This window comes from Brienomyrus brachyistius, chromosome 17 (assembly GCF_023856365.1).
Source record: "Brienomyrus brachyistius isolate T26 chromosome 17, BBRACH_0.4, whole genome shotgun sequence".
Classification (NCBI taxonomy): Eukaryota; Metazoa; Chordata; class Actinopteri; order Osteoglossiformes; family Mormyridae; genus Brienomyrus; species Brienomyrus brachyistius.
In genome coordinates, this window is record NC_064549.1 from 20,559,772 (window position 1) to 20,631,860 (window position 72,089).

Consider the following 72,089-nt stretch of genomic DNA (forward strand, 5'->3'; position numbering starts at 1 on the left):
CGTTCTAACTTGAGACTTGTTAACCTGCCCGAGGGCGCGGAAGGAGAGGACGCGTGCGTCTTCTTGGAAAACTGGCTGCCGGAGGCTCTGAACTTGGCACCGCTACATACCGCTCTGACGCTGGAGAGAGCTCATCGGATCGGCCAGAAGAATACGTCAAACACCGCTGCACCGAGGACAATGATCATGAAGTTCCTAAATTACAAGGATAAAATGACCGTGATAAGAGCTGCCAGGGCAAAGGGACAGATTCTTTTCAAGAACCGTCCGGTGAGATTTTATGAGGACCTGGCGACCGGTGTACACAGAAAACAGAAAGAGTTTAACGCCGTGAGACAACAGCTTCGCTCCATGGGGATCCGGTACGGCATGATTCCTCCCGCGCGACTGATAGTGACATACAACGGAAAGTCTCGCATCTTTAACCAGCCAGGTGAAGCGGAGAATTTTGTGAAGGCTCTGAGGTCAGAAAGTGGACTGGGTTGAGAATGTAATCATTGACATGCTGTGTGTTGGCATGAAGGAATAATTACTGAGCTTTAAGTTTTAAAAGAAGAGTGAAAGAGAAAGGCCAATTTGTTATATTTGTTTATCGGTCCAGAGGCTTACAGCTACTATTAGTAGCCTAATTTTCTTAATGTATCCAATAACGAGTTTTTCTGTTTATGTAGCGGGGTGGGGTAGGGGGGAAAGGTGTTTAGGCATAGTCGGTTGATCCTCACTTTTGGGTGGAACAACCTTTAGCTGTTAGACAGGTACCAGTATATATAGGGGGAGGGAAATGGGTACCAAAGTTCAAGTTAAAGGGGTATGTTCAATACTTATTGTTGTGGGTGTAGTTTTTGACATTCAGATGTTATTTGTTTCTCTATCCTTTAATATTTCAAATGTGTTGGGAAGCTCATTTAGTGCTGTGTGTTATGTCTGGTGGAATAAGAATTAAAATTTCTTCTTGGAACTGCAGAGGACTACAAAAACTGGAGAAGGTAAAACAAGTAATGACTAGGGTGAAATCTATGCACTCTGATATCATGCTACTTCAGGAAACACACCTGTTGTCTAGTCAAGAGGCGAAGATTAGGAGGAGGTGGCAGGGCAGTATATATTCTGCACCCTTCACCTCTCAGGCAAGAGGTGTTATGATTTTGATCCACAAATCTATACCATTCCATGTGACAAGGGTTATTAAAGACAAGGCGGGGAGATATATTATTTTACAGGGCACACTTATTACGGAAAAAATAATCCTGATAAATATCTATGCTCCAAACATTGACGACCCAAAGTTTTTTCATAATCTTTTTTTGACAGCATCATCTCTGTCTGGTAGCTTTATTATAGGAGGGGATTTTAATTGTACATTGAATCCAGAATTGGATAGGAGCTCAGGTATTGATTTCTCGCATCCTAAAAGTAGACAAACTATTCAACATTTTATGAAAGAACTTGATCTGAGGGATATTTGGAGGGATATGAACCCCAAGGTCTTAAAATACTCCTGCTACTCAAATACACTTTTTTTTTTTTTTTTTTTTTTAGTTTCTGGCAATATGAGGTACAAAATAAAGGATTGTCACTACGATAGCATTTTAATATCTGACCATTCGCCAAACTCATTAATATATGAAGATTTAAGACTAAAAAGAGATCCCCCTAGATGGAGATTTAAACAAAAATAGACAATCAAATAAATATTTATTTTGAAACTAATACGGATTAAACGTCACCCTGCACAAGGTGGGAAGCATTTAAGGCCTACGTAAGAGGTCAGATTATTAGTTTTACAAGTTATAGAGCAAACCAAACTTATAAGAAAACAAAAAAGTTGGAGGCGGAGATTGAGCTGCTTGAGGGAGAATACTTTCAAACCTTTTGTCCAAGAGTCCATCAAAAGCTTTTATTACTAAGAACACAGTATAACGAACTTTCTGCTTCTAAAGCAGCCTCACATCTTTTGCGTCTTAAACAATCATTCTATGACCAAGGGGAAAAGCCCGGGAAATTATTAGCCTGGCGCCTCCGACAATTACAAAATGAGAAAAACATTACTTCAGTTGTAAACAGTGATGGACAGATCATTGTTGACCCTCTAGGAATTAATGAAACTTTTAAGTTTTTTTTTTATGAAAAACTATACAGCTCAGACATAACACATATGGGACAAGAGCAAAATCTCTTCTTAGATACCCTTCAGATACCTAGCATTTCAGAACTAATAAGTGCAGACCTTAATACACCTATAACAAAGGAGGAAATATCTATAGCAATAGATCATTTGAAAACAGGTAAAACCCCAGGCCCAGATGGGCTGCCGACAGAAATTTATAGGAAATTTAAAACTAAATTGCTGTCCCCTCTTTTTGACATGTTCGCGGATTCATTTGAGAAGGGAATCCTTCCGGCTTCATTAAGAGGAGCTCTGATAACTTTACTACCCAAACCAGGTAAACCGTGCAATAAATGTGGAAACCTAAGACCAATAAGTCTTCTTAATGTGGATTTAAAGATACTTTGTAAAATTTTGGCTCGAAGACTGGAGAGATTCTTACCTGATCTAATTCCCTGTGACCAGAATGGGTTTATTGCAGGTAGACAGGGATTTCATAATGTGAGACGAGTGTTGGATATTCTTCATAATCAGGAAGGAAAAACAGACAATGCTTTACTATCACTGGATGCCAAAAAGGCATTTGATAGAGTTGAGTGGCCCTACTTATTTGAAATATTAAAAAGATTTGGCTGTGGGGATAATTTCTGTCGGTGGATTAGACTTCTATATAATGAACCATATGCTGAAATACTGACAAATGGAATTATATCTAAACCATTTGAAATTAAACGGGGATGTAGGCAAGGGTGCCCTTTGTCCCCCTTATTGTTTATTTTAGCAATTGAACCGTTTGCCATTGCGGTGCGGTCTCATAAAAACATAACTGGTTTATCAGTAAATCAACAGGAACATAGAATTGCTTTATTTGCAGATGATGTCATCCTTTTTTTGGAAAAACTGAAAGATTCTATCCCAGCCTTGTTGGATTTATTACACACATTTGGACGGATATCAGGATATAAAGTGAACAAAGAAAAATCTTCATTAATGATACTTAACTCAGAAGAGAGAAGAAGTGCCGGAAATTCTTTCCAATTCAAAATGGTAGACTGTTTTACCTATCTCGGGATTAGGATAGTGCCATGTTTGAGAGACATTGTTGGAGCTAACTACACCCCTATGATAAATTCCATCATCTCATCTGTAGATAGATGGAAACCCTTGCCCTTGTCACTTATAGCAAGAATTAATGTTCTTAAACTAAACATAATGCCCAAACTTCTGTACTTGTTCCAGAACATTCCATTGTCACCTCCTGCTAATTTATTCTCACACCTGAAAACAATTTTTGTACGTTTTTTGTGGAATAATAGACGACCGAGGCTGCGTTTATCACTCTTGTACTTACCGTATGAAAGAGGAGGCCTCAAATGTCCCAATCCACTTTGGTACTATTGGGCAGCTCAATTGAGGACTATGATGTATTATTTTACAGATAAATCCCTCCCGCCTTGGATGAATATTGAAAACTGCTCGGTACCTCTTCCCCTTCCCCAATACCTATATTCAGCAAAAGTCAAAATGTTGAAAAAAAAGACAAAAAATCCTATAGTCAGAAATATGATTATAATCTGGTATCAGGTTAAGAAATATCTGGGTGAATCCACCTCTCTCGCACGCTTCAGCCCAATATGGGGTAATCATTTTTTCCCTCCAGGCAGAGCAGACCCTGGTTTTAGGAAGTGGGCTGACAAAGGTTTAAAGACAATAGGGGACCTCATGGGATCAGAGGATGAGACTTTGATGTCATTTGAGGAGTTGATTGCCAAGTATGATATTCCATGCAAACATCGATATAAATATCTACAAATGAGAAACTTTATTAGATTATCTCAAAATCAATGCTTGTCAATCCCTCCGTTATCCACATTGGAAACAGAAATGAAAAAAGATTGCTTTGGAAAGGGAATAATCTCCAAACTATATAATATATTAGTAGAGGGTTCCCCTGAATCTTCTTTAGGGAAACTTAATGCCTTGAGGGAAGACTTACAGGAGGACTGTGGTGAAGCACAAACACAAACTACCAGTACCCGTCTTAAAGTACTGCAATATAATTGGCTAATGAGGACATATGTGACTCCAGAAAAGCTTAATAAGTATAATGGTGATAGCCCAGACTTGTGTTTCAGGTGTGGAGAGGAGAAAGGGACATTCTTCCACTGTATCTGGGAATGCAATAAAGTACAATTGTTTTGGAAAGAGATCAAACAAGCTCTGGATACTATATTGGGTATACAATTAGATCTTGACCCTAAACTATTTATTTTAGGTTTATATCCTGATGGACATCTTATGTCTAGAAAGATAATTACCGCCATGGACTTATGTCTACTGTTAGCAAAAAGAGTCATAGCACTCTCATGGAGGAAGACCAGTAAACCAAAACTCATTAACTGGATAAAGGAACTGTCCACAACTTTACCTATGGAGAAAATTACTTACATTGTCAAGGGAAAACTGTCACTTTTTCAAAACATTTGGGGTCCCTTTATGCAATATATGGAAAATGTGGATCTTAGTAGTATTGTGAATGAGGCAGATGAGATGTAATTGATGTCGGCCCTCTGCAGCTTCCTAAACTAAATAAATTTGAGTTTGTAATTTTGAACAATACAGAACAGTACAATTGAGGTGGAGTTGAGCAACCCTTGGAAAATAGAGAAACTTAATTGTTGTTGGGGTTTTTTATTTATTTATTTATTTATTTATTTATTTTTTATGTTTTTTGGGGGTTTTTTTGGGCTTTGTGTTTTTCTTTTATTTGATGAAGTTATTATTTACAGGTCATATTTTGTACTTCCACCTAAATATTTTTCTATCATCTTTTAAATGTCTGATTTGCAAGGAAGGTTGATTGATTGTTATACAATAATTTAGTTGCCTTGGATGCTCCTTTCGATGTGGAAGCACTCAAACTTCTGTAATTTCTGTATTTTTTAAAATTTTAATAAAGATATTGTTGGAAAAAAAAGGCCTAGATGAGGTGAATGAATGGGCTTGTCACTGTGTGGGATGGCCACACCCCTTCAGTACTATGGCCTTATTTGTAAACATATCCAGTCCTGTGATACAGGCCCTCTCATATTCCCTCTATACATGCTTCCTTTGGGCTCTATTTGTGAACGTTATTATGTAAAATATCACTGCTATGCTGGTGATACGCAGCTCTATCTGCCATTAAAACCTGGTGACTGCTGCTCTCTGGTGGCCCTTTCTAACTGTCTGGAGGATATTAAGAACAGGACAGCAATGACTTTCGTCCAGATTAATGAAAACAAGACAGAGGTAATGAGTTTTGGTCACTGTTCATGATCTCAGAGAACAATTAGGGCCTCATTCAGAAAACTTCCAGTCACATACTAAAAATCTTGGTGTCATCTTTGATTCATCACTGAGTTTGATAAACAAATAAATGCTGTTGTGAAGGGGTGTTTCTGTCAGCTGAGTTCAATAGCCTGGCTTAAACCACACCTTTCAGCCAAAGACCTGGAGAGTTACTCCTGCTTTTATCCTGATTGGGTTACTGCCGTTCTCTGTACCCAGGTTTACCAGAAGCATCTTTATTCTGACTACACCTTGTTCAAAACGGTGCTACCAGGCTCTCAACAAAAAATAGACACCAAATTTCCCCTGTGTTGGCTGCATTGCATTGGCTACCTGTTAAGTTTTGAGAATTTCTGAGAATACAGTTTAAAGATTTCTTATTTCTTTCTAAGGCGATACATGGCATAGGTCCCCAGTCCGTCTCGGAGCTAATTCAGCCTTACACCGCTTCTTATTAGATGCATCTCTGTACTGACCCTGCACACACAGGAACACATTTTATTTATCTATTTAATCTGACTATTCTGCTTTGCACATCATGTATTTAACATTTATAGTGATTTTATATTTATTACTAGATTATTGTATAACTTTTGCACTGTTTTTTGAACTTGGTTGTTGCTTAGTCTTGTTTTTCCATGGAGCACCATTATACCAAAAAGAATTCCTTGTAGGGTCAACCTACTTGGCAATAAACCACAGTCTGATTCTGATTATTTTTTGTGTAACATTGTGTAACATTGGCCAATGTCTCTACTTTTACTATATATTTATATTATTTTGACCTACAGCACTTTGGCACAACATAGATTGTTTTTAAATGTGCTATAGAAATAAAAATAATTCAACTTGATATAGAAACATATTTCAAGTCATCCATCTTGCCGAGATGGGGGTTGCGCTGTGACCCCTGGTGGACAAATTATGCAGCAACAGCACTCATATCATAGTTGAAAGTTCTGTCTTCAGTCTCTCTGTTTCTTTTTAGTTATCATTAATTGGCCATTATAAACCAAATGCTGATAGCGATTTATCACAGACTCCTGCATTAATGAATTAAAATATTCATGATGAATAAAGAAGATGAATTGGCGCTAATGTGTATTTTTACTGTGTTATTGATGAGATAAATATTACAGTACACGGATCGCTCTGGTATCTCAGAAATTGTCTCCATTTTTTCATACAAATTTATCATTAGTACAGTAGTGCTTGCAGTTCACAAATGCTTTGGCCTACAAACAATTTGGTTCGCAAAAACTAAATTTGGTCAAGGAACAAACTCGACCAGATTCCTTTTTTTATACTAGTGTAACACCGGCGGGGCGCATATCCCAGCATGCCCCGCGTACAATTGTAAATAGAAGGACCACGACAGGCACCCAACAAGCACCGAACCCAAATACACAGATGGGAAACACAATGTTGTCAGAAGCTGAACTGCGAAATGCAGATGCAGTGATAGATTTACACAAACTAAATACACGTTAGGAGCGGACAGGGTATACACACAAGACATGGGCAAAGTGTAAAGTGAGGTAGACCTTCAACAGCACGTCAGTCCATTGCAGGGCAATGGAAGCTGGAGAAATGCCATGTGAACAGCAGAAATGTGGTCATACAGGATGTGAGGGTGAGACTGTGTGCTGTATACAGAGGGTCTGACCTCACGGCTTTGTTTCAGTCTTTAGTATTGTGATGACATTGTGATAGCCCAGTGATAACTATACTGGATGGGTGGTACCCCTTCAAAGAGCAAGGGGAGATGGGATACCATTGTGGTATGCAAGCAGGTCCTCAGGGTTGTCACACATGTTTTTCTGAGGTGTACACTGCTGGTTGCTTGAGCCCCTGGATGAGACACTGGTCAGTGCCCTGCAGAATCGCTGTGGGCAGTGTGAGGACTTCTGCCCTCTCAGTTAAACAATAGGTGCAGGGACTGAGTCAAATGAGTCTCTCTGCATCCTGCTTAATGATATCAAGGGGTTGTGTAGGCGTGTCTGTGCTCACATGGCTCTATCAGTACAGAGTGAACTGGCCAGGGATCAGTTTATCTAGACACTTAACCCCAGATAGCTCACATTCAGACACAGCCAACCCCTCTGCGTCCCTAGACGAGGCCCTGGAACTGGCTTTGGAGAGAGAAATTGTGGGCAGCAAGGTGGCGGGGAACGAGGCGGGAGAAATCAACCAAGCTGTAAACGCCAAAGGGCTTGGAGGACCCAGGCCCTCAGGTTTACTTCCTGGAGGCAGACTGCCTGTAGGCTGACAGGCAGCAGCACCCCCCCCCCCCACCCCTCAATCCTCAGACAGTGTCCCAAGTTCACCGCCACCCAGGGTTCCGCCAAGGGCACGCATAGCCGGGAAGATGTGGGCCAACAAGGTTAATTTCCGGAACTTCCTTGTTGACACCGGGGAGGTGGCCCTGCTGCCACCTGCTGCAGAGGTTGTGACTACGGATTGGACTCACAGAGGCAACTTCTGTCACATACCCACCATAGTGATGTGAGTCGCATGTACTGCCCTAGTCCATACAGGTTCCACTGCAACCCTGGTGAGACCAGACACTGTCTAGAACTGACATTGGTGCAGGTGAGAACAATGACTGGTGACCTGGCCCCTTTAAGAGGGACGGGGTTGTTCCCTTTTGACATGGGGGGTTTAGTTGTGAATAGTAACTATGTGGATGGCTGACATGCTCGATCCCTCCATCCTGGGCCTGAATTTCCCCCGGAGCACGGCATGTGTGCTGGACTTTGGGCACAACATGCTGAGATTCCCTGCGGTCCATGTGTACAGTGGGGCCGCTGGCCCCGCAGCCTCTGCAGCTGACTGCCCACCCCTTACTGCCACTGGGCCTGTACCTCCACATCAGCTAGAGATCCCTTCCTCTGCTACAGTCACATTGGCCCCTGAGCCCACATGTGTCCCCTCCAGTGTAGCGCTGCAGCCTCACTCACTTCACTGGAGTCTAACGGGGTTTATCAGAGCGACTTACCTGAAGCTGCCATTGGAGGAGCCCATGATGACCACACGGTTGCCCTTGTGCCACTGCAATCCCACTGCCCTGGTCCTCTACCTCACACCATTGATCCCCTGCCCCACCCATACGGTTGTGTGCCTCTTCAGGTTTGCAGCCTCCTCCTGCACTGAGCGGCCATTTCAGAAGTTTAATTATTTAATTATACAGTAATACACACGTTTCCAACCATTAAAAACATTATCCAGACTTAAAGTCACTTGAATAAAAATATTTAAAAACTTGTTAGCATTTCAATATAGTATCTGGTTGGACTGTGTACTTCCTCTTTGTTTACATGGTTAACATAACACTCACAGCACAAAGTATGCTGTCCTCAGCATTCGTATCTCCGCAACATTCCAAAGATCCATCATAGGCCTTTAGTCTAAAAACAAGCTAAAATGGTCACTGAGAACCTTTGCGTCCATTGATTTCCATCAGCTGTGTTTGGAAAGTTCGAAAGAATTTCTGAGGCTACTGAACAGAGCCAGGGTTGCCAGCTCTCACCCATCTGGTGTGACACTCACACCTTCAGACTCTCACGCTCACGCAAGAAATCTTATTAAATCTTAGGGCAAATCTATATTATTTCATTATAAACCTAAAATTCGCTATATCAAATGCACTGGGGTACTTTGAAAACCCTGCAAACTATTTACAAGGTAATAAAACTGTTACGTACATGTAAATCTGTGTGCATACTTGTTTCAAACTGAAAATCTTATGCCAGCCAGCTAAACAAATTAGACAACCCTGCTACAGGGCTCTCTGTTCAGTTTTCGCTGAATGCTAAGGCTTCCCAGGCAAGCTACTGACCCTCCAAATTTCACAGACCTCTCGGCCACCCAGTAATCTGTAACTTTAGTGCTGAAAGCCTGACAGTGAGTGTATCATGTGAGGCAGCTGTGGAAATACAGACTCTCGTCTGTGCCACAAAAAACCTTCTACAGCGGCAATGTGGGATCTGTGCTCTCCGGGAGCATAACTGCTCGGTACGGCAGCTCCAGCTCTGAGGGCTGCCGAGTCCCGCTGAGGGTGATACGATGCGCCCAGAGAATCACCAGGACAGAACTGCCGCCCTGCATAAGTCCCCGGGGCCTTATGGCCGGGACTGAGAGGCCGAGGAGAAGCTTCTACCCCCGGCCAGTAGGATCATTAACATCACAGATTAAAAGCTAAAATATGCTATAACTACAATCTGTACTTTAAACATTTCTACATATTTTTTATACATTTTCATCTTTACTTTTTATATACCTTTTATTGTTATATTTTCTTATTATCTTTCTGTAGTTTCAGTTAATTCACGTTGTTTAATTTTGATGTCCTTTTACTAGTGTGTTTATTACACCGACTGGAGTAACGACAATTTCATTTCGCTGCCAGTGTACCACTACATTTGTACGACAAATAAAAATCTTGAATTTATTGTGTTACCCCCATCACATTATTTAATGTGTTCCTCATGAATTTCATTGTTTTCCTCAAAATAAACACGTATTCCAATTTTGGTTCTTGCAACACATTTCCAAAAAAGTTGGGACAGGAGCGATTTAGGGCCAGTAGTGAGGTAAATTGGTTAAATAATGATGTGATTTGAAACAAGTGATGTCAACAGGTGATTGTAATTATGATTTGGTACAAAAGCAGCACAAATACGTGAGAAAATTATTGAAATGTTTAAAAACAATGTTCCTCAAAGAACGACAGGAAGAGATTTGGATATTTCACCTTCATCAGTGCATACCATAATTAAAAGATTGAAGGAATCTGAAGCAATTTCAGTGCGTAAAGGACAAGGAAGCAAGCCTAAGTTGAACTACCGTGATCTCCGATCCCTCAGCATCCCACTGCATCAAGAATCGTCATTCATCTATAAGCGATATGACCACATATGACTACTTTGGCAAACCTTTGTCAAGTACCACAATACGTAGTTACATCCACAAATGCCAGTTAAAACTGTACTGTGCCAAAAGCAAGCCCCATCTTAACAGTGTCCAGAAGCGCCGTCGGCTTCTCTGGGCTCAGAACGCATCTGAGTTGGACCATCACACAGTGAAAACGTGTACTGTGGTCAGATGAATCAGTATTTCAGGTATTTTTTGTGAGAAATGGATGCCGTGTGCTCCAGACCAAAGAAGAAAAGGATCACCCAGACTGTTACCAGCAATAAGTCCAAAAGCCAGGGTCTGTCATGGTATGGGGTTGTGTCAGTGCCCTTGGCAAAGGTAACTTGCAGTTCTGTGATGGCACCATTAATGCTGAAAAGTACATAGAGATTTTGGAGCACAATATGTTACCTTCAAGAAGACATTTTTTCCAGGGACGCCCATGCATTTTTCAACAAACAATGCGAAACCACATTCTGCACACATTACAAAGTCCTGGCTGTGGAGGAAGAGGGTATGGGTACTTGACTGCCTGCAGTCCCGACCTGTCTCCAATAGAGAATGTGTGGTTCATTTTGAAGCGCAATATGTGACAACGAAGACCCCGTACTGTTGTCCGCTTTAAGACTTGTTTGCAGGAAGAATGGGACAAAATTACACCTGAAACACTACATCACTTGGTGTCTTCAGTCCCTAAATGTCTTTTAAGTGTTGTGAAAAGGAATGGCGACATTACAAAGTACTAAATGCTTTACTGTCCCAACTTTTTTTGAAATGTGTTCTAAGAACCAAAATTGGAATACGTGTTTGAAAAAGAACAATGAAATTCACGAGGAACACATTAAATAATGTGCTGTTGTATTGTTTTCAATGTAATACAGGTCAAAGATAATTTAACAAAGTGCTGTTTTCAGTTTGATTTTCATTTTACATACCATCCCAACTTTTTCTGATTTGGGGTTGTAAAATGTGAACACAAAAGCTTTTTTTGTGTGAACATTATAAAACAGATTAATTCGTATTAAACAATTTCAAAGACATAGACATCTAATATGTGTGTGTCTGTGAGAGAGAGCATTTCAATTAATGCCTATAGTTCAATATTTGTTATATGTGCTGAATTTCATGGTCATCATTTTGGAAAAAAAGCTACCTAAACCATACGGGACTTAGAAATGGGTTAAAACTGACAGGACGATACCAGATATCAAATTGTATAGTTAGGATGAATGTACTGTTAAACATCAGCACCATTGGAGGAGTCATGCATGGTGAGACAGGGGGATATCTGTACATTAATGGGCGATGCATTACTGGGGATCTTTGGCGCCACCTTTTGACCAGTTACAGTCGTCATCAACATTAAAAAAACATTTCCATTTCCACTGCGTGAAAAAACAAATTGCACCCTATTTATAGAGTGGGAGACTACTTTTTGCAAGGATTTATATCTCCTGAAATTGCTTCTTCACAGATAAGCACCAGAATGTTCTTTTCCCAGATGGTAGTAGGGACAAAATCTCCTACCACTGATAATTCTGACCATACACAAATTTTTATTTTTCTGCATCTTGCGATTTTACCGTATCAAAAATAACCAGTAAATCCTATTATTATCCTGCTACCCCCACTCTACCAAAACTCATGAAATGATACATTTGGAGGAGGAAGATTTCTAATTGATCCTTTATACCCACCAACCAGACCAGTATAAGAAGCTGTACGATGTAAAGCCTCTTTAAATGGGTACAGACTACTTCCGTTTATTGTAATAAGTATCTCATAAATTTGACTTTACACTTTTGCATGGTATTGATAGATTTTGAAAGTTAATTACTTAACACAATTCTTATTAAAATTGTTCATTATACAACCTGAATGTCTCAAGGTAGCACATTAGTACAAAAGACGCTGTATGATGTATTATTGTAGCAGTCAGATGTTATTTTAACCAATGTACAGGTTTACCTTTAATTTAATTCTACAAACATAATCAAAATCACTTGTGAAAAAGACATTTAGTCATTTACTAAGGCAGATACAACCTGTGGAAGCACAGCTAAAAGCATACCATCACCCATTATAGAGTGACCCATTGTCTTTGTAACTGAGTAATCACAACTAAGTGCAATTTACTATAATGAAACTGTACACAGAAACTGTAAAGGCAAAGGTAATTTATTATGATGAAATGCTTCCAAAATGCCCAGTGTGCTTCAGCGTTTCTCCTTTTCTCCAGTCGTCGACAGGTCCTGTGTTTATTAGGTGATCTGTGATGTAGGAGATCCTGAGAATGGCTGCTGCTCCAAGGATGATTGGCAGGTGGCTTTTCCCAGGAACAGCGGGCTGGAGATGTAAAGGTGGGATGGAGAAAATAAAGTGTAGGGGAATACAGAGTACAAACAACCATAAGAAACACACGGCCCATGGCCATATGTCCACAAGACAACCACCCGCCCAACCCGAGAGGGAGCCCACGAGGGACTAAGGGGGGCCCAACCCCTGTAAAAGGAGGTCCGCAGAGGGGGGACAGACAGCGAGCCCCCCAGTCCCTCCCGCAAGCCCTCCACCGAGGGAAGCGGGTCCAGGGCCAAAGGGCCCCATCAACCGGGAACACTCCCCTGGCGGACGGTCCCCCCAGCCCGCTCCCCGGCAGGACGGATCACCGCCCACTGTAGCGACCCGGCACGTCCCCCCCCTCCCCGACACTGCAGGATGATCTCAGGGAGACCCATACAAACAAAGTGCACCCCGCCCCCCCACCACCCAGGAGCGGACCTGCGTCAACTGGGGAGCGGCAAACCCCCCGCCCAGCCCAGACCGAACCCTACAATTGGCCTAGAAGGGCTCAGAGCATCCCTAGATACCCCGGACCGCCTGCCAGGGCCCCACCACGGCGCAGCAGAGCCAAGGACCACCCAGCCCGCAGCCCACAAGAGGAGACGGCCCACACCGGCCAGAGCCGTCTTCTACCTGCCGGGCCACCCCACACGCGCAGGGCCAGAGACAGAGAGTTAGGGGGGACCCCTCAGCCCCCACTGATTCCCCGTCCCATGTTAATGTGAAGTGTGCATGTACAAATGTGAGAGAGTTGTGTGTTTATGTCTACAATGCATTAAAATTAGTGGGTGCAGTTCGAGTATGAGGGCCCCACCACTGGCAGATGGCAGAGTCCCCCATCCCCCTCCCTGCACCCCAAGGCCCTAATGTAGCATGGACTGTGTATATAACTAAAGTGCAAAAAGCAGGTGAACAGTCGAGGCACGGGCACCCCACCGCTGGCAGACGGCAGAACCCCACCTGCCTATACCCACCTCCTCAGCCCTAGTGTCATGTGGTGTCTAATGTGCAAGTAAAACCTCCCCACTGCCCCTCAAAGCTCTAGTGTTGTATGAAATGTGGTGTCCGGCCCAGGGGAGCAATAAGGGCGTGCAGGAGTGGGCCCCCCCCGGCACCGGGGCCAGATCCCCGACTGGCCCCGATTAGTCCTCATCCCCGACCCCACACAACCGGCAGGGGCGGCCAACCGAGGGGGTTCAGGGGCGCCACATTAACAATTGTTAATAAACATTCCACTATACATCTCAAAATTTAGCACACTTAATTCATTATCTTTGATACTGTTTCAAACATTTAATGTTCCCCAAACAGCAGCAGAAGAACCACAGCTTCATCTTCCTTGTATTTTGGCTCTTCTCTGTGTCAAGAGCTCTACAAGCTCAACTTTAATATTAATTTTCCACCACTTCTACATCTTCTATCTATACCAGACCCACATCTATCTCTACACCGCCAGTTTCCTCTCTGAAGAGTCTCAGAAACAATGCCAGCATTGCCTATCACTCTCACACCCTCCCCTCCCTTACACCAGTCCGTCACACCTCCCAGTCCCCCCATAACCTCCCCAGCCTGGACAGTGGGGGGTGTCGCTGGTGAGCACTCCTCCAAACCTTTCCTCTCTCCCCAGTCGATCACCTCGTCCCACAGGTCCCAGGCTCCCCAGTGCTGGTCGTTGGTCCAGGAAACAGCTTTCGGAATTTTCATTCTGGTTAACATAATTAACTAGCCGTCTGTGATACTCTCAAAGCCAAACTAGACACTGTATTTTCAACGTACTCCAGACATTTGCTAAATGCTATTCACCAAGGATGCCTATGGAAAGGGATGGAGCCTTCATTAGCTGCTCGTGGCATCGAGGCTACTCCGATAGAAGCGGCCAAATTGCTAAAACTGTTTCACAACCTATACAGTAACGCTGGCGAAATCAGGACGCTGCTTCGGTACGTTATAACATCGCCATGGTAATGAACCCAGCAAACGGTTAATCTTACTTCAACAACATGGGACATTTAAAAAGTAAACGTATAGGGGCTCTTTTCAGAATAACATCTTCAGATGAAACGCATTACGACAGACCGGATGAGTAAAACCAATCATATCAACCATAAGGCTTGTTGTTTTTAAGTTTAACACAATTATTTTCTCTTACAATTTAAATATAAACAATCACATTACGAAAAATGGCCACAGCATCTACAGTTTAAGCTACTAATTTTAAATATATTTCAATTATATTTTGCGGCAATATTTGCATGAACTATATCACGACATACAATGAAATATATAATTAACTATGCTAACAAAACATAATCTGAAGAAATAGCAAGAAACATACGAAGAGATGCTTCTCACCGCTGCGCCATCGCTCTGTCAGAAAGTTTATGTTCAAACTGCACTGATTTTGTTTCTATGGAAACCAGCGAAATTTTTCATTGGTCGAAAGGATGAAGATATGTACTGACGCCATTTTCAACGAATGAAAACGAGAATTAATTGTCAGGGCGGGACGAATTTGAAGGTGAACCAATCAATAGTAGTATGTTTAGCTCGTGCTTGTTTTGGCTGAGCGTGATTGGATTTGTTGATCTAACCGCCTTCAAGCCCGTAAACCATGTATCTACTTGTCAATGGGAAACCACGCAGTTCTGTCTATAAATACTGACTGTAATTTTTTTATGACATTATGTCTTTGCTATGCAGTATTACGGTAATGCGTAATACCGCGATGTTTGGGGTGCCCCGTTGTTTTTTTTCCATAGCTGGTGAACGCAATTAGCATTTTAGCCACGTTGGTAGGTCCGCTTTTGAGAAAGAACACTATAGTTCTTGTTATTCACATTCTGTGTCCTGGTGTTTTTAATTTCTCATAATGTGAACAAAGATATGTCATATACAAGTTTTTTGAGAGACTAAATTTTGGTTTGATTTATAATTTATTTAATGGTAAATAAAGTTCTTATATAGCCATTTTAGAATTAGTGCAGTCTTTCGTTTAGAATTAGCGCAATATTCTTAAAAACTGCATGTTCAAACCAAACGCCATGCCATAATAACTGCTTTACAGATATTTCATTCAGGAATCTATGGAGGGTATACTGTAGGTAGGCCTGTTTGTGTGTGTGTGTGCGCGCGTTTGGGTGGGTGGTTATGTACATAGTGCTATAAAAACATGTTATTTTGACTTTGTAGGGACATGTTTTCGGTCCCGAAAGTAAGATACTGAATTTTATTAAATTCTGTGAATGCAGTCAAATGAATAATTCAAAAAGTCTTGCATTTTGTTTGGTTGCTTACTGTTACTGCTTGGTAACTACTGCAATGTTTAAGGTTGCCATAGTTAGGATTGGGGTTACGCCCATACAAATGAATGGAGAATCCCCACAAAGATTCAAATACCTAATCTGTGTGTGTGTGTGTGTGTGTGTGGAGTAGGTGTATATTACATTGTGGGGACCAAATGTCCCCCACAATGTGACAACAACCCCGTTATTTTGATGTTTTGGGGGGCATTTTCAGGTACTCACAAAGATCTGTAAATACAGTCAAAAAACTAAAAATGCCAAAAGTCTTGTATTTGGTTTGGTTACATATGGTTAAGGTTAGGGGTTGGTAGGGGTTAAAGTTGTCATGTTGGGATTACAGTTTTCCCCATAGAAATGAATGGAGAGTCCCCACGAAGATATGATTACACAGCTGTATGTGTGTGTGTGTTGTGTGTGGTATCAGATCAGTCCCTGAGAGTTCAGTAGTCAGGCGCCATGTTTCTGAGTCTGGTTGTGGAGGCCTGAATGCTTTTCCAGATGCCAGAGTGAAAAGATTATGTGAGGGGTGGGTGCGGTCATCCACAATGTTGGTGGCTTTGCGGATGGAGCGTGTGATGTGAATGTCCATGATGGAGGGGAGAGAGACTCTAATAATCTTCTCAGCTATCCTCACTATCCGCTGGTCTTATGATCTGAGGCGAGGCAGTTCCCAATTCAGACCGTGATGCAGCTGCTCAGTTTGCTCTTGTCTAAGGAATCAAAAATGTGGTTCCATGGGGTTCCAGACAGTGACCTTTTTTGGAGACAGTGAGACTAAATTTTATACCTAGGTGCACCAGTTATGACATTGGTCAGGTAGGCTGTGGTCTGTTAGTTGGTGACAAGTGGCTGGTGATCCATGCAACCCAAGCAGAAGTGAGCAGAACTTGTATCAGCCAAATAGACAGGAGAAAGCGGATTTTTCATTGGACTTCAGGACTCCTGAGTAACAGATAAAGACAGAGAAACAGCAAAGTTATGGAGAATCAGGAAGTAAGTGCCAGTCTGCGCAGATCTGAGGTCAGTGAGACACACATAAGGCTCCTCTGATGCTCCTCTTCATCCGCTGATGGGCCTCCAGGTGAGAATCACAAATCAAACATAATAACAACTGACACAAAGGCCTGAGGTCAGACCCTCTGTATGCAGCACACAGTGTGTCTGCAGTCTCACCCTCACATCGTGTATGATGACATTTCTGCTTTTTAGATTAAGTGCCTGTCTGAGAATAACTTCTGCATCATGCTAATTATTTAGCTGTTTCGTGCTCATGGGCAAAAGAAAAATGAGGATTAAGTTAAATATATCAGAAATAAATTTCTAATGTGGCTCAAGGCCACAGTAAAGTGGACCATCACATCAAGTAAGTACAAAACAGCCTTTACTAATACGCTAAGGGTTAAAACAACATATAAGATGTGCATAATCTGACAGTATATCAGCGTGAGAGCAAGGCTGGCCCTGGAAGTGGTGTGCATGCAATGGCAGAGCAAAGTTAGAGACACCCGCTAAAAACTTTCATTTCATCTCACTTGCTGCTTTCTTCTTTTTCCTTCTTTTTTTCCCTCCTAATCTGTCCATCCTCTTCGGCCAGCTCACCCACTGCATCACCATGCCGCCTAAAAATGAAATAAATAAATTTTTTAAATTTAAAAAATGAAATCGATCAACATGAGAGGCCTATACAGAGTTTATAGAACCCCTCATGGTAAAGCAAACATGTTTGTCACAGCAGTGCATTCAGACCATGATTCTGCTAAAGCTGCCGGACAGGACAAAGGGAAAAAAAAGAAGAAGGTGGGGGTCAGTGCAGCAGTGGGTAGTTCAGGTCCAGAATGTAAAAATCCAGACCAAGATTTAGTTTCAACCAAACAGCTGAGTACTCTGTATCAGTGTCATTCTTAGTCGTGTTTCAACTTCTGGCAAAGTTCTCCCAGGAGCCTATCTCTGTTGTATGTACAGTCGGCATGTAATTCATTCCTGCCCAGATCCCTGACAAACAGTTGGAGGCAGAATTACTTGTTATCAGAGTATGTGAATTTTTACACACACCAGCAGCTGTGACAGAATAAGATATTTCCTTTATACTGCTGCCACATAGTGGACACAAAGAAGACTGCAGTCAATTCTAAAATCAGTCGGTCAACATGCTACCACCACAGACTATAATCGGGAAGTGATCAAACTTCATGGAACAATATGAATATAAACAAACAGATGTAGTAAGTATATTGTGCAAAATGTATCTTCATCTTAACTACGCTGAATGGTGGAGTCCCAGAGTAAGTGATCCTCACCTGGAGGCCCATCAGTGAAGAAGAGGATGAAGAGGAGCATCAGAGGAGCCTTATGTGTGTATCGCTGACCTCAGATCTGTGGAGACTGACACTCACTCCCTGACTCTCCTTAACCTCACTGCCTCCCTTTTTGTGGGTTTTAAATGTTTTAAAAATCATCCATCTATCTTTGATTTTCATAAACTGTTTGTGCACTGATGCATTTCCTGTCTATTTCTTGTCTGTTAAAAGGAAAACAGTTTGATGCTGCTGTTGTCCTGCTCTTACCAGGAATAAATATTTTGATTTCATCTAGAATCTTATCATTTTAGAAACATGATTTCATAGCAAAATTATTGATAGCTGGTCTTCACAGTGAATCATTCATGCTCACAGATTTTAAACTACAAACAAATTAATCAAATAAGTCTAGTTCTTTTCTAAACTGTTACTTCCTCATATTGCAAATGAGCAAAGAGCAGTGAAATCAGACTTATTCTGAAAAGCAGAAAAGTCGTCATACAGGATGTGAGTGTGAGACTCTGCAGAAACACTGTGTGCTACATACAGAGGGTCTGACCTCAGGCCTTTGTTTCAGTCTTTATTATGTTTTATACAGTTTTAAAATGTCACTGCAGTAGGTCCTTTTCATATGTGTGGATCAGCACAAATCAAGAGGTCCGTTAGGAAGGTGTCTGTATGACAGGGGTGGGGGTATCCTGGGGGGGGCGGGGGCAAAGTCAGGTAATTCACTTCATCTGGGTCTTATCAGCAGTCCTGTGTTTCTCTCAGCACCACAATGATGTTTCACACATAATGGGGTCCGTGGGCCTCCTCAGTTATATTCAGGCTTTCAAAGTTCTTCAATCATAAAAAGTCACATGGATCTGACACTCTGACACTGTTATATTAATTTGTTTAAATTCATTGAAAATACTATATATTACAGCTAGTATTTGGATCCGTCTGCTCTTTATCCGTTCCTCACTGGCATACCTGGGTCTCTGTGCAGTGCTTTCCGGAAGCATCAGAACCATTCATAAGGGAATCTATGTGTGGCTGCCCTCTAGTGGATACACAAAATTCGGCTACTTAAGTAGCTTGACTATATTCCCCTCCTAGTTTAGTTTAGTTCCTAATTTAATTTAACAGATGAAACTGAAGGCAGAGCTGGAAATTAGTTTAGTCATGACTTCAGAAGTTACGCTGACAAGGGATTCTGTACAATCAGAGATGAAGCTGCTGGATGGGCTGGTCATCAATCTGTTTTATAATGTTCACACAAAAAAGTGCTTTTAATGTGTCTGCACCTTGTATCTCCCACAATGTGCTTCTGCATTTGATATCTTCTTGACTTGGGGATAAAGAGATTTAACTGGATGGATTTTACTTTTGTGAAGCACTACAGTCCAAAGCTGAACTGATTGTTCAAAGCTTTTTGGTTTTTAAGCAAAACTACTTCATTTAATTTATCTGAAACCCACTTTGCGCCTTTCTAGACTCAACAAAGCATCATTGCCAACCAAATAAGTGAGTTACAGTTAAATCAGGTAAAGAAGTTTCATTTGGAATTTACTGATCCAGGTTTTCAGCACCACGGACACCAACTAGACTTACTGTCATTTAATGGGAGTGAAAGCAGAAACCAATAGATCACACAGGGATATTTTCATTTGATGGTGTCTTTCTTTTTACTTTTGATATGCCGTCTTCCTCCTTAGCTGATATGTGAGGCTGCTGTCAGCTGAGACAAGCTGGTGTGATTTTACGCAGAGTGATAAGTGGGCGGTCCTGTTTTCGTGTGTTACATTTTCATTTGATTTTGGCCAATATGTATGTGGTACTGTTTCCTCCTTAACTGATATGCACAGGCTGTTGTTAGCAGAGACAAGCTGGTGTATTTGTACCGCAGATTGAAAAGTGGGCGTTCCCGATTACATCACTCTTTTAAAGAGTCCCTGATTGGTGGGCTCTGACGTGGAGGGGTGACCTAAAAACTCCAAACCATTTATCCATCCATCCATCCATCCATTTTCCAAACCGCTTATCCTACTGGGTCGTGGGGGGTCCGGAGCCTATCCCGGAAGCAATGGGCACGGGAACAACCCTGGATGGGGGGCCAGCCCATCGCAGCCAAACCATTTAAGTTTGTGAAATTCATTTTTAATAATTACCAATTTCAGAAAAATATGAAATGTTTTGTAAAGTATCAATTTATTAATCATGTATTTAAACAAATTATGACCAGTATAAAAGACACATACAAAACTGTACAAAAGTCTTGGGCTGTTGAAGAAAATGATGTTCAAATGATCTTCATCTTGGTCTAGAATTATAATATTTTGTCTGTCAAAGTGTGGCAGCCCAGTCATTTCAAAATCTCTTCTAAAGTTAGTAAAACATTTGCAACAACCATCCAATAGACCTATATCTTTTTATAACACAACTCCTATGGCTAATCAATGCATCATTAACATTTGTTTAATTAAATTAATTAATTAAGTGAGCTGGTGGCGGAATTTAACAAATACATGGAATGGCTGGGATGCCCCTGAGGAGAGGTTTAGGATCCAAAGCGTGGTTCATCTAGCGATCCAACAAGGCATCAGTAACTTTATGGAGAAAAGAAGAAATTCTTGTTAGTTTTTATTGTGTCACTTTTGATTTGCATATATTTTTATGATAATTGTGTTTTTGTTCTGAGCAAATATACACAACCCAATTAAATAGCATTAAACGTTTTCTTTGATGGCCCAAGACTTTTGCATAGTACCATATTTTTTCAGAATCAAGAGACAATTTAATAAAAACCAGTCTTACCTTCACAAGATAACGATTATTAAACATTAACCAGCAGGTGGCAGCAAAGCACTTGTGAATAAGTGGCCAATACGTGGTTGTACAGGTTGCCAGCAGATAATCATCCCCTCTGTTTAACTGACTCTCATGCTATGACTGTACAGACTGAGCAGGGCCGAGTGAGAGAGGCCTCACTGCAGTTAGCATAACCGTTTATTTTACAGCTCGTCTGACTCATTCTGCTCCACGAAGGTCATCTCCTCTGCCAGCTTCCTCTGATCCAGGGAGACCCTCTGCTTCTCTCTGATTGGTTCCCGCTTTCTACAGGAGGTCCAGTGCAGCTGAATGGTGATGATGGTGCAAATCAGGTAAAACACACCAGTCCCAGCTTTCAGTACAGCATCCAGAACCTGCTCCCACCTGTGAGACATATAATACACCAGTGTGTCTGTCAGTCACACATATCACATTTAAACCTGAAGAACAAAACAGTGAATCTGTTCTGACTGAAGTAAAACCACCTTGATAATCGACAGCAGCACCGATCAGCTCAGTCCTACATACAGAGCCAGCTGGACCAAAGAGCTGAATAAGAGGGTGGATGTGAACAGTAAAGTTTTACATGCTTTATAGAAACACGGTACAGCCACATCTGTACTATTACACAGGACACATGTGAGGAACAGGAGACATTAACAAAGAGCATGAAAATAGCTAGAGATTATCACACAACATGTTACACTATTTTGTGAAAACAGGCCTGCAGTCATTCCCCAGCAGCACAGGGCAGAAGGCAAGGGCTCACCCTGGATGGGATGGGATCTCAAGTTTATTATTAAGAAAATGAAATAAAAAATATTTTTTTCCCTTAAAATTAAAATGACAGTTTCCCATTACTGTGTGATCAGGTAAATGCTGCTAGCTGGACCCCCACACTACTGTAAATGCTGCTGAATGCTTACCTCCGTTTTTCATTATCCCCTCCTTCTTCATCATGTGCAGAGAAAAGGAGAGCAGTGGAAACAGGAGAAAGGATAGTTAATAAAAAGCAGGGTTTGCACTGTCGCCTCACTCCTCTGGCACGTGTACTCAAGTCTTCGCTGGAGTTCCGTGTGTATGGAGTTTGCATGCTCCCCCTGTGTCATTGTGGGGTTTCCTCCAGGGACTCTGATTTCCCCCCACAGTCCAAAAACATGCTGAGGCTAATTGGAGTTGTCAAATTGCCGGTAGATGTGCTTGTGCGAGGGAATGGAGTGTGAGCGTGTCCTGCAATGGGTTGGCACCCTGTCATGGGACGTTCCCTGCCTTGCGCCCATAGGGACCCTGAGTTAGACAAGCAGTTTCAGACAATGGATGGATGCAGCACTGGAACAGATATTACAGAGTACAACTGTAACACTGGTCTACGCTGCAATGAAAAACCACCTACAGACATGTTAGTCAGTCTGCACACCATTAGTAACAATTCATCCTCACAAAGATGAAAAAATGCCTGAATTATGTTGCAAGCTACATGGATTTGTCTGGATTTGTATACATAACAAGTGACTGGCTGTATGTCTGTGGAAAATGCTGTGATTTTTGTCATATTACAGACTGATCATAAACTAGAAGATACACATTCAATATTAAAGACACCAATTAGCCTGACTGTGCGTTTTTGGATTGTTGGAGGAAACCCACACAGCATGTGGAGAACATGCAGACTCCACACAGACAGAGCAGAAGCCAGATTCAAACCCCTAAACATGGAGGCGTGAAGCAACAGCGCCGCCTACTGGACCACCGTGCCACTATCATTGAAACAATAATCACAATAAATAACTCTGTTTCACAACAGCTGATAAATAGGGGATTATCCCCACAAAGAAGCACAAACCCCTTCGTGAGTGAAACTGCTGGGTTGATTAGTATGTATCTATTTATATTCAAGCATAAATAATTCACAGGCAGATTTAAATCACTGCGATGGGCTGGCCCCCCATCCTGGGTTGTTCCCTGCCTCGTGCCCATTGATTCCGGGATAGGCTCCGGACCCCCCGCGACCCAATAGGATAAGCGGTTTGGAAAATGGATGGATGGATGGATGGATTTAAATCAATTACTTATGTTTAACAGTAATATGAACTGGAATCTGCAGGATTCCAGCAGCACACCAATACCAGCCAGTGTCCTTCCTCTCCAGCCCACTCATTGTCACAATGAAGGTTTTATTTTCTGTGTCATCCCTGATCAGGACAGGCCTCCCATGCAAACTCACTGATCTCTCTGATGCACAGGAGCCCCCAATCTTACACCACATCCTTTGTCTTTTGTTGTTTCCATAGTAACACTGACACTGTCTCCATCCACACCCGTCACCTCCTGTTTGTCCACTGACAACCCTGGAGGACTTCAACACACAGGTAAAACACTCAACGATTTGCACAGCAATGAAATGTTTATGAATATCAGCCCATTACAACATACATACTGTATGTAAATGTTTGGCCAATAAACTGACATTTTTTAACATATTGCTTATCATATTTAACCTCATGAAGTCGCCCGATTTAGCTGACACTGTTACTTCTTCCAAGTCTCGTTTATCATATTGAATTAAATTAAAATGCAGATTTTTAAAATATTAAAACATTTTTTCCATCAGTGTTTGTGTTAAGGTCCTTCCTTTTTGACTCAGTGACATGTTACATACTGTGCATCTCATTGGCTACAGTCTGCAGTACAGACATCTTACCATCAGTGACTGACAGATTAACCTGATCAGAGAGGCTCCACTGATCTTCACACCACACCAGTACCGATCGGAGTCCTCAGCTGTCAGATTGTTGATGGTCACAGTGAAGACTCGCTGGTCAGGATCATCTCTGACTCACACTTTACCCTCCAGTGGAGAGTCAGTGTGTACTATGGGAGTACATGACCTCACATTATACCCTCTGCACCAGTATTTCACATGAGTTTTATATCTGTCACCATAGGAACATGGGATTGTTACAGATCATCCTCTCTGTACAGAGGCCCATTTCACTGTAGACACACTGTCAGCACCTGTGGGGAAAATAATTGAATAACTGAATAAGGATTTTTCATCTCATGACATCTCTAAGTAATTATGCTTGGTTTGTGTAATACTTAGATTAGGTCATGTGTAATTAACAGAACAGTGATGATGTATAAAAGTCAAAGACCATCATTTTACTATAAGAACAAGGAAAACAAAACTAGTGTCTGATCTTGGGAAGGGCTTCAGCAGGATGTGGGTATCGGGAATCTGAGCCTGGCAGTGTGTTCTAGGGTCTGAGAGGAAAACCAGGACCTTAAATCCCTAGTAAAAGGCCTAGATGAGGTGAATGAATGGGCTTGTCACTGTGTGGGATGGCCACACCCCTTAAGTACTATGGCCTTACTTGTAAACATATCCAGTCCTGTGATACAGGCCCTCTCATATTCCCTCTATACATGCTTCCTTTGGGCTCTATTTGTGAACGTTATTATGTAAAATATCATTGCTATGCTGGTGATACGCAGCTCTATCTGCCATTAAAACCTGGTGACTGCTGCTCTCTGGTGGCCCTTTCTAACTGTCTGGAGGATATTAAGAACAGGACAGCAATGACTTTCGTCCAGATTAATGAAAACAAGACAGAGGTAATGAGTTTTGGTCACTGTTCATGATCTCAGAGAACAATTAGGGCCTCATTCAGAAAACTTCCAGTCACATACTAAAAATCTTGGTGTCATCTTTGATTCATCACTGAGTTTGATAAACAAATAAATGCTGTTGTGAAGGGGTGTTTCTGTCAGCTGAGTTCAATAGCCTGGCTTAAACCACACCTTTCAGCCAAAGACCTGGAGAGTTACTCCTGCTTTTATCCTGATTGGGTTACTGCCGTTCTCTGTACCCAGGTTTACCAGAAGCATCTTTATTCTGACTACACCTTGTTCAAAACGGTGCTACCAGGCTCTCAACAAAAAATAGACACCAAATTTCCCCTGTGTTGGCTGCATTGCATTGGCTACCTGTTAAGTTTTGAGAATTTCTGAGAATACAGTTTAAAGATTTCTTATTTCTTTCTAAGGCGATACATGGCATAGGTCCCCAGTCCGTCTCGGAGCTAATTCAGCCTTACACCGCTTCTTATTAGATGCATCTCTGTACTGACCCTGCACACACAGGAACACATTTTATTTATCTATTTAATCAGACTATTCTGCTTTGCACATCATGTATTTAACATTTATAGTGATTTTATATTTATTACTAGATTATTGTATAACTTTTGCACTGTTTTTTGAACTTGGTTGTTGCTTAGTCTTGTTTTTCCATGGAGCACCATTATACCAAAAAGAATTCCTTGTAGGGTCAACCTACTTGGCAATAAACCACAGTCTGCTTCTGATTATTTTTTGTGTAACATTGTGTAACATTGGCCAATGTCTCTACTTTTACTATATATTTATATTATTTTGACCTACAGCACTTTGGCACAACATAGATTGTTTTTAAATGTGCTATAGAAATAAAAATAATTCAACTTGATATAGAAACATATTTCAAGTCATCCATCTTGCCGAGATGGGGGTTGCGCTGTGACCCCTGGTGGACAAATTATGCAGCAACAGCACTCATATCATGGTTGAAAGTTGTGTCTTCAGTCTCTCTGTTTCTTTTTAGTTATCATTAATTGGCCATTATAAACCAAATGCTGATAGCGATTTATCACAGACTCCTGCATTAATGAATTAAAATATTCATGATGAATAAAGAAGATGAATTGGCGCTAATGTGTATTTTTACTGTGTTATTGATTAGATAAATATTACAGTTCACGGATCGCTCTGGTGTCTCAGAAATTGTCTCCATTTTTTCATACCAATTTATCATTAGTACAGTAGTGCTTGCAGTTCACAAATGCTTTGGCCTACAAACAATTTGGTTCGCAAAAACAAAATTTGGTCAATGAACAAACTCGACCAGATTCCTTTTTTTATACTAGTGTAACACCGGCGGGGCGCATATCCCAGCATGCCCTGCGTACAATTGTAAATAGAAGGACCACGACAGGCACCCAACAAGCACCGAACCCAAATACACAGATGGGAAACACAATGTTGTCAGAAGCTGAACTGCGAAATGCAGATGCAGTGAGAGATTTACACACACTAAATACACGTTAGGATCGGACAGGGTATACACACAAGACATGGGCAAAGTGTAAAGTGAGGTAGACCTTCAACAGCTCGTCAGTCCATTGTAGGGCAAAGGAAGCTGGAGAATTGCCATGTGAACAGCAGAAATGTGGTCATACAGGATGTGAGGGTGAGACTGTGTGCTGTATACAGAGGGTCTGACCTCACGGCTTTGTTTCAGTCTTTAGTATTGTGATGACATTGTGATAGCCCAGTGATAACTATACTGGATGGGTTGTACCCCTTCAAAGAGCAAGGGGAGATGGGATACCATTGTGGTATGCAAGCAGGTCCTCAGGGTTGTCACACATGCTTTTCTGAGGTGTACACTGCTGGTTGCTTGAGCCCCTGGATGAGACACTGGTCAGTACCCTGCAGAATCGCTGTGGGCAGTGTGAGGACTTCTGCCCTCTCAGTTAAACAATAGGTGCAGGGATTGAGTCAAATGAGTCTCTCTGCATCCTGCTTAATGATATCAAGGGGTTGTGTAGGCGTGTCTGTGCTCACATGGCTCTATCAGTACAGAGTGAACTGGCCAGGGATCAGTTTATCTAGACACTTAACCCCAGATAGCTCACATTCAGACACAGTCAACCCCTCTGCGTCCCTAGACGAGGCCCTGGAACTGGCTTTGGAGAGAGAAATTGTGGGCAGCGAGGTGGCGGGGAACGAGGCGGGAGAAATCAACCAAGCTGTAAACGCCAAAGGGCTTGGAGGACCCAGGCCCTCAGGTTTACTTCCTGGATGCAGACTGCCTGTAGGCTGACAGGCAGCAGCACCCCCCCCCACCCCTCAATCCTCAGACAGTGTCCCAAGTTCACCGCCACCCAGGGTTCCGCCAAGGGCACGCATAGCCGGGAAGATGTGGGCCAACAAGGTTAATTTCCGGAACTTCCTTGGTGACACCGGGGAGGTGGCCCTGCTGCCACCTGCTGCAGAGGTGGTGACTACGGATTGGACTCACAGAGGCAACTTCTGTCACATACCCACCATAGTGATGTGAGTCGCATGTACTGCCCTAGTCCATACAGGTTCCACTGCAACCCTGGTGAGACCAGACACTGTCTAGAACTGACATTGGTGCAGGTGAGAACAATGACTGGTGACCTGGCCCCTTTAAGAGGGACGGGGTTGTTCCCTTTTGACATGGGGGGTTTAGTTGTGAATAGTAACTATGTGGATGGCTGACATGCTCGATCCCTCCATCCTGGGCCTGAATTTCCCCCGGAGCACGGCATGTGTGCTGGACTTTGGTCACAACATGCTGAGATTCCCTGCGGTCCATGTGTACAGTGGGGCCGCTGGCCCCGCAGTCTCTGCAGCTGACTGCCCACCCCTTACTGCCACTGGGCCTGTACCTCCACATCAGCTAGAGATCCCTTCCTCTGCTACAGTCACATGGGCCCCTGAGCCCACATGTGTCCCCTCCAGTGTTGCGCTGCAGCCTCACTCACTTCACTAGAGTCTAACGGGGTTTACCAGAGCGACTTACCTGAAGCTGCCATTGGAGGAGCCCATGATGACCACACGGTTGCCCTTCTGCCACTGCAATCCCACTGCCCTGGTCCTCTACCTCACACCATTGATCCCCTGCCCCACCCATACGGTTGTGTGCCTCTTCAGGTTTGCAGCCTCCTCCTGCACTGAGCGGCCATTTCAGAAGTTTAATTATTTAATTTACAGTAATACACATGTTTCCAACCATTAAAAAAATTATCCAGACTTAAAGTCACTTGAATAAAAATATTTAAAAACTTGTTAGCATTTCAATATAGTACCTGGTTGGACTGTGTACTTCCTCTTTGTTTAAAAATAACCAGTAAATCCTATTATTATCCTGCTACCCCCACTCTACCAAAACTCATGAAATGATATGATACATTTGGAGGAGGAAGATTTCTAATAGATCCTTTATACCCACCAACCAGACCAGTATAAGAAGCTGTATGATGTAAAGCCTCTTTAAATGGGTACAGACTACTTCCGTTTATTGTAATAAGTATCTCATAAATTTGACTTTACACTTTTGCATGGTATTGATAGATTTTGAAAGTTAATTACTTAACACAATTCTTATTAAAATTGTTCATTATACAACCTGAATGTCTCAAGGTAGCACATTAGTACAAAAAACGCTGTATGATGTATTATTGTAGCAGTCAGATGTTATTTTAACCAATGTACAGGTTTACCTTTAATTTAATTCTACAAACATAATCAAAATCATTTGTGAAAAAGACATTTAGTCATTTACTAAGGCAGATACAACCTGTGGAAGCACAGCTAAAAGCATACCATCACCCATTATAGAGTGACCCATTGTCTTTGTAACTGAGTAATCACAACTAAGTGCAATTTACTATAATGAAACTGTACACAGAAACTGTAAAGGCAAAGGTAATTTATTATGATGAAATGCTTCCAAAATGCCCAGTGTGCTTCAGCGTTTCTCCTTTTCTCCAGTCGTCGACAGGTCCTGTGTTTATTAGGTGATCTGTGATGTAGGAGATCCTGAGAATGGCTGCTGCTCCAAGGATGATTGGCAGGTGGCTTTTCCCTGGAACAGCGGGCTGGAGATGTAATGGTGGGATGGAGAAAATAAAGTGTAGGGGAATACAGAGTACAAACAACCATAAGAAACACACGGCCTATGGCCATATGTCCACAAGACAACCACCCGCCCAACCCGAGAGGGAGCCCACGAGGGACTAAGGGGGGCCCAACCCCTGTAAAAGGAGGTCCGCAGAGGGGGGACAGACAGCGAGCCCCCCAGTCCCTCCCGCAAGCCCTCCACCTAGGGAAGCGGGTCCAGGGCCAAAGGGCCCCATCAACTGGGAACACTCCCCTGGCGGACGGTCCCCCCAGCCCGCTCCCCGGCAGGACGGATCACCGCCCACTGTAGCGACCCGGCACGTCCCCCCCCTCCCCGACACTGCAGGATGATCTAAGGGAGACCCATACAAACAAAGTGCAACCCCCCCCCCACCACCCAGGAGCGGACCTGCGTCAACTGGGGAGCGGCAGACCCCCCGCCCAGCCCAGACCGAACCCTACAATTCGCCTAGAAGGGCTCAGAGCATCCCTAGATACCCCGGACCGCCTGCCAGGGCCCCACCACGGCGCAGCAGAGCCAAGGACCACCCAGCCCGCAGCCCACAAGAGGAGACGGCCCACACCGGCCAGGGCCGTCTTCTACCTGCCGGGCCACCCCACACGCGCAGGGCCAGAGACAGAGAGTTAGGGGGGACCTCTCAGCCCCCACTGATTCCCCGTCCCATGTTAATGTGAAGTGTGCATGTACATGTGTGAGAGACTTGTGTGTTTATGTCTACAATACATTAAAATTAGTGGGTGCAGTTCGAGTATGAGGGCCCCACCACTGGCAGATGGCAGAGTCCCCCATCCCCCTCCCTGCACCCCAAGGCCCTAATGTAGCATGGACTGTGTATATAACTAAAGTGCAAAAAGCTGGTGAACAGTCGAGGCACGGGCACCCCACCACTGGCAGACGGCAGTGCCCCACCTGCCTAAACCCACCTCCTCAGCCCTAGTGTCATGTGCTGTCTAATGTGCAAGTAAAACCTCCCCACTGCCCCTCAAAGCTCTAGTGTTGTATGAAATGTGGTGTCCGGCCCAGGAGAGCAATAAGGGCGTGCAGGAGTGGGCCCCCCCGGCACCGGGGCCAGATCCCCGACTGGCCCCGATTAGTCCTCATCCCCGACCCCACACAACCGGCAGGGGCGGCCAACCGAGGGGGTTCAGGGGCGCCACATTAACAATTATTAATAAACATTCCACTATACATCTCAAAATTTATCACACTTAATTCATTATCTTTGATACTGTTTCAAACATTTAATGTTCCCCAAACAGCAGCAGAAGAACAACAGCTTCATCTTCCTTGTATTTTGGCTCTTCTCTGTGTCAAGAGCTCTACAAGCTCAACTTTAATATTAATTTTCCACCACTTCTACATCTTCTATCTATACCAGACCCACATCTATCTCTACACCGCCAGTTTCCTCTCTGAAGAGTCTCAGAAACAATGCCAGCATTGCCTATCACTCTCACACCCTCCCCTCCCTTACACCAGTCCGTCACACCTCCCAGTCCCCCCATAACCTCCCCAGCCTGGACAGTGGGGGGTGTCGCTGGTGAGCACTCCTCCAAACCTTTCCTCTCTCCCCAGTCGATCACCTCGTCCCACAGGTCCCAGGCTCCCCAGTGCTGGTCGTTGGTCCAGGAAACAGCTTTCGGAATTTTCATTCTGGTTAACATAATTAACTAGCCGTCTGTGATACTCTCAAAGCCAAACTAGACACTATATTTTCAACGTACTCCAGACATTTGCTAAATGCTATTCACCAAGGATGCCTATGGAAAGGGATAGAGCCTTCATTAGCTGCTCGTGGCATCGAGGCTACTCCGATAGAAGCGGCCAAATTGCTAAAACTGTTTCACAACCTATACAGTAACGCTGGCGAAATCAGGACGCTGCTTCGGTACGTTATAACATCGCCATGGTAATGAACCCAGCAAACGGTTAATTTTACTTCAACAACATGGGACATTTAAAAAGTAAACGTATAGGGGCTCTTTTCAGAATAACATCTTCAGATGAAACGCATTACGACAGACCGGATGAGTAAAACCAATCATATCAACCATAAGGCTTGTTGTTTTTAAGTTTAACACAATTATTTTCTCTTACAATTTAAATATAAACAATCACATTACGAAAAATGGCCACAGCATCTACAGTTTAAGCTACTAATTTTAAATATATTTCAATTATATTTTGCGGCAATATTTGCATGAACTATATCACGACATACAATGAAATATATAATTAACTATGCTAACAAAACATAATCTGAAGAAATAGCAAGAAACATACGAAGAGATGCTTCTCACCGCTGCGCCATCGCTCTGTCAGAAAGTTTATGTTCAAACTGCACTGATTTTGTTTCTATGGAAACCAGCGAAATTTTTCATTGGTCGAAAGGATGAAGATGTGTACTGACGCCATTTTCAACGAATGAAAACGAGAATTAATTGTCAGGGCGGGACGAATTTGAAGGTGAACCAATAAAAAGTAGTATGTTTAGCTCGTGCTTGTTCTGGCTGGGCGTGATTGGATTTGTTGATCTAACCGCCTTCAAGCCCGTAAACAATGTATCTACTTGTCAATGGGAAACCACGCAGTTCTGTCTATAAATACTGACTGTAATTTTTTTATGACACAATGTCTTTGCTATGCAGTATTACGGTAATGCGTAATACCGCGATGTTTGGGGTGCCCCGCTGTTTTTTTTCCTTAGCTGACGAACGGAATTAGCATATTAGCCACGTTGGTAGGTCCGCTTTTGAGAAAGAACACTATAGTTCTTGTTATTCACATTCTGTGTCCTGTTGTTTTTAATTTCTCATAATGTGAACAATGATATGTCATATACAAGTTTTTTGAGAGACTAAATTTTGGTTTGATTTATAATTTATTTAATGGTAAATAAAGTTCTTATATAGCCATTTTAGAATTAGTGCAGTCTTTCGTTTAGAATTAGCGCAATATTCTTAAAAACTGCATGTTCAAACCAAACGCCATGCCATAATAACTGCTTTACAGATATTTCATTCAGGAATCTATGGAGCGTATACTGTAGGTAGGCCTTTTTGTGTGTGTGTGCGCGCGCGTTTGGGTGGGTGGTTATGTACATAGTGCTATAAAAACATGTTATTTTGACTTTGTAGGGACATGTTTTCGGTCCCGAAAGTAAGAAGATACTGAATTTTATTAAATTCTTTGAATGCAGCCAAAGGAATAATTCAAAAAGTCTTGCATTTTATTAGGTTGCTTACTGTTACTGCTTGGTAACTACTGCAATGTTTAAGGTTGCCATAGTTAGGATTGGGGTTACGCCCATACAAATGAATGGAGAATCCCCACAAAGATTCAAATACCTACTCTGTGTGTGTGTGTGGATTAGGTGTATATTACATTGTGGGGACCAAATGTCCCCCACAATGTGACAAAAACCTGTTATTTTGATGTTTTGGGGGGCATTTTCAGGTACTCATAAAGATCTGTACATACAGTCAAAAAACTAAAAATGCCAAAAGTCTTGTATTTGGTTTGGTTACATATGGTTAAGGTTAGGGGTTAAAGTTGTCATGTTGGGATTACAGTTTTCCCCATAGAAATGAATGGAGAGTCCCCACGAAGATATAATTACACAGCTGTGTGTGTGTGTGTGTTGTGTGTGGTATCAGATCAGTCCCTGAGAGTTCAGTAGTCAGGCGCCATGTTTCTGAGTCTGGTTGTGGAGGCCTGAATGCTTTTCCAGATGCCAGAGTGAAAAGATTATGTGAGGGGTGGGTGCGGTCATCCACAATGTTGGTGGCTTTGCGGATGGAGCGTGTGATGTGAATGTCCATGATGGAGGGGAGAGAGACTCTAATAATCTTCTCAGCTATCCTCACTATCCGCTGGTCTTATGATCTGAGGCGAGGCAGTTCCCAAATCAGACCGTGATGCAGCTGCTCAGGATGCTCTCAGTAGTTCCCCAGTAAAATGTTGTGAGGATGGGAGATGGACTTTTCTCAGCTTCCGCTGAAAGTAGAGGTGCTGCTGTGCTTTCTTGACTATGGAGCCTGTGTTGAGACAAACTTGTGTGTTGTTTTTGTTTGTCACATAGTGTAAAAATTGCCTAAGGAATCAAAAATGTGGTTCCATGGGGTTCCAGACAGTGACCTTTTTTGGAGACAGTGAGACTAAATTTTATACCTAGGTGCACCAGTTATGACATTGGTCAGGTAGGCTGTGGTCTGTTAGTTGGTGACAAGTGGCTGGTGATCCATGCAACCCAAGCAGAAGTGAGCAGAACTTGTATCAGCCAAATAGACAAGAGAAAGCGGATTTTTCATTGGACTTCAGGACTCCTGAGTAACAGATAAAGACAGAGAAACAGCAAAGTTATGGAGAATCAGGAAGTAAGTGCCAGTCTGCGCAGATCTGAGGTCAGTGAGACACACATAAGGCTCCTCTGATGCTCCTCTTCATCCGCTGATGGGCCTCCAGGTGAGAATCACAAATCAAACATAATAACAACTGACACAAAGGCCTGAGGTCAGACCCTCTGTATGCAGCACACAGTGTGTCTGCAGTCTCACCCTCACATCGTGTATGATGACATTTCTGCTTTTTAGATTAAGTGCCTGTCTGAGAATAACTTCTGCATCATGCTAATTATTTAGCTGTTTCGTGCTCATGGGCAAAAGAAAAATGAGGATTAAGTTAAATATATCAGAAATAAATTTCTAATGTGGCTCAAGGCCACAGTAAAGTGGACCATCACATCAAGTAAGTACAAAACAGCCTTTACTAATACGCTAAGGGTTAAAACAACATATAAGATGTGCATAATCTGACAGTATATCAGCGTGAGAGCAAGGCTGGCCCTGGAAGTGGTGTGCATGCAATGGCAGAGCAAAGTTAGAGACACCCGCTAAAAACTTTCATTTCATCTCACTTGCTGCTTTCTTCTTTTTCCTTCTTTTTTTCCCTCCTAATCTGTCCATCCTCTTCGGCCAGCTCACCCACTGCATCACCATGCCGCCTAAAAATGAAATAAATAAATTTTTTAAATTTAAAAAATGAAATCGATCAACATGAGAGGCCTATACAGAGTTTATAGAACCCCTCATGGTAAAGCAAACATGTTTGTCACAGCAGTGCATTCAGACCATGATTCTGCTAAAGCTGCCGGACAGGACAAAGGGAAAAAAAAGAAGAAGGTGGGGGTCAGTGCAGCAGTGGGTAGTTCAGGTCCAGAATGTAAAAATCCAGACCAAGATTTAGTTTCAACCAAACAGCTGAGTACTCTGTATCAGTGTCATTCTTAGTCGTGTTTCAACTTCTGGCAAAGTTCTCCCAGGAGCCTATCTCTGTTGTATGTACAGTCGGCATGTAATTCATTCCTGCCCAGATCCCTGACAAACAGTTGGAGGCAGAATTACTTGTTATCAGAGTATGTGAATTTTTACACACACCAGCAGCTGTGACAGAATAAGATATTTCCTTTATACTGCTGCCACATAGTGGACACAAAGAAGACTGCAGTCAATTCTAAAATCAGTCGGTCAACATGCTACCACCACAGACTATAATCGGGAAGTGATCAAACTTCATGGAACAATATGAATATAAACAAACAGATGTAGTAAGTATATTGTGCAAAATGTATCTTCATCTTAACTACGCTGAATGGTGGAGTCCCAGAGTAAGTGATCCTCACCTGGAGGCCCATCAGTGAAGAAGAGGATGAAGAGGAGCATCAGAGGAGCCTTATGTGTGTATCGCTGACCTCAGATCTGTGGAGACTGACACTCCCTGACTCTCCTTAACCTCACTGCCTCCCTTTTTGTGGGTTTTAAATGTTTTAAAAATCATCCATCTATCTTTGATTTTCATAAACTGTTTGTGCACTGATGCATTTCCTGTCTATTTCTTGTCTGTTAAAAGGAAAACAGTTTGATGCTGCTGTTGTCCTGCTCTTACCAGGAATAAATATTTTGATTTCATCTAGAATCTTATCATTTTAGAAACATGATTTCATAGCAAAATTATTGATAGCTGGTCTTCACAGTGAATCATTCATGCTCACAGAATTTAAACTACAAACAAATTAATCAAATAAGTCTAGTTCTTTTCTAAACTGTTACTTCCTCATATTGCAAATGAGCAAAGAGCAGTGAAATCAGACTTATTCTGAAAAGCAGAAAAGTCGTCATACAGCATGTGAGTGTGAGACTCTGCAGAAACACTGTGTGCTACATACAGAGGGTCTGACCTCAGGCCTTTGTTTCAGTCTTTATTATGTTTTATACAGTTTTAAAATGTCACTGCAATAGGTCCTTTTCATATGTGTGGATCAGCACAAATCATGAGGTCCGTTAGGAAGGTGTCTGTATGACAGGGGTGGGGGTATCCTGGGGGGGGCGGGTGCAAAGTCAGGTAATTCACTTCATCTGGGTCTTATCAGCAGTCCTGTGTTTCTCTCAGCACCACAATGATGTTTCACACATAATGGGGTCCGTGGGCCTCCTCAGTTATATTCAGGCTTTCAAAGTTCTTCAATCATAAAAAGTCACATGGATCTGACACTCTGACACTGTTATATTAATTTGTTTAAATTCATTGAAAATACTATATATTACAGCTAGTATTTGGATCCGTCTGCTCTTTATCCGTTCCTCACTGGCATACCTGGGTCTCTGTGCAGTGCTTTCCGGAAGCATCAGAACCATTCATAAGGGAATCTATGTGTGGCTGCCCTCTAGTGGATACACAAAATTCGGCTACTTAAGTAGCTTGACTATATTCCCCTCCTAGTTTAGTTTAGTTCCTAATTTAATTTAACAGATGAAACTGAAGGCAGAGCTGGAAATTAGTTTAGTCATGACTTCAGAAGTTACGCTGACAAGGGATTCTGTACAATCAGAGATGAAGCTGCTGGATGGGCTGGTCATCAATCTGTTTTATAATGTTCACACAAAAAAGTGCTTTTAATGTGTCTGCACCTTGTATCTCCCACAATGTGCTTCTGCATTTGATATCTTCTTGACTTGGGGATAAAGAGATTTAACTGGATGGATTTTACTTTTGTGAAGCACTACAGTCCAAAGCTGAACTGATTGTTCAAAGCTTTTTGGTTTTTAAGCAAAACTACTTCATTTAATTTATCTGAAACCCACTTTGCGCCTTTCTAGACTCAACAAAGCATCATTGCCAACAAAATAAGTGAGTTACAGTTAAATCAGGTAAAGAAGTTTCATTTGGAATTTACTGATCCAGGTTTTCAGCACCACGGACAGCAACTAGACTTACTGTCATTTAATGGGAGTGAAAGCAGAAACCAATAGATCACACAGGGATATTTTCATTTGATGGTGTCTTTCTTTTTACTTTTGATATGCCGTCTTCCTCCTTAGCTGATATGTGAGGCTGCTGTCAGCTGAGACAAGCTGGTGTGATTTTACGCAGAGTGATAAGTGGGCGGTCCTGTTTTCGTGTGTTACATTTTCATTTGATTTTGGCCAATATGTATGTGGTACTGTTTCCTCCTTAACTGATATGCACAGGCTGTTGTTAGCAGAGACAAGCTGGTGTATTTGTACCGCAGATTGAAAAGTGGGCGTTCCCGATTACATCACTCTTTTAAAGAGTCCCTGATTGGTGGGCTCTGACGAGGAGGGGTGACCTAAAAACTCCAAACCATTTATCCCTCCATCCATCCATCCATTTTCCAAACCGCTTATCCTACTGGGTCGTGGGGGGTCCGGAGCCTATCCCGGAAGCAATGGGCACGGGAACAACCCTGGATGGGGGGCCAGCCCATCGCAGCCAAACCATTTAAGTTTGTGAAATTCATTTTTAATAATTACCAATTTCAGAAAAATATGAAATGTTTTGTAAAGTATCAATTTATTAATCATGTATTTAAACAAATTATGACCAGTATAAAAGACACATACAAAACTGTACAAAAGTCTTGGGCTGTCGAAGAAAATGATGTTCAAATGATCTTCATCTTGGTCTAGAATTATAATATTTTGTCCGTCAAAGTGTGGCAGCCCAGTCATTTCAAAATCTCTTCTAAAGTTAGTAAAACATTTGCACCAACCATCCAATAGACCTATATCTTTTTATAACACAACTCCTATGGCTAATCAATGCATCATTAACATTTTGTCACGGGAGACGGCAGCGATCGCGGGCAGAGCGGTGATCATGCGGGCAGGCGGGTAAGAAGCAGGCAGACAGCCGAGAATCAGGGCAAACGAGGGGTTTAATCTCAGGGACGAGGGCACGAACATCAACTGACATCAATGACGGACAAAGGACTCGGGTAAGACACGGACTGAAATACACACGACTGAGCAAATTAACTAGATACAGCTGGGTACAATCGGGAGAAAACACGTGGGTAATCAGGGGGCGTGGCACACAGAAGGAGCGGACGAGCCGGGCATGACACATTTGTTTAATTTAATTAATTAATTAAGTGAGCTGGTGGCAGAATTTAACAAATACATGGAATGGCTGGGGTGCCCCTGAGGAGAGGTTTAGGATCCAAAGCGTGGTTCACCTAGCGATCCAACAAGGCATCAGTAACTTTATGGAGAAAAGAAGAAATTCTTGTTAGTTTTTATTGTGTCACTTTTAATTTGCATATATTTTTATGATAATTGTGTTTTTGTTCTGAGCAAATATACACAACCCAATTAAATAGCATTAAACGTTTTCTTTGATGGCCCAAGACTTTTGCATAGTACCATATTTTTTCAGAATCAAGAGACAATTTAATAAAAACCAGTCTTACCTTCACAAGATAACGATTATTAAACATTAACCAGCAGGTGGCAGCAAAGCACTTGTGAATAAGTGGCCAATACGTGGTTGTACAGGTTGCCAGCAGATAATCATCCCCTCTGTTTAACTGACTCTCATGCTATGACTGTACAGACTGAGCAGGGCTGAGTGAGAGAGGCCTCACTGCAGTTAGCATAACCGTTTATTTTACAGCTCGTCTGACTCATTCTGCTCCACGAAGGTCATCTCCTCTGCCAGCTTCCTCTGATCCAGGGAGACCCTCTGCTTCTCTCTGATTGGTTCCCGCTTTCTACAGGAGGTCCAGTGCAGCTGAATGGTGATGATGGTGCAAATCAGGTAAAAGACACCAGTCCCAGCTTTCAGTACAGCATCCAGAACCTGCTCCCACCTGTGAGACATATAATACACCAGTGTGTCTGTCAGTCACACATATCACATTTAAACCTGAAGAACAAAACAGTGAATCTGTTCTGACTGAAGTAAAACCACCTTGATAATCGACAGCAGCACCGATCAGCTCAGTCCTACATACAGAGCCAGCTGGACCAAAGAGCTGAATAAGAGAGTGGATGTGAACAGTAAAGTCTTACATGCTTTATAGAAACACGGTACAGCCACATCTGTACTATTACACAGGACACATGTGAGGAACAGGAGACATTAACAAAGAGCATGAAAATAGCTAGAGATTATCACACAACATGTTACACTATTTTGTGAAAACAGGCCTGCAGTCATTCCCCAGCAGCACAGGGCAGAAGGCAAGGGCTCACCCTGGATGGGATGGGATCTCAAGTTTATTATTAAGAAAATGAAATAAAAAATATTTTTTTCCCTTAAAATTAAAATGACAGTTTCCCATTACTGTGTGATCAGGTAAATGCTGCTAGCTTGACCCCCACACTACTGTAAATGCTGCTGAATGCTTACCTCCGTTTTTCATTATCCCCTCCTTCTTCATCATGTGCAGAGAAAAGGAGAGCAGTGGAAACAGGAGAAAGGATAGTTAATAAAAAGCAGGGTTTGCACTGTCGCCTCACTCCTCTGGCACGTGTACTCAAGTCTTCGCTGGAGTTCCGTGTGTATGGAGTTTGCATGCTCCCCCTGTGTCATTGTGGGGTTTCCTCCAGGGACTCTGATTTCCCCCCACAGTCCAAAAACATGCTGAGGCTAATTGGAGTTGTCAAATTGCCGGTAGATGTGCTTGTGCGAGGGAATGGAGTGTGAGCGTGTCCTGCAATGGGTTGGCACCCTGTCATGGGACGTTCCCTGCCTTGCGCCCATAGGGACCCTGAGTTAGACAAGCAGTTTCAGACAATGGATGGATGCAGCACTGGAACAGATATTACAGAGTACAACTGTAACACTGGTCTACGCTGCAATGAAAAACCACCTACAGACATGTTAGTCAGTCTGCACACCATTAGTAACAATTCATCCTCACAAAGATGAAAAAATGCCTGAATTATGTTGCAAGCTACATGGATTTGTCTGGATTTGTATACATAACAAGTGACTGGCTGTATGTCTGTGGAAAATGCTGTGATTTTTGTCATATTACAGACTGATCATAAACTAGAAGACACACATTCAATATTAAAGACACCAATTAGCCTGACTGTGCGTTTTTGGATTGTTGGAGGAAACCCACACAGCATGTGAAGAACATGCAGACTCCACACAGACAGAGCAGAAGCCAGATTCAAACCCCTAAACATGGAGGCGTGAAGCAACAGCGCCGCCTACTGGACCACCGTGCCACTATCATTGAAACAATAATCACAATAAATAACTCTGTTTCACAACAGCTGATAAATAGGGGATTATCCCCACAAAGAAGCACAAACCCCTTCGTGAGTGAAACTGCTGGGTTGATTAGTATGTATCTATTTATATTCAAGCATAAATGATTCACAGGCAGATTTAAATCAATTACTTATGTTTAACAGTAATATGAACTGGAATCTGCAGGATTCCAGCAGCACACCAATACCAGCCAGTGTCCTTCCTCTCCAGCCCACTCATTGTCACAATGAAGGTTTTATTTTCTGTGTCATCCCTGATCAGGACAGGCCTCCCATGCAAACTCACTGATCTCTCTGATGCACAGGAGCCCCCAATCTTACACCACATCCTTTGTCTTTTGTTGTTTCCATAGTAACACTGACACTGTCTCCATCCACACCCGTCACCTCCTGTTTGTCCACTGACAACCCTGGAGGACTTCAACACACAGGTAAAACACTCAACGATTTGCACAGCAATGAAATGTTTATGAATATCAGCCCATTACAACATACATACTGTATGTAAATGTTTGGCCAACCCCTGACATTTTTTAACATATTGCTTATCATATTTAACCTCATGAAGTCGCCCGATTTAGCTGACACTGTTACTTCTTCCAAGTCTCGTTTATCATATTGAATTAAATTAAAATGCAGATTTTTAAAATATTAAAACATTTTTTCCATCAGTGTTTGTGTTAAGGTCCTTCCTTTTTGACTCAGTGACATGTTACATACTGTGCATCTCATTGGCTACAGTCTGCAGTACAGACATCTTACCATCAGTGACTGACAGATTAACCTGATCAGAGAGGCTCCACTGATCTTCACACCACACCAGTACCGATCGGAGTCCTCAGCTGTCAGATTGTTGATGGTCACAGTGAAGACTCGCTGGTCAGGATCATCTCTGACTCACACTTTACCCTCCAGTGGAGAGTCAGTGTGTACTATGGGAGTACATGACCTCACATTATACCCTCTGCACCAGTATTTCACATGAGTTTTATATCTGTCACCATAGGAACATGGGATTGTTACAGATCATCCTCTCTGTACAGAGGCCCATTTCACTGTAGACACACTGTCAGCACCTGTGGGGAAAATAATTGAATAACTGAATAAGGATTTTTCATCTCATGACATCTCTAAGTAATTATGCTTGGTTTGTGTAATACTTAGATTAGGTCATGTGTAATTAACAGAACAGTGATGATGTATAAAAGTCAAAGACCATCATTTTACTATAAGAACAAGGAAAACAAAACTAGTGTCTGATCTTGGGAAGGGCTTCAGCAGGATGTGGGTATCGGGAATCTGAGCCTGGCAGTGTGTTCTAGGGTCTGAGAGGAAAACCAGGACCTTAAATCCCTAGTAAAAGGCCTAGATGAGGTGAATGAATGGGCTTGTCACTGTGTGGGATGGCCACACCCCTTAAGTACTATGGCCTTACTTGTAAACATATCCAGTCCTGTGATACAGGCCCTCTCATATTCCCTCTATACATGCTTCCTTTGGGCTCTATTTGTGAACGTTATTATGTAAAATATCATTGCTATGCTGGTGATACGCAGCTCTATCTGCCATTAAAACCTGGTGACTGCTGCTCTCTGGTGGCCCTTTCTAACTGTCTGGAGGATATTAAGAACAGGACAGCAATGACTTTCGTCCAGATTAATGAAAACAAGACAGAGGTAATGAGTTTTGGTCACTGTTCATGATCTCAGAGAACAATTAGGGCCTCATTCAGAAAACTTCCAGTCACATACTAAAAATCTTGGTGTCATCTTTGATTCATCACTGAGTTTGATAAACAAATAAATGCTGTTGTGAAGGGGTGTTTCTGTCAGCTGAGTTCAATAGCCTGGCTTAAACCACACCTTTCAGCCAAAGACCTGGAGAGTTACTCCTGCTTTTATCCTGATTGGGTTACTGCCGTTCTCTGTACCCAGGTTTACCAGAAGCATCTTTATTCTGACTACACCTTGTTCAAAACGGTGCTACCAGGCTCTCAACAAAAAATAGACACCAAATTTCCCCTGTGTTGGCTGCATTGCATTGGCTACCTGTTAAGTTTTGAGAATTTCTGAGAATACAGTTTAAAGATTTCTTATTTCTTTCTAAGGCGATACATGGCATAGGTCCCCAGTCCGTCTCGGAGCTAATTCAGCCTTACACCGCTTCTTATTAGATGCATCTCTGTACTGACCCTGCACACACAGGAACACATTTTATTTATCTATTTAATCAGACTATTCTGCTTTGCACATCATGTATTTAACATTTATAGTGATTTTATATTTATTACTAGATTATTGTATAACTTTTGCACTGTTTTTTGAACTTGGTTGTTGCTTAGTCTTGTTTTTCCATGGAGCACCATTATACCAAAAAGAATTCCTTGTAGGGTCAACCTACTTGGCAATAAACCACAGTCTGCTTCTGATTATTTTTTGTGTAACATTGTGTAACATTGGCCAATGTCTCTACTTTTACTATATATTTATATTATTTTGACCTACAGCACTTTGGCACAACATAGATTGTTTTTAAATGTGCTATAGAAATAAAAATAATTCAACTTGATATAGAAACATATTTCAAGTCATCCATCTTGCCGAGATGGGGGTTGCGCTGTGACCCCTGGTGGACAAATTATGCAGCAACAGCACTCATATCATGGTTGAAAGTTGTGTCTTCAGTCTCTCTGTTTCTTTTTAGTTATCATTAATTGGCCATTATAAACCAAATGCTGATAGCGATTTATCACAGACTCCTGCATTAATGAATTAAAATATTCATGATGAATAAAGAAGATGAATTGGCGCTAATGTGTATTTTTACTGTGTTATTGATTAGATAAATATTACAGTTCACGGATCGCTCTGGTGTCTCAGAAATTGTCTCCATTTTTTCATACCAATTTATCATTAGTACAGTAGTGCTTGCAGTTCACAAATGCTTTGGCCTACAAACAATTTGGTTCGCAAAAACAAAATTTGGTCAATGAACAAACTCGACCAGATTCCTTTTTTTATACTAGTGTAACACCGGCGGGGCGCATATCCCAGCATGCCCTGCGTACAATTGTAAATAGAAGGACCACGACAGGCACCCAACAAGCACCGAACCCAAATACACAGATGGGAAACACAATGTTGTCAGAAGCTGAACTGCGAAATGCAGATGCAGTGAGAGATTTACACACACTAAATACACGTTAGGATCGGACAGGGTATACACACAAGACAGGGGCAAAGTGTAAAGTGAGGTAGACCTTCAACAGCTCGTCAGTCCATTGTAGGGCAATGGAAGCTGGAGAATTGCCATGTGAACAGCAGAAATGTGGTCATACAGGATGTGAGGGTGAGACTGTGTGCTGTATACAGAGGGTCTGACCTCACGGCTTTGTTTCAGTCTTTAGTATTGTGATGACATTGTGATAGCCCAGTGATAACTATACTGGATGGGTTGTACCCCTTCAAAGAGCAAGGGGAGATGGGATACCATTGTGGTATGCAAGCAGGTCCTCAGGGTTGTCACACATGCTTTTCTGAGGTGTACACTGCTGGTTGCTTGAGCCCCTGGATGAGACACTGGTCAGTACCCTGCAGAATCGCTGTGGGCAGTGTGAGGACTTCTGCCCTCTCAGTTAAACAATAGGTGCAGGGATTGAGTCAAATGAGTCTCTCTGCATCCTGCTTAATGATATCAAGGGGTTGTGTAGGCGTGTCTGTGCTCACATGGCTCTATCAGTACAGAGTGAACTGGCCAGGGATCAGTTTATCTAGACACTTAACCCCAGATAGCTCACATTCAGACACAGTCAACCCCTCTGCGTCCCTAGACGAGGCCCTGGAACTGGCTTTGGAGAGAGAAATTGTGGGCAGCGAGGTGGCGGGGAACGAGGCGGGAGAAATCAACCAAGCTGTAAACGCCAAAGGGCTTGGAGGACCCAGGCCCTCAGGTTTACTTCCTGGATGCAGACTGCCTGTAGGCTGACAGGCAGCAGCACCCCCCCCCACCCCTCAATCCTCAGACAGTGTCCCAAGTTCACCGCCACCCAGGGTTCCGCCAAGGGCACGCATAGCCGGGAAGATGTGGGCCAACAAGGTTAATTTCCGGAACTTCCTTGGTGACACCGGGGAGGTGGCCCTGCTGCCACCTGCTGCAGAGGTGGTGACTACGGATTGGACTCACAGAGGCAACTTCTGTCACATACCCACCATAGTGATGTGAGTCGCATGTACTGCCCTAGTCCATACAGGTTCCACTGCAACCCTGGTGAGACCAGACACTGTCTAGAACTGACATTGGTGCAGGTGAGAACAATGACTGGTGACCTGGCCCCTTTAAGAGGGACGGGGTTGTTCCCTTTTGACATGGGGGGTTTAGTTGTGAATAGTAACTATGTGGATGGCTGACATGCTCGATCCCTCCATCCTGGGCCTGAATTTCCCCCGGAGCACGGCATGTGTGCTGGACTTTGGTCACAACATGCTGAGATTCCCTGCGGTCCATGTGTACAGTGGGGCCGCTGGCCCCGCAGCCTCTGCAGCTGACTGCCCACCCCTTACTGCCACTGGGCCTGTACCTCCACATCAGCTAGAGATCCCTTCCTCTGCTACAGTCACGTGGGCCCCTGAGCCCACATGTGTCCCCTCCAGTGTTGCGCTGCAGCCTCACTCACTTCACTGGAGTCTAACGGGGTTTACCAGAGCGACTTACCTGAAGCTGCTATTGGAGGAGCCCATGATGACCACACGGTTGCCCTTCTGCCACTGCAATCCCACTGCCCTGGTCCTCTACCTCACACCATTGATCCCCTGCCCCACCCATACGGTTGTGTGCCTCTTCAGGTTTGCAGCCTCCTCCTGCACTGAGCGGCCATTTCAGAAGTTTAATTATTTAATTTACAGTAATACACATGTTTCCAACCATTAAAAAAATTATCCAGACTTAAAGTCACTTGAATAAAAATATTTAAAAACTTGTTAGCATTTCAATATAGTACCTGGTTGGACTGTGTACTTCCTCTTTGTTTAAAAATAACCAGTAAATCCTATTATTATCCTGCTACCCCCACTCTACCAAAACTCATGAAATGATATGATACATTTGGAGGAGGAAGATTTCTAATAGATCCTTTATACCCACCAACCAGACCAGTATAAGAAGCTGTATGATGTAAAGCCTCTTTAAATGGGTACAGACTACTTCCGTTTCTTGTAATAAGTATCTCATAAATTTGACTTTACACTTTTGCATGGTATTGATAGATTTTGAAAGTTAATTACTTTACACAATTCTTATTAAAATTGTTCATTATACAACCTGAATGTCTCAAGGTAGCACATTAGTACAAAAAACGCTGTATGATGTATTATTGTAGCAGTCAGATGTTATTTTAACCAATGTACAGGTTTACCTTTAATTTAATTCTACAAACATAATCAAAATCATTTGTGAAAAAGACATTTAGTCATTTACTAAGGCAGATACAACCTGTGGAAGCACAGCTAAAAGCATACCATCACCCATTATAGAGTGACCCATTGTCTTTGTAACTGAGTAATCACAACTAAGTGCAATTTACTATAATGAAACTGTACACAGAAACTGTAAAGGCAAAGGTAATTTATTATGATGAAATGCTTCCAAAATGCCCAGTGTGCTTCAGCGTTTCTCCTTTTCTCCAGTCGTCGACAGGTCCTGTGTTTATTAGGTGATCTGTGATGTAGGAGATCCTGAGAATGGCTGCTGCTCCAAGGATGATTGGCAGGTGGCTTTTCCCAGGAACAGCGGGCTGGAGATGTAATGGTGGGATGGAGAAAATAAAGTGTAGGGGAATACAGAGTACAAACAACCATAAGAAACACACGGCCTATGGCCATATGTCCACAAGACAACCACCCGCCCAACCCGAGAGGGAGCCCACGAGGGACTAAGGGGGGCCCAACCCCTGTAAAAGGAGGTCCGCATAGGGGGGACAGACAGCGAGCCCCCCAGTCCCTCCCGCAAGCCCTCCACCGAGGGAAGCGGGTCCAGGGCCAAAGGGCCCCATCAACCGGGAACACTCCCCTGGCGGACAGTCCCCCCAGCCCGCTCCCCGGCAGGACGGATCACCGCCCACTGTAGCGACCAGGCACGTTCCCCCCCTCCCCGACACTGCAGGATGATCTAAGGGAGACCCATACAAACAAAGTGCACCATCCCCCCCGCCCCCACCACCCAGGAGCGGACCTGCGTCAACTGGGGAGCGGCAGACCCCCCGCCCAGCCCAGACCGAACCCTACAATTCGCCTAGAAGGGCTCAGAGCATCCCTAGATACCCCGGACCGCCTGCCAGGGCCCCACCACGGCGCAGCAGAGCCAAGGACCACCCAGCCCGCAGCCCACAAGAGGAGACGGCCCACACCGGCCAGGGCCGTCTTCTACCTGCCGGGCCACCCCACACGCGCAGGGCCAGAGACAGAGAGTTAGGGGGGACCTCTCAGCCCCCACTGATTCCCCGTCCCATGTTAATGTGAAGTGTGCATGTACATGTGTGAGAGACTTGTGTGTTTATGTCTACAATACATTAAAATTAGTGGGTGCAGTTCGAGTATGAGGGCCCCACCACTGGCAGATGGCAGAGTCCCCCATCCCCCTCCCTGCACCCCAAGGCCCTAATGTAGCATGGACTGTGTATATAACTAAAGTGCAACAAGCAGGTGAACAGTCGAGGCACGGGCACCCCACCACTGGCAGACGGCAGTGCCCCACCTGCCTAAACCCACCTCCTCAGCCCTAGTGTCATGTGCTGTCTAATGTGCAAGTAAAACCTCCCCACTGCCCCTCAAAGCTCTAGTGTTGTATGAAATGTGGTGTCCGGCCCAGGAGAGCAATAAGGGCGTGCAGGAGTGGGCCCCCCCGGCACCGGGGCCAGATCCCCGACTGGCCCCGATTAGTCCTCATCCCCGACCCCACACAACCGGCAGGGGCGGCCAACCGAGGGGGTTCAGGGGCGCCACATTAACAATTATTAATAAACATTCCACTATACATCTCAAAATTTATCACACTTAATTCATTATCTTTGATACTGTTTCAAACATTTAATGTTCCCCAAACAGCAGCAGAAGAACCACAGCTTCATCTTCCTTGTATTTTGGCTCTTCTCTGTGTCAAGAGCTCTACAAGCTCAACTTTAATATTAATTTTCCACCACTTCTACATCTTCTATCTATACCAGACCCACATCTATCTCTACACCGCCAGTTTCCTCTCTGAAGAGTCTCAGAAACAATGCCAGCATTGCCTATCAATCTCACACCCTCACCTCCCTTACACCAGTCCGTCACACCTCCCAGTCCCCCCATAACCTCCCAGCCTGGACAGTGGGGGGTGTCGCTGGTGAGCACTCCTCCAAACCTTTCCTCTCTCCCCAGTCGATCACCTCGTCCCACAGGTCCCAGGCTCCCCAGTGCTGGTCGTTGGTCCAGGAAACAGCTTTCGGAATTTTCATTCTGGTTAACATAATTAACTAGCCGTCTGTGATACTCTCAAAGCCAAACTAGACACTGTGTATTTTCAACGTACTCCAGACATTTGCTAAATGCTATTCACCAAGAATGCCTATGGAAAGGGATGGAGCCTTCATTGGCTGCTCGTGGCATCGAGGCTACTCCGATAGAAGCGGCCAAATTGCTAAAACTGTTTCACAACCTATACAGTAACGCTGGCGAAATCAGGACGCTGCTTCGGTACGTTATAACATCGCCATGGTAATGAACCCAGCAAACGGTTAATCTTACTTCAACAACATGGGACATTTAAAAAGTAAACGTATAGGGGCTCTTTTCAGAATAACATCTTCAGATGAAACGCATTACGACAGACCGGATGAGTAAAACCAATCATATCAACCATAAGGCTTGTTGTTTTTAAGTTTAACACAATTATTTTCTCTTACAATTTAAATATAAACAATCACATTACGAAAAATGGCCACAGCATCTACAGTTTAAGCTACTAATTTAAAATATATTTCAATTATATTTTGCGGCAATATTTGCATGAACTATATCACGACATACAATGAAATATATAATTAACTATGCTAACAAAACATAATCTGAAGAAATAGCAAGAAACATACGAAGAGATGCTTCTCACCGCTGCGCCATCGCTCTGTCAGAAAGTTTATGTTCAAACTGCACTGATTTTGTTTCTATGGAAACCAGCGAAATTTTTCATTGGTCGAAAGGATGAAGATGTGTACTGACGCCATTTTCAACGAATGAAAACGAGAATTAATTGTCAGGGCGGGACGAATTTGAAGGTGAACCAATAAAAAGTAGTATGTTTAGCTCGTGCTTGTTCTGGCTGGGCGTGATTGGATTTGTTGATCTAACCGCCTTCAAGCCCGTAAACCATGTATCTACTTGTCAATGGGAAACCACGCAGTTCTGTCTATAAATACTGACTGTAATTTTTTTATGACACAATGTCTTTGCTATGCAGTATTACGGTAATGCGTAATACCGCGATGTTTGGGGTGCCCCGCTGTTTTTTTTCCTTAGCTGACGAACGGAATTAGCATATTAGCCACGTTGGTAGGTCCGCTTTTGAGAAAGAACACTATAGTTCTTGTTATTCACATTCTGTGTCCTGGTGTTTTTAATTTCTCATAATGTGAACAATGATATGTCATATACAAGTTTTTTGAGAGACTAAATTTTGGTTTGATTTATAATTTATTTAATGGTAAATAAAGTTCTTATATAGCCATTTTAGAATTAGTGCAGTCTTTCGTTTAGAATTAGCGCAATATTCTTAAAAACTGCATGTTCAAACCAAACGCCATGCCATAATAACTGCTTTACAGATATTTCATTCAGGAATCTATGGAGGGTATACTGTAGGTAGGCCTGTTTGTGTGTGTGTGCGCGCGCGTTTGGGTGGGTGGTTATGTACATAGTGCTATAAAAACATGTTATTTTGACTTTGTAGGGACATGTTTTCGGTCCCGAAAGTAAGAAGATACTGAATTTTATTAAATTCTTTGAATGCAGCCAAAGGAATAATTCAAAAAGTCTTGCATTTTATTTGGTTGCTTACTGTTACTGCTTGGTAACTACTGCAATGTTTAAGGTTGCCATAGTTAGGATTGGGGTTACGCCCATACAAATGAATGGAGAATCCCCACAAAGATTCAAATACCTACTCTGTGTGTGTTTGTGGATTAGGTGTATATTACATTGTGGGGACCAAATGTCCCCCACAATGTGACAAAAACCTGTTATTTTGATGTTTTGGGGGGCATTTTCAGGTACTCAAAGATTTGTAAATACAGTCAAAAAACTAAAAATGCCAAAAGTCTTGTATTTGGTTTGGTTACATATGGTTAAGGTTAGGGGTTGGTAGGGGTTAAAGTTGTCATGTTGGGATTACAGTTTTCCCCATAGAAATGAATGGAGAGTCCCCACGAAGATATAATTACACAGCTGTGTGTGTGTGTGTGTTGTGTGTGGTATCAGATCAGTCCCTGAGAGTTCAGTAGTCAGGCGCCATGTTTCTGAGTCTGGTTGTGGAGGCCTGAATGCTTTTCCAGATGCCAGAGTGAAAAGATTATGTGAGGGGTGGGTGCGGTCATCCACAATGTTGGTGGCTTTGCGGATGGAGTGTGTGATGTGAATGTCCATGATGGAGGGGAGAGAGACTCTAATAATCTTCTCAGCTATCCTCACTATCCGCTGGTCTTATGATCTGAGGCGAGGCAGTTCCCAATTCAGACCGTGATGCAGCTGCTCAGGATGCTCTCAGTAGTTCCCCAGTAAAATGTTGAGAGGATGGGAGATGGACTTTTCTCAGCTTCCGCTGAAAGTAGAGGTGCTGCTGTGCTTTCTTGACTATGGAGCCTGTGTTGAGACAAACTTGTGTGTTGTTTTTGTTTGTCACATAGTGTAAAAATTGCCTAAGGAATCAAAAATGTGGTTCCATGGGGTTCCAGACAGTGACCTTTTTTGGAGACAGTGAGACTAAATTTTATACCTAGGTGCACCAGTTATGACATTGGTCAGGTAGGCTGTGGTCTGTTAGTTGGTGACAAGTGGCTGGTGATCCATGCAACCCAAGCAGAAGTGAGCAGAACTTGTATCAGCCAAATAGACAGGAGAAAGCGGATTTTTCATTGGACTTCAGGACTCCTGAGTAACAGATAAAGACAGAGAAACAGCAAAGTTATGGAGAATCAGGAAGTAAGTGCCAGTCTGCGCAGATCTGAGGTCAGTGAGACACACATAAGGCTCCTCTGATGCTCCTCTTCATCCGCTGATGGGCCTCCAGGTGAGAATCACAAATCAAACATAATAACAACTGACACAAAGGCCTGAGGTCAGACCCTCTGTATGCAGCACACAGTGTGTCTGCAGTCTCACCCTCACATCGTGTATGATGACATTTCTGCTTTTTAGATTAAGTGCCTGTCTGAGAATAACTTCTGCATCATGCTAATTATTTAGCTGTTTCGTGCTCATGGGCAAAAGAAAAATGAGGATTAAGTTAAATATATCAGAAATACATTTCTAATGTGGCTCAAGGCCACAGTAAAGTGGACCATCACATCAAGTAAGTACAAAACAGCCTTTACTAATACGCTAAGGGTTAAAACAACATATAAGATGTGCATAATCTGACAGTATATCAGCGTGAGAGCAAGGCTGGCCCTGGAAGTGGTGTGCATGCAATGGCAGAGCAAAGTTAGAGACACCCGCTAAAAACTTTCATTTCATCTCACTTGCTGCTTTCTTCTTTTTCCTTCTTTTTTTCCCTCCTAATCTGTCCATCCTCTTCGGCCAGCTCACCCACTGCATCACCATGCCGCCTAAAAATGAAATAAATAAATTTTTTAAATTTAAAAAATGAAATCGATCAACATGAGAGGCCTATACAGAGTTTATAGAACCCCTCATGGTAAAGCAAACATGTTTGTCACAGCAGTGCATTCAGACCATGATTCTGCTATAGCTGCCGGACAGGACAAAGGGAAAAAAAAGAAGAAGGTGGGGGTCAGTGCAGCAGTGGGTAGTTCAGGTCCAGAATGTAAAAATCCAGACCAAGATTTAGTTTCAACCAAACAGCTGAGTACTCTGTATCAGTGTCATTCTTAAAGTCGTGTTTCAACTTCTGGCAAAGTTCTCCCAGGAGCCTATCTCTGTTGTATGTACAGTCGGCATGTAATTCATTCCTGCCCAGGTCCCTGACAAACAGTTGGAGGCAGAATTACTTGTTATCAGAGTATGTGAATTTTTACACACACCAGCAGCTGTGACAGAATAAGATATTTCCTTTATACTGCTGCCACATAGTGGACACAAAGAAGACTGCAGTCAATTCTAAAATCAGTCAGTCAACATGCTACCACCACAGACTATAATCGGGAAGTGATCAAACTTCATGGTACAATATGAATATAAACAAACAGATGTAGTAAGTATATTGTGCAAAATGTATCTTCATCTTAACTACGCTGAATGGTGGAGTCCCAGAGTAAGTGATCCTCACCTGGAGGCCCATCAGTGAAGAAGAGGATGAAAAGGAGCATCAGAGGAGCCTTATGTGTGTATCGCTGACCTCAGATCTGTGGAGACTGACACTGACTTCCTGACTCTCCTTAACCTCACTGCCTCCCTTTTTGTGGGTTTTAAATGTTTAAAAATCATCCGTATATCTTTGATTTTCATAAACTGTTTGTGCACTGATGCATTTCCTGTCTATTTCTTGTCGGTAAAAAGGAAAACAGTTTGATGCTGCTGTTGTCCTGCTCTTACCAGGAATAAATATTTTGATTTCATCTAGAATCTTATCATTTTAGAAACATGATTTCATAGCAAAATTATTGATAGCTGGTCTTCACAGTGAATCATTCATGCTCACAGAGTTTAAACTACAAACAAATTAATCAAATAAGTCTAGTTCTTTTCTAAACTGTTACTTCCTCATATTGCAAATGAGCAAAGAGCAGTGAAATCAGACTTATTCTGAAAAGCAGAAAAGTCGTCATACAGGATGTGAGTGTGAGACTCTGCAGAAACACTGTGTGCTACATACAGAGGGTCTGACCTCAGGCCTTTGTTTCAGTCTTTATTATGTTTTGTACAGTTTTAAAATGTCACTGCAGTAGGTCCTTTTCATATGTGTGGATCAGCACAAATCAAGAGGTCCGTTAGGAAGGTGTCTGTATGACAGGGGTGGGGGTATCCTGGGGGGGGGGGGGGGGGGCGGGCAGGGGTAAAGTCAGGTAATTCACTTCATCTGGGTCTTATCAGCAGTCCTGTGTTTCTCTCAGCACCACAATGATGTTGCACACATAATGGGGTCCGTGGGCCTCCTCAGTTATATTCAGGCTTTCAAAGTTCTTCAATCATAAAAAGTCACATGGATCTGACACTGTTATATTAATTTGTTTAAATTCATTGAAAATACTATATATTACAGCTAGTATTTGGATCCGTCTGCTCTTTATCCGTTCCTCACTGGTATACCTGGGTTTCTGTGCAGTGCTTTCCGGAAGCATCATAACCATTCATAAGGGAATCTATGTGTGGCTGCCCTCTAGTGGATACACAAAATTCGGCTCAGTCATGACTTCAGAAGTTACGCTGACAAGGGATTCTGTACAATCAGAGATGAAGCTGCTGGATGGGATGGTCATCGCCTGCTTTTTCCGACTGATGTAGGTCTGGATGTAAAGTTACAAACTGCTTAATGTGTATCAATCTGTTTTATAATGTTCACACAAAAAAGTGCTTTTAATGTGTCTGCACCTTGTATCTCCCACAATGTGCTTCTGCATTTGATATCTTCTTGACTTGGGGATAAAGAGATTTAACTGGATGGATTTTACTTTTGTGAAGCACTACAGTCCAAAGCTGAACTGATTGTTCAAAGCTTTTTGGTTTTTAAGCAAAACTACTTCATTTAATTTATCTGAAACCCACTTTGCGCCTTTCTAGACTCAACAAAGCATCATTGCCAACAAAATAAGTGAGTTACAGTTAAATCAGGTAAAGAAGTTTCATTTGGAATTTACTGATCCAGGTTTTCAGCACCACGGACAGCAACTAGACTTACTGTCATTTAATAGGAGTGAAAGCAGAAACCAATAGATCACACAGGGATATTTTCATTTGATGGTCTCTTTCTTTTTACTTTTGATATGCCGTCTTCCTCCTTAGCTGATATGTGAGGTTGCTGTCAGCTGAGACAAGCTGGTGTGATTTTACGCAGAGTGATAAGTGGGCGGTCCTGTTTTCGTGTGTTACATTTTCATTTGATGTTGGCCAATATGTATGTGGTACTGTTTCCTCCTTAACTGATATGCACAGGCTGTTGTTAGCAGAGACAAGCTGGTGTATTTGTACCGCAGATTGAAAAGTGGGCGGTCCCCATTACATCACTCTTTAAATGAGTCCCTGATTGGTGGGCTCTGACGAGGAGGGGTGAACTAAAATCTCCAAACCATTTATCCATCCATCCATCCATTTTCCAAACCGCTTATCCTACTGGGTCGCGGGGGGTCCGGAGCCTATCCCGGAAGCAATGGGCACGGGAACAACCCTGGATGGGTGGCCAGCCCATCGCAGCCAAACCATTTAAGTTTGTGAAATTCGTTTTTAATAATTACCAATTTCAGAAAAATATGAAATGTTTTGTAAAGTATCAATTTATTAATCATGTATTTAAACAAATAATGACCAGTATAAAAGACACATACAAAACTGTACAAAAATCTTGGGCTGTCAAAGAAAATGATGTTCAAATGATCTTCATCTTGGTCTAGAATTATAATATTTACATTTACATTTACAGGATTTGGCAGACGCCCTTAGCCAGAAATAATATTTCTGGCTAATAATATTATATAATATTATATAATATTTTGTCCGTCAAAGTGTGGCAGCCCAGTCATTTCAAAATCTCTTCTAAAGTTAGTAAAACATTTGCACCAACCATCCAATAGACCTATATATTTTCATAACACAACTCCTATGGCTAATCAATGCATCATTAACATTTGTTTAATTAAATTAATTATTTAAGTGAGCTGGTGGCGGAATTTAACAAATACATGGAATGGCTGGGGTGCCCCTGAGGAGAGGTTTAGGATCCAAAGCGTGGTTCATCTAGCAATCCAACAAGGCATCAGTAACTTTATGGAGAAAAGAAGAAATTCTTGTTAGTTTTTATTGTGTCACTTTTAATTTGCATATATTTTTATGATAATTGTGTTTTTGTTCTGAGCAAATATACACAACCCAATTAAATAGCATTAAACGTTTTCTTTGATGGCCCAAGACTTTTGCATAGTACCATATTTTTTCAGAATCAAGAGACAATTTAATAAAAACCAGTCTTACCTTCACAAGATAACGATTATTAAACATTAACCAGCAGGTGGCAGCAAAGCACTTGTGAATAAGTGGCCAATACGTGGTTGTACAGGTTGCCAGCAGATAATCATCCCCTCTGTGTTTAACTGACTCTCATGCTATGACTGTACAGACTGAGCAGGGCCGAGTGAGAGAGGCCTCACTGCAGTTAGCATAACCGTTTATTTTACAGCTCGTCTGACTCATTCTACTCCACGAAGGTCATCTCCTCTGCCAGCTTCCTCTGATCCAGGGAGACCCTCTGCTTCTCTCTGATTGGTTCCCACTTTCTACAGGAGGTCCAGTGCAGCTGAATGGTGATGATAGTGCAAATCAGGTAAAACACACCAGTCCCAGCTTTCAGTACAGCATCCAGAACCTGCTCCCACCTGTGAGACATATAATACACCAGTGTGTCTGTCAGTCACACATATCACATTTAAACCTGAAGAACAAAACAGTGAATCTATTCTGACTGAAGTAAGTAAGACTAAGAAAAGGTCACTCTTGAAACTGAAATATAAATTATGAAAGATATTCTACAAAGAAAATGATTAGATGGAGAACAATGAATTAGTGTTCACATCCCAGGGCACTGATAGTGAACAGGTGAGATAAATGATTTTATTAACATATTTTAATGTATCTATTGTATCAGCGTGGCATGGTGGTGCAGTGGTTTGCACTGTCGCCTCACTCCTCTGGCACGTGTACTCAAGTCTTCGCTGGAATTCCGTGTGTATGGAGTTTGCATGCTCCCCCTGTGTCATTGTGGGGTTTCCTCCAGGGACTCTGATTTCCCCCCACAGTCCAAAAACATGCTGAGGCTAATTGGAGTTGTCAAATTGCCGGTAGGTGTGCTTGTGCGAGGGAATGGAGTGTGAGCGTGTCCTGCAATGGGTTGGCACCCTGTCATGGGACGTTCCCTGCCTTGCGCCCATAGGGACCCTGAGTTAGACAAGCAGTTTCAGACAATGGATGGATGCAGCACTGGAACAGATATTACAGAGTACAACTGTAACACTGGTCTACGCTGCAATGAAAAACCACCTACAGACATGTTAGTCAGTCTGCACACCATTAGTAACAATTCATCCTCACAAAGATAAAAAAATGCCTGAATTATGTTGCAAGCTACATGGATTTGTCTGGATTTGTATACATAACAAGTGACTGGCTGTATGTCTGTGGAAAATGCTGTGATTTTTGTCATATTACAGACTGATCATAAACTAGAAGACACACATTCAATATTAAAGACACCAATTAGCCTGACTGTGCGTTTTTGGATTGTTGGAGGAAACCCACACAGCATGTGGAGAACATGCAAACTCCACACAGACAGAGCAGAAGCCAGATTCAAACCCCTAAACATGGAGGCGTTAAGCAACAGCGCCGCCTACTGGACCACCGTGCCACTATCATTGAAACAATAATCCCAATAAATAACTCTGTTTCACAACAGCTGATAAATAGGGGATTATCCCCACAAAGAAGCACAAACCCCTTCGTGAGTGAAACTGCTGGGTTGATTAGTATGTATCTATTTATATTCAAGCATAAATAATTCACAGGCAGATTTAAATCAATTACTTATGTTTAACAGTAATATGAACTGGAATCTGCAGGATTCCACAACCAGCCACCAATACCAGCCAGTGTCCTTCCTCTCCAGCCCACTCATTGTCACAATGAAGGTTTTATTTTCTGTGTCATTCCTGATCAGGACAGGCCTCCCATGCAAACTCACTGATCTCTCTGATGCACAGGAGCCCCCAATCTTACACCACATCCTTTGTCTTTTGTTGTTTCCATAGTAACACTGACACTGTCTCCATCCACACCCGTCACCTCCTGTTTGTCCACTGACAGCCCTGGAGGACTTCAACACACAGGTAAAACACTCAACGATTTCCACAGCAATGAAATAAGAACATAAGAACATAAGAACATAAGAACTATACAAACGAGAGGAGGCCATTCGGCCCATCAAGCTCGCTTGGGGAGAACTAAACTAATAGCTCAGAGTCGTTAAAATCTTATCTAGCTCTGATTTAAAGGAACCCAAGGATTCAGCTTGCACTACATTATCAGGAAGGCTATTCCATACTCTGACTACACGCTGCGTAAAGAAGTGCTTCCTTAAATCCAGCTTGAAATGTTCTCCCGCTAATTTCCACCTATGGCCACGAGTTCGTGTATTTAAACTAATGCTGAAGTAACTATTTGGTTGAACAGCATCCAAACCTGTTAGAATCTTATATACCTGGATCATGTCCCCCCTCAATCTCCTTTGCTTGAGACTGAACAGATTTAGCTCAAGTAACCGTTCCTCGTATGACATTCCTCTAAGACCAGGAATCATTTTTGTGGCCCTACGCTGCACCTTTTCTAAGGCCACAATGTCCTTTTTAAGATATGGTGACCAAACCTGCACACAATATTCTAGGTGAGGTCTCACCAAGGAATTGTATAATCTTAGCATTACCTCCCTTGACTTAAACTCCACACACCTGGAGATATACCCCAACATCCTATTGGCCTTTTTTATTGCTTCCCCACACTGGCGAGAATGGGACATGGAAGCATCAACATACACACCAAGGTCTTTCTCATGATCAGCTACCTTTATTTCAGTGACACCCATGAAATACCTGTACTTTATATTTCTGCTCCCTAGATGGAGTACCTTACATTTATCGACGTTAAATTTCATCTGCCAGGTATCGGCCCAGTCACTAATTAAATCAAGATCCCGCTGTAGCTGCTGAGCCACTAATTCAGTATCTGCTACACCACCCACCTTGGTGTCATCTGCAAATTTCACCAGTTTACTGTATATATTGGTATCCATATCATTTATGTAAATTAGGAACAATAGTGGTCCTAAAATCGAACCCTGCGGTACCCCACTATGAACGCAAGCCCACTGTGACATTGTGCCTCTTATAACTACTCGCTGTTTCCTATCTGTTAACCAGTTATCAATCCAGGTCGCTACGGTACCTAAAATACCTGTCGCTTTGAGTTTAAGTAGGAGCCTCTTGTGGGGGACAACATCAAAAGCCTTTTGGAAATCTAAGTAGATGACATCATAGGCCTTCTTATCATCAACTTCCTGAGTAGCTTCCTCAAAAAACTCCAACAGATTTGTTAAACAGGATCTACCTCTTCTAAATCCATGCTGGCTATCCCGCAAAATGTTATTGGAGTCCAGGTAATCTATCATTTTCTCTTTGATTATAGCCTCCATAACTTTACCAGTTATACAAGTTAGACTGATTGGCCTATAGTTAGACAAATTACTTCTATCCCCTTTTTTGAAAATAGGCGTTATGAAGGCGTGCTTCCAATCAGAAGGTACCACACCTTCAGATAAGGATTTTTGAAACAGTAAAGTTAAGGGTCGGCAAATAATATCCCTCATTTCTTTTAACACTATAGGTAAGATGCCATCAGGGCCCTGTGATTTATTTATTTTGAGCTTAGCTAGGCTTTGCAAAACATCTGCTTCAGTTATATATATATTAGCTATAGACAATGCTGGATAGGTAATAACTGGTAAATTACTATGGTCCTCAACAGTGAATACCCGTGCAAAACTATCATTGAACTCATTTGCTATATCAATGTCGTTTACTATTATAAGACCCTTACTATCCTGCAGATTAGTAATTTCAGGTTTTAGAGCTCTTTTAGAGTTAAAATACTGGAAGAAACTTTTAACGTCATCCTTAGCTTCCAATGCAACCATCCTTTCGACATTTCTTTTAGCTCGTCTAATATCATTTTTTAACTCAGCCTGTAGACTTAGATATTCCTGCTTAATTCTGTCATCATCAGTTAATTTCCATTGCTGGAACAAAGCCCTTTTCCTCCTTACTTTATGCTTTATATCCCTAGTAAACCACCTAGGTTGCAATTTCCTAGATTTATTCTTGCTGGAAACAGGTATGAAGTCCTCTTGCACTTGCAATAATGTGCTTTTAAAAAATTCCCAGGCCTCTTCAACAGTTTTGTTATTTAACTGCATCCAGTTCACAGTTTCTAGTTTTAATCTCATACACTTAAAGTCAGCCTTCCTAACATTATATATTTTTGATTTGGACTTAGCTCTTCGAACACTAAACTTAACCTCAAATTTGACCATGTTATGATCGCTACTGTCAAGTGGTTCTAAAACATCTAATTTACCAATCCTGTCCTGGTTATTAGAGAGAACAAGATCAAGAATGGCATCTCCCCTGGTAGGGGTGTTAACAAACTGAGTAAAAAAACAATCCTGTACTAATTCCACCATCTCCAGTTCATTTTCTGAAGAGCCAGTGACAATGTCCCACTGCATTCCTGGTAGATTAAAATCACCCATAACTACCACATCATTTTTATTGCTCATAGTCCTAATCTCACTGTATAACAATCTGCTTTCCTCAGCAGCTATATTAGGTGTTCTGTAACAAACACCGACAATTAGGCTATTTGAGTTTTTAGCATCTAATTTTACCCATATTGCTTCCGTAGTTTTATTTATATCAGTAAGTTCCCTTGCCTGCAAGTTTTCCTTTACATATACTGCAACACCACCTCCCTTTTTCCCTATACGATCCTTACGGAACAACGTGTAACCATCCATATTATATTCTTGTCCATCCTTTTCACTCAACCACGTTTCAGTTATTCCTATAATATCATAAGAGTCCGATGAGATAAAAGCCTCTAAATCATGAATTTTATTCCTAATACTTCTGGCGTTTAAATACAGACAACAAAGGGTAGGCCTATTACGGTGCCCACTTACAATATGATTATTTGGGGCTTTCCGTTTCCCCCCACTGACATAGTTAACTAACCTCCCTGCCCCCCCAGTCCCTAGTTTAAACATTCCTCAACGACTCTACACATACGCCTCCCCAATACACTGGTTCCCCTCTGGTTCAGGTGCAACCCATCCGGCTTGAACAGGTCCCACCTGTTCCAGAAGGTCCTCCAATGCCCCATAAACCTAAACCCCTCTTTCCTACACCATCCTTTTAGCCACGCATTTAATTTCCTTATCTCAGCTAACTTAGCCTGACTTGCACGTGGCACGGGGAGTATTTCAGAGAATACCACCGTGGACGTTCTGCTTCTAAGCTTATTGGCGACTTCTATAAATTTATCCTGCAGAACAGCCCTTCTACCCTTGCCTATGTCGTTGGTGCCAACATGCACCACGACAACTGGATCCACCCCAGCTGGGGCCAAAAGCTTATCCACACGATCTGGAAGGTCTCCTACCTGGGCACCAGGCAGGCAAGACACCGTACGGGACCCTCTATCACGCGTGCACACATAACTGTCTACTCCCCTAATAATGGAATCCCCCACTACCACAACCTCCCTCTTCCTGGGGGGAGGGGGCTCCTCAGTGCCCAAGGGCCCACCTGCCTCCCCAGTCCGTTCCGGCTCTAAAGCTGGAAGAACCTGAAACCTGTTCGACACAGTCACCTCAGGTGATGCCGCCTCTGCAACGTGTGTACGCCCTTTCCTGCGTCTACGACCTACGGTCACCCAGCTCTCTCGACCTCTCTGCTCTTCATTCTCCCCCCTCCCGGCTAGTGGCGTACACACCTTCTCCCTAAAAGGCGTATTAACTTGCTCCTCTAACTCACTGTTGCATTGGATGAGAGCCAGTTGCTCCTCAAGGTCGCGAACCTTGACCATGAGCGAGTCCACTAGCTTACATCGCTCGCAGATGAAGTCCGACTGGACACTAACGTCCAGAAGGGCAAACATGTTGCAAACGCCACACTGAGCCGGCCCCATAATTAACTAACTCACTATGACCCCGTACTCCCAGCCCAGTAAATTTATATAGCGTATTTAACTTTAAAGATTAATTAGCGTACCGTTAAATGCAATAAAGTGCCGAGTACACTAAAATAAGTTACTTGGGTTGAAACGGAACTTAATTATTATTTTTATTTAAAATTTTAAATCCGATAAATTTACTACTACTTACCAAAAGAACTTCTGCTTGAACCAAGTATGAACTAAAAACAAAACGAAATCGAAATTGCTCTTGGGAGGTCGAAAAACCACAAAAACCCCCTCACAGCAGGCTACTGCCGGAGCGGGGAAAAAAGTGGAAAATGTCCTCCCGGCCCCGACTGGCGACCGAGCAAAGCTCAGGAGCAACTGTCCTTTTCTGGCGCTGAGTAACGTTACCGACGTTAGATATTATTAGCTATTTCGCCCCGCCGGTGTTTTTTACGGAGTTAAACGCGAACAGAAAACGCAGCTCACTGCCCGTAACAATCGCGCTGTTAATAAACAGACAGGACAGACAAGCACTCACGCCGACCAAAATAAGAACAATAAATAGAAATAACACAGCCACCCACTAAACAATTAAAGCACACAAACACTCGGAAAATACGTTCCAAACACCCCAAAAACAATCACAAACAATCCCAAAACAATCGCCGCAGCGATTGTGAATATCAGCCCATTACAACATACATACTGTATGTAAATGTTTGGCCAACCCCTGACATTTTTTAACATATTGCTTATCATATTTAACCTCATGAAGTCGCCCGATTTAGCTGACACTGTTACTTCTTCCAAGTCTCGTTTATCATGTTGAATTAAATTAAAATGCAGATTTTTAAAATATGAAAACATTTTTCCATCAGTGTTTGTGTTAAGGTCCTTCCTTTTTGACTCAGTGACATGTTACATACTGTGCATCTCATTGGCTACAGTCTGCAGTACAGACATCTTACCATCAGTGACTGACAGATTAACCTGATCAGAGAGGCTCCACTGTACTTCACACCACACCAGTACCGATCGGAATCCTCAGCTGTCAGATTGTTGATGGTCACAGTGAAGACTCGCTGGTCAGGATCATCTCTGACTCACACTTTACCCTCCTGTGGAGAGTCAGTGTGTACTATGGGAGTACATGACTTCACATTATACCCTCTGCACCAGTACGGGACTCCACTCCAACAACCGCTGCAAACACCGCGCCTCCCTGAGAGCCATCACCCATCAGCTCATCAGCCACTGCAACCAACTGCAAAGACCTCCCTCTTTCCTGCATCCAAGTAAACCAACTTCCTTTCCTTTCTAACAACCTAAACTGTCCTATTCACCTGCTATATTCCTTTAGGTTTATATTCCTACAAACTGCTTGCTTTGCAGAACAGTTTTTCCCTTTTTAGGTTAATCATTTTAAATCTGGTCACTGCATTTTCATGATTACATCGTTTGTGTCTTTTCCGTTATTTCATGTTTATTGTTTGTTAGGTATAATGTCTGTCTTATGTTAGTTGTAGGAATAAATGCATGTCTTTTTACACAACTTCAGCCTCCGTCATTGAGTGCTCACAATAGTCCCTGCCTCTGCGATCTGGCTACTACGCTCTGAAACCTCAAACTCGCCTGAAATATCGCGAGACTCTCTCTCATTGGCCGTGAGGGGAGCTTCGCTACCGATCGTTTACATTACCTGGTGACCCAGCTCGCTGGACGAGCCTACTAACCCAAGTTATTAAGCGATACGGGTTATTAATGAATCCCATTTAAGTCTCACATTAACAGACTCACTGGGATTCGCATTTGAGTTTGGAGGAGCCGACCATTTGGCATAACAATTGGTTACTAATCAGCATCAAATAATAATTAATTAAAAGTTAATTAATTTCAAAACATATTGGTGGAGATATTAAAATATACCTGAGCTAATAATTCCTACAGCTGTCAGATTGTTGATGGTCACAGTGAAGACTCGCTGGTCAGGATCATCTCTGACTCACACTTTACCCTCCAGTGGAGAGTCAGTGTGTACTATGGGAGTACATGACCTCACATTATACCCTCTGCACCAGTATTTCACATGAGTTTTATATCTGTCACCATAGGAACATGGGATTGTTACAGATCATCCTCTCTGTACACAGGCCCATTTCACTGTAGACACACTGTCAGCACCTGTGGGGAAAATAATTAACTGAATAAGGATTTTCCATCTCATGACATCTCTAAGTAATTATGCTTGGTTTGTGTAATACTTAGATTAGGTCATGTGTAATTAACAGAACAGTGATGATGTATAAAAGTCAAAGACCATCATTTTACTATAAGAACAAGGAAAACAAAACTAGTGTCTGATCTTGGGAAGGGCTTCAGCAGGATGTGGGATCGGGAATCTGAGCCTGGCAGTGTGTTCTAGGGTCTGAGAGGAAAACCAGGACCTTAAATCCCTAGTAAAAGGCCTAGATGAGGGTTTCCGGTAATGGCGGCTTGCTGAGAAGACGTGCCCACTTCTGCTCCGCTATGTTTCTATAAAATCCTGAATAATACTCGTTTATTGGACGTTGAACAAGACCAGTAGTGATGCCTCGCTCGCAAAAGAAACTTGGTAAAAACATTAGTAGACCGACTCAGTCGAAATTGTCTAACTTCACTTCTAAGTCGAGCTCCGAGGCTAGCTGTGAAGCTAATGTTAGTGGTGAAGATAGCGAGAATAATACCAACACCTGTCAGGTGATGGAGGAGAAAATTGACAAGCCAAATGAGAGGGGAAAGATGGTCGAAAGCTTAGACGCAGTACTGGCGGCTATTGCAAACTTGAAATCGGATTTTTCCTCCAAACTGGACGGTATTTTGTCAGCAATAGAGACTGTGAGGAAGGATGTTAATGAGTGTGCTAAGCGGGTCGGTGAGGCGGAGGCCCGGATATCTGCAGCAGAAGATAGTATCACCACCTTGGAAGCAAAGGCACGGACTCTTGAAAATAACAACAAAGATCTCGAAGACAAAGTGCTGGATCTGGAGGCCAGATCGCGACGTTCTAACTTGAGACTTGTTAACCTGCCCGAGGGCGCGGAAGGAGAGGACGCGTGCGTCTTCTTGGAAAACTGGCTGCCGGAGGCTCTGAACTTGGCACCGCTACATACCGCTCTGACGCTGGAGAGAGCTCATCGGATCGGCCAGAAGAATACGTCAAACACCGCTGCACCGAGGACAATGATCATGAAGTTCCTAAATTACAAGGATAAAATGACCGTGATAAGAGCTGCCAGGGCAAAGGGACAGATTCTTTTCAAGAACCGTCCGGTGAGATTTTATGAGGACCTGGCGACCGGTGTACACAGAAAACAGAAAGAGTTTAACGCCGTGAGACAACAGCTTCGCTCCATGGGGATCCGGTACGGCATGATTCCTCCCGCGCGACTGATAGTGACATACAACGGAAAGTCTCGCATCTTTAACCAGCCAGGTGAAGCGGAGAATTTTGTGAAGGCTCTGAGGTCAGAAAGTGGACTGGGTTGAGAATGTAATCATTGACATGCTGTGTGTTGGCATGAAGGAATAATTACTGAGCTTTAAGTTTTAAAAGAAGAGTGAAAGAGAAAGGCCAATTTGTTATATTTGTTTATCGGTCCAGAGGCTTACAGCTACTATTAGTAGCCTAATTTTCTTAATGTATCCAATAACGAGTTTTTCTGTTTATGTAGCGGGGTGGGGTAGGGGGGAAAGGTGTTTAGGCATAGTCGGTTGATCCTCACTTTTGGGTGGAACAACCTTTAGCTGTTAGACAGGTACCAGTATATATAGGGGGAGGGAAATGGGTACCAAAGTTCAAGTTAAAGGGGTATGTTCAATACTTATTGTTGTGGGTGTAGTTTTTAACATTCAGATGTTATTTGTTTCTCTATCCTTTAATATTTCAAATGTGTTGGGAAGCTCATTTAGTGCTGTGTGTTATGTCTGGTGGAATAAGAATTAAAATTTCTTCTTGGAACTGCAGAGGACTACAAAAACTGGAGAAGGTAAAACAAGTAATGACTAGGGTGAAATCTATGCACTCTGATATCATGCTACTTCAGGAAACACACCTGTTGTCTAGTCAAGAGGCGAAGATTAGGAGGAGGTGGCAGGGCAGTATATATTCTGCACCCTTCACCTCTCAGGCAAGAGGTGTTATGATTTTGATCCACAAATCTATACCATTCCATGTGACAAGGGTTATTAAAGACAAGGCGGGGAGATATATTACTTTACAGGGCACACTTATTACGGAAAAAATAATCCTGATAAATATCTATGCTCCAAACATTGACGACCCAAAGTTTTTTCATAATCTTTTTTTGACAGCATCATCTCTGTCTGGTAGCTTTATTATAGGAGGGGATTTTAATTGTACATTGAATCCAGAATTGGATAGGAGCTCAGGTATTGATTTCTCGCATCCTAAAAGTAGACAAACTATTCAACATTTTATGAAAGAACTTGATCTGAGGGATATTTGGAGGGATATGAACCCCAAGGTCTTAAAATACTCCTGCTACTCAAATACACTTTTTTTTTTTTTTTTTTTTTAGTTTCTGGCAATATGAGGTACAAAATAAAGGATTGTCACTACGATAGCATTTTAATATCTGACCATTCGCCAAACTCATTAATATATGAAGATTTAAGACTAAAAAGAGATCCCCCTAGATGGAGATTTAAACAAAAATAGACAATCAAATAAATATTTATTTTGAAACTAATACGGATTAAACGTCACCCTGCACAAGGTGGGAAGCATTTAAGGCCTACGTAAGAGGTCAGATTATTAGTTTTACAAGTTATAGAGCAAACCAAACTTATAAGAAAACAAAAAAGTTGGAGGCGGAGATTGAGCTGCTTGAGGGAGAATACTTTCAAACCTTTTGTCCAAGAGTCCATCAAAAGCTTTTATTACTAAGAACACAGTATAACGAACTTTCTGCTTCTAAAGCAGCCTCACATCTTTTGCGTCTTAAACAATCATTCTATGACCAAGGGGAAAAGCCCGGGAAATTATTAGCCTGGCGCCTCCGACAATTACAAAATGAGAAAAACATTACTTCAGTTGTAAACAGTGATGGACAGATCATTGTTGACCCTCTAGGAATTAATGAAACTTTTAAGTTTTTTTTATGAAAAACTATACAGCTCAGACATAACACATATGGGACAAGAGCAAAATCTCTTCTTAGATACCCTTCAGATACCTAGCATTTCAGAACTAATAAGTGCAGACCTTAATACACCTATAACAAAGGAGGAAATATCTATAGCAATAGATCATTTGAAAACAGGTAAAACCCCAGGCCCAGATGGGCTGCCGACAGAAATTTATAGGAAATTTAAAACTAAATTGCTGTCCCCTCTTTTTGACATGTTCGCGGATTCATTTGAGAAGGGAATCCTTCCGGCTTCATTAAGAGGAGCTCTGATAACTTTACTACCCAAACCAGGTAAACCGTGCAATAAATGTGGAAACCTAAGACCAATAAGTCTTCTTAATGTGGATTTAAAGATACTTTGTAAAATTTTGGCTCGAAGACTGGAGAGATTCTTACCTGATCTAATTCCCTGTGACCAGAATGGGTTTATTGCAGGTAGACAGGGATTTCATAATGTGAGACGAGTGTTGGATATTCTTCATAATCAGGAAGGAAAAACAGACAATGCTTTACTATCACTGGATGCCAAAAAGGCCTTTGATAGAGTTGAGTGGCCCTACTTATTTGAAATATTAAAAAGATTTGGCTGTGGGGATAATTTCTGTCGGTGGATTAGACTTCTATATAATGAACCATATGCTGAAATACTGACAAATGGAATTATATCTAAACCATTTGAAATTAAACGGGGATGTAGGCAAGGGTGCCCTTTGTCCCCCTTATTGTTTATTTTAGCAATTGAACCGTTTGCCATTGCGGTGCGGTCTCATAAAAACATAACTGGTTTATCAGTAAATCAACAGGAACATAGAATTGCTTTATTTGCAGATGATGTCATCCTTTTTTTGGAAAAACTGAAAGATTCTATCCCAGCCTTGTTGGATTTATTACACACATTTGGACGGATATCAGGATATAAAGTGAACAAAGAAAAATCTTCATTAATGATACTTAACTCAGAAGAGAGAAGAAGTGCCGGAAATTCTTTCCAATTCAAAATGGTAGACTGTTTTACCTATCTCGGGATTAGGATAGTGCCATGTTTGAGAGACATTGTTGGAGCTAACTACACCCCTATGATAAATTCCATCATCTCATCTGTAGATAGATGGAAACCCTTGCCCTTGTCACTTATAGCAAGAATTAATGTTCTTAAACTAAACATAATGCCCAAACTTCTGTACTTGTTCCAGAACATTCCATTGTCACCTCCTGCTAATTTATTCTCACACCTGAAAACAATTTTTGTACGTTTTTTGTGGAATAATAGACGACCGAGGCTGCGTTTATCACTCTTGTACTTACCGTATGAAAGAGGAGGCCTCAAATGTCCCAATCCACTTTGGTACTATTGGGCAGCTCAATTGGGGACTATGATGTATTATTTTACAGATAAATCCCTCCCGCCTTGGATGAATATTGAAAACTGCTCGGTACCTCTTCCCCTTCCCCAATACCTATATTCAGCAAAAGTCAAAATGTTGAAAAAAAAGACAAAAAATCCTATAGTCAGAAATATGATTATAATCTGGTATCAGGTTAAGAAATATCTGGGTGAATCCACCTCTCTCGCACGCTTCAGCCCAATATGGGGTAATCATTTTTTCCCTCCAGGCAGAGCAGACCCTGGTTTTAGGAAGTGGGCTGACAAAGGTTTAAAGACAATAGGGGACCTCATGGGATCAGAGGATGAGACTTTGATGTCATTTGAGGAGTTGATTGCCAAGTATGATATTCCATGCAAACATCGATTTAAATATCTACAAATGAGAAACTTTATTAGATTATCTCAAAATCAATGCTTGTCAATCCCTCCGTTATCCACATTGGAAACAGAAATGAAAAAAGATTGCTTTGGAAAGGGAATAATCTCCAAACTATATAATATATTAGTAGAGGGTTCCCCTGAATCTTCTTTAGGGAAACTTAATGCCTGGAGGGAAGACTTACAGGAGGACTTATCCTCCGAAGACTGGGAGGAGGCATGTGCTGAAGCACAAACACAAACTACCAGTACCCGTCTTAAAGTACTGCAATATAATTGGCTAATGAGGACATATGTGACTCCAGAAAAGCTTAATAAGTATAATGGTGATAGCCCAGACTTGTGTTTCAGGTGTGGAGAGGAGAAAGGGACATTCTTCCACTGTATCTGGGAATGCAATAAAGTACAATTGTTTTGGAAAGAGATCAAACAAGCTCTGGATACTATATTGGGTATACAATTAGATCTTGACCCTAAACTATTTATTTTAGGTTTATATCCTGATGGACATCTTATGTCTAGAAAGATAATTACCGCCATGGACTTATGTCTACTGTTAGCAAAAAGAGTCATAGCACTCTCATGGAGGAAGACCAGTAAACCAAAACTCATTAACTGGATAAAGGAACTGTCCACAACTTTACCTATGGAGAAAATTACTTACATTGTCAAGGGAAAACTGTCACTTTTTCAAAACATTTGGGGTCCCTTTATGCAATATATGGAAAATGTGGATCTTAGTAGTATTGTGAATGAGGCAGATAAGATGTAATTGATGTCGGCCCTCTGCAGCTTCCTAAACTAAATAAATTTGAGTTTGTAATTTTGAACAATACAGAACAGTACAATTGAGGTGGAGTTGAGCAACCCTTGGAAAATAGAGAAACTTATTTGTTGTTGGGGTTTTTTATTTATTTATTTATTTATTTATTTATTTATTATGTTTTTTGGGGGGTTTTTTGGGCTTTGTGTTTTTCTTTTATTTGATTAAGTTATTATTTACAGGTCATATTTTGTACTTCCACCTAAATATTTTTCTATCATCTTTTAAATGTCTGATTTGCAAGGAAGGTTGATTGATTGTTATACAATAATTTAGTTGCCTTGGATGCTCCTTTCGATGTGGAAGCACTCAAACTTCTGTAATTTCTGTATTTTTTAAAATTTTAATAAAGATATTGTTGGAAAAAAAAGGCCTAGATGAGGTGAATGAATGGGCTTGTCACTGTGTGGGATGGCCACACCCCTTCAGTACTATGGCCTTATTTGTAAACATATCCAGTCCTGTGATACAGGCCCTCTCATATTCCCTCTATACATGCTTCCTTTGGGCTCTATTTGTGAACGTTATTATGTAAAATATCATTGCTATGCTGGTGATACGCAGCTCTATCTGCCATTAAAACCTGGTGACTGCTGCTCTCTGGTGGCCCTTTCTAACTGTCTGGAGGATATTAAGAACAGGACAGCAATGACTTTCGTCCAGATTAATGAAAACAAGACAGAGGTAATGAGTTTTGGTCACTGTTCATGATCTCAGAGAACAATTAGGGCCTCATTCAGAAAACTTCCAGTCACATACTAAAAATCTTGGTGTCATCTTTGATTTATCACTGAGTTTGATAAACAAATAAATGCTGTTGTGAAGGGGTGTTTCTGTCAGCTGAGTTCAATAGCCTGGCTTAAACCACACCTTTCAGCCAAAGACCTGGAGAGTTACTCCTGCTTTTATCCTGATTGGGTTACTGCCGTTCTCTGTACCCAGGTTTACCAGAAGCATCTTTATTCTGACTACACCTTGTTCAAAACGGTGCTACCAGGCTCTCAACAAAAATTAGACACCAAATTTCCCCTGTGTTGGCTACATTGCATTGGCTACCTGTTAAGTTTTGAGAATTTCTGAGAATACAGTTTAAAGATTTCTTATTTCTTTCTAAGGCGATACATGGCATAGGTCCCCAGTCCGTCTCGGAGCTAATTCAGCCTTACCCCGCTTCTTATTAGATGCATCTCTGTACTGACCCTGCACACACAGGAACACATTTTATTTATCTATTTAATCTGACTATTCTGCTTTGCACATCATGTATTTAACATTTATAGTGATTTTATATTTATTACTAGATTATTGTATAACTTTTGCACTGTTTTTTGAACTTGGTTGTTGCTTAGTCTTGTTTTTCCATGGAGCACCATTATACCAAAAAGAATTCCTTGTAGGGTCAACCTACTTGGCAATAAACCACAGTCTGATTCTGATTATTTTTTGTGTAACATTGTGTAACATTGGCCAATGTCTCTACTTTTACTATATATTTATATTATTTTGACCTACAGCACTTTGGCACAACATAGATTGTTTTTAAATGTGCTATAGAAATAAAAATAATTCAACTTGATATAGAAACATATTTCAAGTCATCCATCTTGCCGAGATGGGGGTTGCGCTGTGACCCCTGGTGGACAAATTATGCAGCAACAGCACTCATATCATGGTTGAAAGTTGTGTCTTTAGTCTCTCTGTTTCTTTTTAGTTATCATTAATTGGCCGTTATAAACCAAATGCTGATAGCGATTTATCACAGACTCCTGCATTAATGAATTAAAATATTCATGATGAATAAAGAAGATGAATTGGCGCTAATGTGTATTTTTACTGTGTTATTGATAAGATAAATATTACAGTACACGGATCGCTCTGGTGTCTCAGAAATTGTCTCCATTTTTTCATACCAATTTATCATTAGTACAGTAGTGCTTGCAGTTCACAAATGCTTTGGCCTACAAACAATTTGGTTCGCAAAAACAAAATTTGGTCAATGAACAAACTCGACCAGATTCCTTTTTTTATACTAGTGTAACACCGGCGGGGCGCATATCCCAGCATGCCCTGCGTACAATTGTAAATAGAAGGACCACGACAGGCACCCAACAAGCACCGAACCCAAATACACAGATGGGAAACACAATGTTGTCAGAAGCTGAACTGCGAAATGCAGATGCAGTGAGAGATTTACACACACTAAATACACGTTAGGATCGGACAGGGTATACACACAAGACATGGGCAAAGTGTAAAGTGAGGTAGACCTTCAACAGCTCGTCAGTCCATTGCAGGGCAATGGAAGCTGGAGAAATGCCATGTGAACAGCAGAAATGTGGTCATACAGGATGTGAGGGTGAGACTGTGTGCTGTATACAGAGGGTCTGACCTCACGGCTTTGTTTCAGTCTTTAGTATTGTGATGACATTGTGATAGCCCAGTGATAACTATACTGGATGGGTGGTACCCCTTCAAAGAGCAAGGGGAGATGGGATACCATTGTGGTATGCAAGCAGGTCCTCAGGGTTGTCACACATGTTTTTCTGAGGTGTACACTGCTGGTTGCTTGAGCCCCTGGATGAGACACTGGTCAGTGCCCTGCAGAATCGCTGTGGGCAGTGTGAGGACTTCTGCCCTCTCAGTTAAACAATAGGTGCAGGGATTGAGTCAAATGAGTCTCTCTGCATCCTGCTTAATGATATCAAGGGGTTGTGTAGGCGTGTCTGTGCTCACATGGCTCTATCAGTACAGAGTGAACTGGCCAGGGATCAGTTTATCTAGACACTTAACCCCAGATAGCTCACATTCAGACACAGTCAACCCCTCTGCGTCCCTAGACGAGGCCCTGGAACTGGCTTTGGAGAGAGAAATTGTGGGCAGCGAGGTGGCGGGGAACGAGGCGGGAGAAATCAACCAAGCTGTAAACGCCAAAGGGCTTGGAGGACCCAGGCCCTCAGGTTTACTTCCTGGATGCAGACTGCCTGTAGGCTGACAGGCAGCAGCACCCCCCCCCACCCCTCAATCCTCAGACAGTGTCCCAAGTTCACCGCCACCCAGGGTTCCGCCAAGGGCACGCATAGCCGGGAAGATGTGGGCCAACAAGGTTAATTTCCGGAACTTCCTTGGTGACACCGGGGAGGTGGCCCTGCTGCCACCTGCTGCAGAGGTGGTGACTACGGATTGGACTCACAGAGGCAACTTCTGTCACATTCCCACCATAGTGATGTGAGTCGCATGTACTGCCCTAGTCCATACAGGTTCCACTGCAACCCTGGTGAGACCAGACACTGTCTAGAACTGACATTGGTGCAGGTGAGAACAATGACTGGTGACCTGGCCCCTTTAAGAGGGACGGGGTTGTTCCCTTTTGACATGGGGGGTTTAGTTGTGAATAGTAACTATGTGGATGGCTGACATGCTCGATCCCTCCATCCTGGGCCTGAATTTCCCCCGGAGCACGGCATGTGTGCTGGACTTTGGGCACAACATGCTGAGATTCCCTGCGGTCCATGTGTACAGTGGGGCCGCTGGCCCCGCAGCCTCTGCAGCTGACTGCCCACCCCTTACTGCCACTGGGCCTGTACCTCCACATCAGCTAGAGATCCCTTCCTCTGCTACAGTCACATGGGCCCCTGAGCCCACATGTGTCCCCTCCAGTGTAGCGCTGCAGCCTCACTCACTTCACTGGAGTCTAACGGGGTTTACCAGAGCGACTTACCAGAAGCTGCCATTGGAGGAGCCCATGATGACCACACGGTTGCCCTTGTGCCACTGCAATCCCACTGCCCTGGTCCTCTACCTCACACCATTGATCCCTTGCCCCACCCATACGGTTGTGTGCCTCTTCAGGTTTGCAGCCTCCTCCTGCACTGAGCGGCCATTTCAGAAGTTTAATTATTTAATTATACAGTAATACACACGTTTTCAACCATTAAAAACATTATCCAGACTTAAAGTCACTTGAATAAAAATATTTAAAAACTTGTTAGCATTTCAATATAGTATCTGGTTGGACTGTGTACTTCCTCTTTGTTTACATGGATAACATAACACTCACAGCACAAAGTATGCTGTCCTCAGCATTCGTATCTCCGCAACATTCCAAAGATCCATCATAGGCCTTTAGTCTAAAAACAAGCTAAAATGGTCACTGAGAACCTTTGCGTCCATTGATTTCCATCAGCTGTGTTTGGAAAGTTCGTAAGAATTTCTGAGGCTACTGAACAGAGCCAGGGTTGTCAGCTCTCACCCATCTGGTGTGACACTCACACCTTCAGACTCTCACGCTCACGCAAGAAATCTTATTAAATCTTAGGGCAAATCTATATTATTTCATTATAAACCTAAAATTCGCTATATCAAAAGCACTGGGGTACTTTGAAAACCCTGCAAACTATTTACAAAGTAATAAAACTGTTACGTACATGTAAATCTGTGTGCATACTTGTTTCAAACTGAAAATCTTATGCCAGCCAGCTAAACAAATTAGACAACCCTGCTACAGGCCGCTCTGTTCAGTTTTCGCTGAATGCTAAGGGTTCCCAGGCAAGCTACTGACCCTCCAAATTTCACAGACCTCTCGGCCACCCAGTAATCTGTAACTTTAGTGCTGAAAGCTTGACAGTGAGTGTATCATGTGAGGCAGCTGTGGAAATACAG

General features: G+C 42.4%; 1 long non-coding RNA gene across 1 annotated transcript; it reads left to right on the plus strand.

Annotated features, from left to right (window-relative positions):
- Positions 1–15,452: 15,452 nt before the first annotated feature.
- Positions 15,453–55,744, plus strand: LOC125711338 (uncharacterized). Its single transcript, XR_007382998.1, has 3 exons — positions 15,453–15,483; positions 21,293–21,436; positions 55,672–55,744. It is a non-coding gene; the product is annotated as an uncharacterized LOC125711338 (long non-coding RNA).
- The last annotated feature ends 16,345 nt before the right edge of the window (positions 55,745–72,089 follow it).